Source organism: Neomonachus schauinslandi, chromosome 3 (assembly GCF_002201575.2).
Source record: "Neomonachus schauinslandi chromosome 3, ASM220157v2, whole genome shotgun sequence".
NCBI classification, from domain to species: Eukaryota; Metazoa; Chordata; class Mammalia; order Carnivora; family Phocidae; genus Neomonachus; species Neomonachus schauinslandi.
Window position 1 is genome coordinate 24,675,663 of NC_058405.1, and position 72,089 is coordinate 24,747,751.

At 34.5% G+C, this 72,089-nt stretch overlaps 1 pseudogene; it reads left to right on the forward strand.

The window, feature by feature from the left end:
* Positions 1–24,677: 24,677 nt before the first annotated feature.
* LOC110585928 lies at positions 24,678–52,804 on the forward strand (annotated as a pseudogene).
* The last annotated feature ends 19,285 nt before the right edge of the window (positions 52,805–72,089 follow it).

Genomic DNA, 72,089 nt, shown 5'->3' on the forward strand with positions numbered 1-72,089 from the left:
AGAGGCTTTTACACCACCCTGGAAGGAGCCTTCCTTTCCCACTTGATAGATGACAACCTGATTGGATAAGAGGCTCATGGAGGGTTAATAGAGAAAAACAGCCCGCCAACACGCCCATAAAGACCCCTAGACTTAGAAACTCCAGTGCCCTCCCTCTTCGGGAGCTTTGTACTATCCCTCAGTAAACTTTACTATCACTCTATAAACTTTGCCTTGCTGCCCTCCACTCTTCCTCTAATCTACCACTTCATTCTTCAAGGTGGCATGACCAAGAACCATGGGCACTAAAGGAGAAGAAATCCTGCAACAACTAGTAATTGAACATTTCATATGACCTCTGGGTTCTTCTCTCTAACCTTCTAGTCAACCCAGGATCAAACAAAGACTACAGTGTAAGGGCCTACACAGTTTCTTAAACTTTAGCTTATAGAAACAAACATTTCTGCTCACACTCCAGTGGCTGGAAGTAGTTGTCATCCCACCTAAATGCAAAGGGATTTGGATTTATAGTCTATCTTGGGTGCCCAGGGTGAAAATGAAAGAGATTTGGGGAGCTTATATATTGTCTCTGATAAAGTGGGCCCTGTTGAGGACCTGTGTGGATGAAAGAGTGCCACAAGTTCGTTGCCACTCCTCTAATGAAGAAATGGAGTATATTTTCCCGTTTTTGCATCTAGACTGGCCTTACTGTTTGCTTTGTCTAATAGAGAATGGGAGAAGTGATTCTTTGCTGTAAAGTCTTTAAGAGACTGTCAGGGTGTCTTGCTTATTCTTCTGGAGGGAGAGGCCACATAGAGAACCCAGGGAAAATGAAATACCACAAGGAAGCAGAGAACATGTGAAGCCCCAGACTACAGTCCCCAAGACCCCAGACATATGAGAAGCCACCTGAATACAACTGAGTTGATGACTCTAATTGACACCCTCTAGAACAGAGGAACTACCTGTTCAACCCACAGAATGATAATAAATAATAAATTGTTATTAAGCCACAAGATTTAGAGATAGTTTTGTGTGAAACACCAGGAAACTGAAACATCATCAAAAATGGATTTCACTTTTTCTCGCACACATAGAAAACACAGCCTCCCCAAGGGTTAAAAAAAAAAAAAAAATCCATCAAACTGCCTTGTGCTAAAGGTCTATGACTCCCAGATAAGACAGAATACTTTCCATCTTGTCTATATGTGGCTATTTGTAGTTCACCATTGTTCTCCAAGGCCCTGGATCTGCCATGAGTTTAGTGATTGTATGTGCTATATTATTTTCTATTCTTTTCTATCATAGTCTATTAAATTTTATTTTATTAAAACTATGGGTCACATCACCCACTAAACTGATTTCTTGACCTGCTAATATTAGATCATAAAGCACAGCTTGAAAAACACTGCATAACACTACACTGCCTCTCATAAAACTGATAAGTTTTGTATGTGTCTGGGAAGGACGAGTAAAGAGCAAACTTACAGAATGATTTTAAGTAGGGGAATGACGTGAACAGATTTTCATTTCAGAATAATCACTTCAGCAGCAATATGGAACATTGATTGGAAAGAAGCAGGACTGGTAGAAGTTTTCTCAGGAAAGGAGCAACAAAGGTACTTAGGTGATAATTTCATGAGACTGAGGGAAAAGGCATATATGTGGATGATTTCATAATTTTGATGTCTGGGGCGCCTGGGTGGCTCAGTCATTAAGCGTCTGCCTTCGGCTCAGGTCATGATCCCAGGGTCCTGGGATTGAGCCCTGCATCGGGCTCCCTGCTCAGTGAGGACCCTCTCCCTCTCCTGCTCCCCCTGCTTGAGCTCCCTCTCTCACTGTGTCTCTCTCTGTCAAATAAATAAATAAATAAATATGGGCACCTGGGTGGCTCAGATGGTTAAGTGTCTGCCTTCGGCTCAGGTCATGATCTCAGGGTCCTGGGGTCGAGTCCCGCATCGGGTTCCCTGCTCAGTGCAGAGCCTGCTTCTCCCTCTCCCTCTGCCACTCCCTCTGCTTGTGCTCTTCTGTCTATCTCTCTGTCAAATAAATAAATAAAATCTTTATAAATAAATAAATAAATAAATAAAATCTTTAAAAAAATTTTTTTATGTCCTTTTTTGGATGTATGCTATTAACCAGGTAGAGGAAGACAAGTGTATGTCTACTCTTATCAAAGGAAATGAAGTGATTCCTAAGAAATACAGCACATTCTATTTAGATGTGTTTTTATGAGAGGATATGGGCTATTATAAATTTCAGAAGCACCTCTATAGGCAATGGAGACCTATAAAGATAACTGATAAAGAAATGATGGTGACAAATATGAAATAAAAATAAGCAAAACTGGTAAATCAAGTATATTTTGAGGTTGTAAGTGAAGCATCAAACAAATGTGGTGTGTGTATAAAATCTGTGTATGCCGATATAGTAGCCTTTCAAAAAAAAAAAAAAACTAAACTAAACTAAACATCAAAACCTTCAGGGAATTTTTTTTTTTTTCTGAGCAATCCTTTTAGGAGAAGGAAAAAAAAATGAAACAAATATCTTGGGTTCTGGGGGATTTGAATAGACTTGGTACAGTCTCCTTTATTTCCACCAAATACTCTTCTATTCAGTGAGAATTAGTTTTCCTAATGGTGACTTGGGGAAAAAAACACATGGTCACTAAAGGACTATGAGATATTCCATTCACATTATAACTTTTTAAAGGAAGTATGACACACACATATTTTCTTAAATATTTTTAACAAGGATTCATTTCCTTAAATCTCCTTTAATCAAATAATCATGCCATTGGAATTTCATTTAATCAAGATTCTATAGCAGCATTGTGAGAAGAGAAGGATTTTATGAAGGGAAATGGCCTGGACAATAATAATATTTTTTTAAAAGAATGCATCATTTAAGGTAATATAAAAATGGTATGATTAATCCATTCAAATGCTCTGGACACTACAGTGAGCTATATACCAGGATTTTCTGCATAAGATAGTCAACATTATTACACCCCCCTTGTTATTGCTATCATGATGATTTATGTACTGGAAACTGCAAGGCTTAGCTTGCTATTTTTGCTTTTCAAAAAAGCGGTCTGCTGTGAATCATTTAAAATACTTGGAAATGTATTTTATAATAAATGGTTGCCCTTTTTTTTTCTTGTATATTGAAGAGGAAAGATGATAGAAATTTAAACTTTATACTAAGTTTTCAAAAATGTTGAGTCGAATGACATTTCAGGTGAGTTGATGGGAATCGGGAGTAGACTACATTTCTTTTAGCTATCTACTTGATGTATGTGGAGATTTTTTTTTTTTTGTTACGATTCCTCAAACTGACTTCTCTTTTCAGTTTGATCCCTTTTTCTTATTAAGCTCTTCATATTTTTTTAAGATTTTATTTATTTATTTGAGAGAGAGAATGAGAGGGAGAGAGCATGAGAGGGGGACGGTCAGAGGGAGAAGCAGACTCCCCGCTGAGCAGGGATCCCAATGCGGGACTCAATCCTGGGACTCCAGGATCATGACCTGAGCCGAAGGCAGTCGCTTAACCAACTGTAAGCTCCTCATATTTACATGAGTTCTACATAACACTTATTTTTTAAATATTATTGTTACTAAGTGATTTAATTTATATTCATATAAAACATCAAAAGCAATGCATACTTAATTTACTTAATTTTGAATAGTTTGATTTTATTCTTTTGCAAATTTCTTGACAGATGTGATCTGGGATACTTGCTGGTCCTGAACTCAGTCTGATACTATGAGTGAAGGTTTAATAACAATTTCTTCTACATAGACCAAAAAACTCCCCAAAAAACCAAACACCCAAAAAAACCTTTCTAAATTATCTCAAAATAGACATCTGTTGTGACTTATAAGGAAATTCAGCTAAAGACCTATTTTTTTTTTAAGATTTATTTATCTGAGAGAAAGTGGGGTGGGGTGGGGGGGGGCAGAGGGAGAGGGAGAATCTTAAGCAGGCTCCACGGCCCAGAGCAGAGCCCAGTATCATGACCCTGAGATCCTGACCTGAGCTGAAACCAAGGCTCAACTGACTGAGCTACCCAGGTGCCCCAAGGCCTATTTCTTAGTTTGGATACTATATGGAGAACAGAGATTATAGAAGTCCTACTCATCATTATTATGCATCAGAAAATTTTGTGGAGGTGTTTGATTTGAAAATGAAGTGTACAATCCAAAATGCTGTCTTTTACTAAACAAATTGGATATGAAAGAATAGAACCACAAAGACTTACAGAATCTAGAGATGTTAGTATTAATTTGGGTTGGAACTAAAAAGGACTCAAAATGATGAAAGAAAAACTTATACCAAGTCTGATTAAAACTTCTGATGCCATTAGATTTATAACTAATATTCTGAGGATGATATATATAGTATATATTAAGAAGGATCATACCAGTTAACATTTACTGAGCACTGACTGTATTCCTACTAGTGTTGTAAGTGCTTTTGATGTATTCAACTATTTAATCTTCACAAATACTACCTGAGATAAAGGCTATTATATTACCTATTTCACAAATGAAGGACCTGAGAAGTTATGCAGCAATCCCAGATATGACAAGGAAAGAAGCAGGACTAGGATACAAATCCAGGTATTTTGGCCCATCCAAAATGCCTCTTATTAGTCAATATGCAGTTGGTGTACAGTAGAAGTATAATAAGTCCCATGGCTCTACTACTGAAATAGAAGCATAGCCTGATATTTTCTTTAATGATTTATAATCTAAGAAAGAATTAACAAATATAGAAACAAAATCATTGTCTGTGTGAAGTGTGTGTATTTCAAAAGAAAAATAGCACTAGATTCCTCAGTGCAAAAGCTGTAAGAAATTCCAAGGAAGGAATAAAGCAGTGGTCATCAAGCTGGATTGTGTAAATACAAAAATGCATGACATTTTTCCTATGTGCAGAGAGAATCAATGTCCAGAACTCACTTCCAAATCTATTCCTTCCTAAAGGCATCTGTCTGAAATTAAGCCTGATGTTGAAGAGGCATGTTGATCTTTTTTTCAGGCTCCTCCGTACAATGCAGTCTCCCAATTAGCATGCTATAAAACTTCCCCAACACCAAAGAAAAGGGCAATTTGGACTATTGGAATCTGCATTAAGAAAGTGAATGACGCTAATAACTGGGTCATAAATCCTTTCAAAAATCAGATTGTTTCAAATTTTTTGATTCATAAACATTGAAGGGGGACCTAATGGTAATAACAGATTAAGAAAAATTTTTGAAAATACTATTCACTTCATGATCTTTGGCATTAAAATTGGAAGAAGTTCCAAGAACTTAATGATTCCAATAAAAATAAAACATTTTCCTTTCTTATATATTTCTTTATAGAATAAAAAGCATTTTTAGGTTTTACTTCACTAAAAATAAAAAATAAATTACATTTTGATAATTTTATAAAATTAAACTTTATAGGTTCTATCATGTACTAGTCATATGGATACCTAAAATAATTGGGGAAAAGTCTCCTCTAGCTTACTTAATTAGGCAATTTTTTTTAAAGAATTTATTTATTTATTTGAGAGAGACAGAGATAGCAACAGAGATAGCGAGAGACAGCAGGAGCAGGAAGGAGAGGGAGAAGCAGGCTCCGGCTGAGCAGGGAGCCCAATGTGGGGCTCGGTGCCAGGACCCTGGAATCATGACCTGAGCCAAAAGCAGGTGCCCCTAATTAGGCACTTCTAATAAAGTCTTATTATTGTATTTGATAATTATTCATCAAAATCTTGTAATGTTTTATAAATGGTTTTGATCAGTGCTGCACTGATAACAATTAACACTTGGGGTCATGAAGTCTAAATAAGTAAAAAATAACCTCAATATATACACATATTTTACTGCAGATACAAATATTTTTACCTCAGTGAGGCAGGTGTCTCACTAGAAAACATTCCAATGCCCACTCTCCCCATTGTCTCCAGGCTGATAACCAGAGTCTGGTCTCAGAAGAGTCTTAGGGAAATACAGTTCCTGCTCTGTGAGGAAATAATATACACTAAAGACATTACAGGAATTGGCGAATGATGACCTTAAAAAACAAGAGAATATCTTTGTGAAGGTCACTGGGGCCCATACTCTCTTGTTTGGAGTTAAGAGTGAGAGATGATGCCATGCAACTGGGCTTCCTACTATCTGTAGGAATCATAGTATGTGTAGGGAACAAAGGGTAACATTTAACTCACAGAGGTAAACTGGATGTGATTAAGGACATGGAAAGCAATGTGAAACTGGCAATTGGGGTTCTTTGGTAAAGTAGACTATAGAGGTCAGACTCTTTGGGGGTTGTGGGGTTTTTTGTTTTGTTTTGTTTTCTTGAAGCCAGAATTTGTTAGAAAGAGTAGGTCAGAAAAATAGAGAGACTGGAACGTGAAGTGTAGGTGGGGAGTAATTAAAGAATAACCAGCAGAGTATGCCACTCAGCTTTTTAGTATCTAATCATGTCTTTTGGCTAGATGAAGAAACTCACACCTCAAACACAGGAGAAACAAATTCCTACCAGTCATTATTTTGCTGTGGCATGATCTCAATTACCTTACATAACACCTGGAAACTAACCTGTTATACCATCATGACTCTTCATAGAAGGTAGCACCACAAAGAGGGGAAGAATAAAGTGTTAGTTAACCTAAAATAGCAGCTATACTCCCCACTGTGGTAACAAATTATATCTATCTTGGATAATATTTGCTTTCCCCCCCCCCCATAACACATTCCCATGTTCCCTCATCTTATTCTAGCACCCAAGTTGGTCTTTTCCTATTTTTTGTATCATCTTGAGGTTATTTAAATTATGACTGTCAAAGTTCTTAGTGCTGAATATGGTTTACTGAGCGCCACTCCATGAATCCCTAAAGTTCCAGACTCGGTCCTTCTAATCTCCACTCTGCAGCAGCAATCCCCAGGGATTTCCTAACAGCTACAGGATCCATGTCATATTAATAAGTTTATGGGAGGAATCAAAGGAAGGCGGCAGGGCTTCTCATTGAGAACTAGAAATAAATTCAACTGTAGGTGTTCTTATAGCTTGGCAATCCAGCATAAAAATAGCAGTCATAATTTGGAAGGGAAAAGGTAAAGGGAAAAAAAAATCATACTGGAGTCATTGGGCAATATGTATTCTTTGCTTTGTTATCAAATCTTCTTTTCAAATCAAAACCTTTTCTTAGAACAGTTTGCTAAGGGTTGAATAAAAAATTAGCAGGATAGAATCTGTAGGGGCAAAAGAAAGGGAAGTGAGGAAGTGCTCAGAGGATGAAGATTTTTGAGGTAAAACACCATATATTCAACTGTTTATGAAGAGGACAGAAAAATAAGTCTAGGGCTGTAAACCTAGAAAAACTTTTTCTTTTTTTTTTTTTTTTAAAGATTTTATTTATTTGTTTGACAGAGAGAGAGAGAGAGAGCAGAAACACAAGCAGGGGGAGTGGGAGAGGGAGAAGCAGGCTTCCCGCCGAGCGGGGAGCCCAATGCAGGGCTCGATCCCAGCACCCTGGGATCATGACCTGAGCCAAAGGCAGACGCTTAACGACTGAGCCACCCAGGCGCCCCAACCTAGAAAAACTTTCTAAGTCACTTGTTCCTTGCAAAAGTATAGAGACATCCATATCACATAAACATAAGCAGTCAAAAAGGGTTGCTGTCAAATTCTATACGAAGTCTAATAAGAGGAAAGAGAATAAGAAATGGAATATCATCCCTACAGGCAATAAAATCACACCAAAAGTGTACGGAGGAGAAGAAAACTGTCACCTAATATTTCAAAATGAGCTAAAATAACTTTTAAAATAAAAAGAGATATGAAAGAACAGTGTAAGTATGTTTTGGAACACCTGAGAAGAAATAAATTAGAAGAAAATTAAATTTTGAATAAAAGAGATGAAGAATTCAATAAAAAATGATTTTTAAAAATCCCAACTGAAGAAAAAACTGGAAGGAACACAAATGTGTAATACAATGGGTATCACCTCAAGAAAAAACGGAGCTGGGCAGGTGGAAAATTTTTTTTTAATCAAAAGGAAATAAAGAGATATATATAAAATTTCAGAGAAAGAATAGATGTGAAGACAGACAAAAATCCGACATAATCATTGGACTTCACAAAAAAGAAGAGTCAAAGTAATTGAGCAACACACATTCTAAAAACTGTCCAATAACACTTTTGGAAAAGAAAAAACATATTGTAAAGGTACATTGATTCCTGGGAAAATAAACCAGATAAACTAATATATTTATGTATAAATACTAAACAAATATATATTAAATATAAATATTAAACTAGTAATAAGTAAACTAGAATGACCAACATAAGAATATATTTTAGTAAAGTTATTAGATTTCAAAAATATAAAATATCTTTTGGTCATTCAGGTGATACAACAAAGCCATTTAGAAAGAAAATCAAATTGCTTTAGCTATTTTGACAATAGCACTTTATGACAGAAGATGAAGTATCATTTTTTTAAATGCTCAAGGAAAAAAAATATGTAAACCAAAATGATCTTGACATATAAATGCAGCTTACTATTACAAATAGTCAGGAATTCAGGGAATGTTATTCATGAACCATTCTTGAGGAATTGACTCAAGAATGAGGTATGGGAACAAAAGTAATTAGAGAGACAGTAAATAAGAACTGGAGTGATAATTAGATACATATTTATCAGGAGAACTAAAAATAAATGATGGCTATAAAACAGAAAGTATTGTATACAATGGACAAAAGACTTCCCAATGTAGATGCAGTATAAAAATAAAAAATGTGCAAGAAGTTAGGGGCAATATGTGAAATACATTTTAATAGAGAGGATATTGTTCCCAAGGGACAAAAATTTGTTCTTGGTGAACAAAAATATTTTAGATATTACAATATTGTTTGGCCCTGTAAAGGGCCATAGTACATGAACAGTTACATATAGCATGTTGGTGGCAATAAAAGTTCATGGAGAGGGGTGGCAACTGGGAAAAGAGATGTCTAAAAATGCTCCTTCAGGAAGAGAAAATGCAAAATGTTTGAGATACACCACCTCACAGATACCAACTGAGAAGAAAGAACTATTCGTTCAAGTTAAGTGCTGGGAGAAAGCAAAGAAAGGGGAAAGGAGAACCTCACAATTGGACTGGATATTTGATGATATTAAGAAACTATCGTTAATTATTTTAGTGTGAAATAGTATTTTGGTTACATTTATTTAAAAAGAAAGTATCCTTATGCATATATCCCAGAAGGTTTTATGGATGAAATTAAATGATGTTTGGGATGGTTTTAATTTAAACATAATCCAGCACAGGGGAAGGGTTGTTACAGACATCAAATACTGTTGGCCATGATTTGGTAATTGCTGAAGTTGTTTGATGGGGCCATGGGGGATTATTATGCTATCCTCTCTTACTTTGTATATGTTTGAAATGTTCTGTGAAAAATATTTAAAAGAAATATACTAAAATTTAAACACACATAAATACTTCAAAATACCAGAATAGGACCCACCAGGTAAGCATGTTTCTGAACACTGAAACAGCAATGCAAAGCCTGTTTATTATTTTGTACTTCTACATATATAAATATGTGATACAAAAATAATTTTAATATTCGTATCAAGCCTTATTTTTAAAAATCTATTGCTTCAAAATGATTAATCAATAATGAAAATATAAGGAGGATCCATGATTCTTAAGTCATTGGCAAAACCCTTAGATATCACATCTGTTGTTCTTTTGTCCTGAGATAAACGATTTGTCATTAATAGTTAATATGTTGAAAAAACATTGTTTTCCAAAATCTATTAATAGTGGAATTTTTTATTCAAGCAAAATCTTATATGAAAGTTCAAAATGAAAAGGATAAATAAGTGGCATTAATATGGATGGAATCATCATGGAGGACCAAGACCTGTTAGCACAACCAATCTTTTGACACCCATTATTAGAATCTCTAATAATGAGATTCAGTAAAGTCCATTTATACTCCTTAATCCCTATTATGATTTCTAGGCCCTGAGTAAAAAGAGATTTTTATCTGTACATTTTGGGGTAATATATTGAAGGTTATGATAGACAATTGATTTTAAAAAACATTTTAGGTCACACACAGAAGTAAATATAGCAGGTTGTTAAGAAGATGGGCTGAGAAGACAGTTTGATTCTTCCCTATAATTATGATCAGTGTGCCTCTTCAATTAATCAAGCCTTGATTTATGTTACGAAGTATAGCCTTTATATAGCCTGGAATTTTTCTTGCATTTATTCCTAGATACTTTAATTTTTTTACAGTAACCATTATTACCGTATTACTTATTTTTAGGATATTGCCAAGTATCTTTCATGAATTTTATCATTTAATTGCTAAAATATCTCCCTGTACTCCTATTATTTCCAGTTTACTGATAATGTACCCAAGGCAGATTAAGGCAAAGTAACTTTCCCAAAGATAACCTGTTATTAAGTGATGGAATCTGATTTTGAGCCTATATTAACCTGACTTCAAACACATGTTCTTCTTTTTTTTTTTTTTTTTAAAGATTTTATTTATTTATTTGAGACAGGGAGAATGAGAGGGAGGAGAGTTAGAGGGAGAAGCAGACTCCCCGCCAAGCAGGGAGCCCGATGCGGGACTCGATCCCGGGACTCCAGGATCATGACCTGAGCCGAAGGCAGTCGCTTAACCAACTGAGCCACCCAGGCGCCCCCACATGTTCTTCTTAATGGCTGTATTTAACTTTTTAAATCTGTTCCCTCAACTGAAAAAGCATAGCATTAGTGTTACTGAAAGGTATAAATGAGCTTATGTACTTACAGTGAGTTGTTGACCCAAATTAAGAACAATATAGAAATTGTCTCCATCCGTTTCTCTTGGCTATGGCATGTTCAGTTTTAGTAGATACTGTCAAACAGTTCTTTAAAGTGTTGTATACTTTACATCCCCACCCACATTGTAATAGGTTTCTCTATATTTTCACCAACTCTTAATATATTGTGTTTTCTTTTTCAGCCTCCCCATGGTTGTATAGTGGTGTCCCTGCATGGGTTTAGTCTGCATTTGCCTGGTAAGTAATGACATTACTTTTGCTTTTTATTGTCCACTTGAATATCTCTTTTTGTGAAAGTTCATGTGTTTGCCCATTTTTACAAAATTGGGCTGTTTCTTTGTTCTTACTGATTTGTAGGAATTCTTTATATTCTGGATGCAAGATTCTTGTCAGATATGTATGAACAGAATATATATGTGAAGGCAGAATCTACACGAATTCCCCTCACTCCTACCAAATTTTAATGTGAAATGAACAAGAAAAAAACATTTATTGTGTTACTTTTTATTGTGTTTATTTTGTTTTAACAGCATAAAGCCTGAAACTGATTAATATACTTTGGAGAGAGAATATTTTTGGGCAGATATTCCAAGTTGATTTTCCACACCATTGCTCCCATAGTTCTGTTTCCCAGATCACTGTACTTACATTCTCTGTGCTTATTTTGTTCATCTGCATTCTATATTGATACCCTTGGTGGGGGTTTACTGCATCCAAAAACTGTTTAATTTTAGGATCCAGGATATAACAGCTACTGTATAAATACTGGTCTGCTTAGTTAATTAAGTTCCCTGAAATCTGTGGTATATAAGGAACACACATACTTAGCTTCCTGTTATTAGAGCTTTTTCCCCCTTTTTATGTATTTCATACTTCATTTTAATGGACATTAAGGAAGGAATAAGATAGATATTATTAGGGTATCCTTTTACCTGTAAAGCCTCTGATCATGACTTTCCTCTGTCTTTCATGTTATTTTTCTGTACATACTCTATATTCAAAAATGTTGAATTGTTTCTAGCTTCTTTTGCCAATCAGAAATCTCAACTTATTAGCACTGCATAACATATTCTCATAATCTCATCCCTGCCTATTTCTCCTTAGAGTAATAAGTACTTAGAGTTTCCCTCCATCCTGTGCTCTTTTCTACCTTCTTTCCTTACATATCCTATTTCCTCAAGGTGGAATGCCTTCCCCTTACCTTACTCAGGTTGCCAAAGCACTAATCATAATTCCACCACCTACCTGTTTCTTCTGGTTGATAATATTTTGTGATCTTTCTATTAAAAAAAAACACGAAAAACTTTAACAGTTTGTTAAGCACAATATGTTCCATAATAAAGGCATATATAAAATCCTCTGAAGGTATAGTGGAAGGTTTGGTTTTTTTTTAATAGTGTGGAATATCATTAAAAATGCCAAAACTAACATGTTTAATTCTTATCAGACTTTCTCTTATGTTAAATGTCATTAGCAACACTAAGCACTACTGGCCCTTTCAACATAAATTTTAGAAAGACTGATGCATGCATTTTCTCTGTTCTCTAGTTACAAATTTATTTTCCCAAGGCATAGTAACAATTCCATCCCAATAGTTCTTCCGTGTTGTTTCTTACACACTGCAGAATAATCTTCTGGCTACATATTATTTCAGCCATAAACAATGGACAGAGTTTCTAATTCTCAGCCTGGTTCTGTTTCTAAGATGATTAATTTCATTCAGTTATACAGCTACCTTTTAGTTAAAATAAAATCATTTGTTCTGCTACTCAAACTTTTGAATCTTGTGACCATTTAAAGAAAACTATTCTTGACTGATGATTTGATAAACTCTATATGTAGAGGGTGCTTTTAGACAAAGAGGCTTGAGCAATGGAATGCAGAAAGGGCCACAGCAACCACCTGGCTGAATACAGACAGGCCCATCAGGTGACCCACCCCGAAATATCCATAGGCCCTAACTGACCAATGGCTACTTACAACTAGGCACAGTTTCCAAAAAAGGGAAGATTCCATATATGCCATACCTCCTCATCTTTTCCGCCTTTAAAAACAACTCCCACCCACTGCCTCATTGCAGACAACTTCTCCTTTGCTACCCTGCTCAAGCTCCCTTGGGGCGTGTTCAACAAACTTCTATCTCCTTTGTACTGCCTCAGGTGAATGCTTTCACCACTAGCGCCAGCTTCCACCATACCTGGAGTTGCCCCCTACCCCTTGATGTCCAGCTCTCACAATACAGTCATCACCCTTTTTTGAGCTAAGCTTTGTCTTTCTCATTATAACCTTCTTTTGGTTTCCTTCTTCTGGGACTGTGTAACACAAGGATGGTTTTCCAGGAATGAAACCTGTTCATGGTTCTTCTGGCTTCTTCTCTTCTTAGGACCCCTGGCCTCAATACTCCTACTCCTAATTATTGGTCCCCCTCTCTTTAATCTCTTTGTTAAATTTGTCTCTTCTAGAATCCAACAATTCCATATAGGAATGATCTTTCAACAGAGATTCCAGCCCATACCATTGGAGGGTTCCCTTCCCCAAATCCCATGGACCTGACCACCAAGGAATTTCACTCAAATCGCCTATCAGCACGTTAATATAATACCATACTCTGATCTGTAACTGCGCAGAATCCCTGATGAACTGACAGATTTAGGTAGGGACATCTCTATGTCCCTCATTCAGCAGGAAGAAGCTACTAAAGATGAGACCTCCACCCAAATGCCAAAGATCTGTCATTGTCAATCTGTCGAGGGAATTTTAGAGGCTGCTTTTAGGCAAACAGGCTTGAGCCATGGAGTGCAGAAAGGGCCATAGGGACCACCTGGCTGAATATAGACAGGCCATCAGGCAACCCACCCCAAAATATCCATAGACCCTAACTGACCAATGGGCTACTTACAACTAGGTACAGTTTCCAAAAAAGGGAAGATTCCATATATGCCATACCTCCTCATCTTTTCCACCTTTAAAAACAACTCCCACCCGCTGCCTCATTGCAGACAGCCTCTCCTTTGCTCCCCTGCTCAAGCTCCCTTGGGGTGTGTTCAGTAAACTTCTATCTCCTTTCCTCTGTCTCAGGAGAGTTCTCTCACTGCCCATGCCACCAGCTTCCACTCTATAGTTGCCCCACATTTGGGGGCCCCCATCCGATCAAGAGACATCCCATTTACGCACCCCAGTGTAGTTATAGCATAAATCATAGCAATTTGGCTATTTCAATACCGTGATGTTCTCTGCATCCTGTATCACAATAGGCCTAATACAACTTAATAAGTTATCAGTCATTTAATTAATGGCTTATAGTTAGACCTAATTTTTCTTCTACCTACTTCTCAAATGAGGCTTTTAATCATTTAAATTCAAAAAAGGTTATTTTTCATATAGAGAAATTCACTATTATGACTATAATTCTTTACTAATGTTTTTGTAGGAATAGTGTCATGGAATGTGTGGAACCAGGGGCACCTACATAAGTTATTTTGATAGAACCTCTGTTCTTAAAAATACATATTTATTTTTTATGTTTTTAAAAATTTTTACAAAAAGATGGCTAATGACTCTCTGCACTTACCAGGGTGATATCTTTAACATTGGAATTTTCTGTTACTCTTGTATTCAAATATTGGCAGAGGTATCTTCGTATAACTTGCATAAAAGGCTTTTGTTTGGGGTTGACATAGTTTCATTCTCTTTCTAATTTCGGGGGAAAAAATGTGTGTATCTTCTAAGATTATCCAGATTAAGTGAAAAGATTAAAAGAAATCAGTTAATGAAAGGAGTGGTTTTCTCTGACTCACATTTTTGTAAAAAATGTAAAAAAAAAATCATTATTTGACTTTAATCCGGCAAATCCTAGTTTTACTTACCCCAAATAACCTCAGAGCTTTTATCTCCTCCACTTATTTATTGAACATGTTTCCACGTTAATCCTTAAAAGGTAAGAAACCATAGTTGGGGGGGCGCCTAGGTGGCTCAGTCGTTAAGCGTCTGCCTTGGGCTCAGGTCATGACCTCAGGGTCCTGGGATCGAGCCCCACGTCGGGCTCCCTGCTCCGTGGAGAGCCTGCTTCTCCCTCTCCCACTCCCTCTGCTTGTGTTCCCTCTCTCACTGTGTCTCTCTCTGTCAAATAAATAAATAAAATCTTTAAAAAAAAAAAAGAAACCATAGTTGGTTATAAATTAGGAACAACACCTTTATTCAATTCTATTAGTTACATAGTGTATGCATCGGCAACTTTTTTTCCTGAAACCAGAAAAAAAAAAAAAACTGTTTCATGAACAAAATAACGATTATAAATTAGCGTTCTAGAAACTGCACTATTTTCTTCAGATTCAATGGTCTTTTAAGGCAATGATGGCTCCCTAAGGAACGCCTGTGTGTATGAGCCCCTGACGTTGTTTTGAAGAGAAAATACCTCTTGTAGTGTGGTAAAAGTACTATCAGCATGTACCTAAGGCAGCTTTCAACCACCTTTAAATAGATTCTTCACTGACTCTCATTCCTTCTGAGTGCAGGACAGTTGGTTCTGTGCAATATGTGTTGTGTTGTCAGTGACTCTGAAATGTTCCAAAACCTTATCCATATTTTCCTCTTCATGGATGCAAATGGCAAATCATTGAAACATATATATTTATTTTGAACAAGTAAAAGTTTTCTGTAAGTATTAACAATTTGTTTAGGTAACAAAAACACTTGGGTACTTACTCATTTCATCTTTGCATAAGATGAAATTTAACTTTCATTTTAGAACTTCTAATGTACATTATATAATTACATTTGAATCTGTTATTTTACTTTTTTAAATATTTGTTTTAAAAATGGTCACGGATATCATTTTATTTCTATGTATATGTTTTACAATATGAGACAATATGGATAATATTAACTTTCTTTGAATTTTTAATCCAACATGCCCTTATTTAACCTGACTGGTAATCAGAACAAGCCAAAATACACAAAATAGCACAACGTAATCAATGAATTAACATTTATTACTATATAATAATGAATTACTATAGCTCTAGTGATAGAATGATGAAAACTGTCATAACAACAATAATAATAAATTTAAGTAAAAATTTGAACTTTAAGTTTTTTAAAATAAGACTTGCCACAATCCTCATCCTTCCCGACTGTATTTCAAGGGTCCCATTTTACTCATTTCATTACTTGCCTTCCCTATACTGGCTTATGCTCTTCGGCATAACCCTACTAAGCAACAACCCTGTAATGAAAATAATATAAGTAAGCCCAGTTTTATAAATAAATACAGGATATTTCCAGAAGCTAAGAAAATTGTTCAGTTCAAGATCATATACTTTGTGAGTGAAGACTTGAGATTAGAATTTAGAAGCAGCATTTCTAAGCAATTTCATTATTGCCCCAATTTTGATGAATTTTGATGCCTGTTTGAATAATTTTTTGTTGGCTTTAAAATGTAAACAGGAAAATGTCTTTTTGTAGCTGTAGATTTTAGTTTCCACTAAAAGTATAAGAAAAATGGTTTTGAATGAAAACAAAATAAGAAAAATATGGTCTTTTAAAATTTCAGAATATTTTATTCATGCAAAGTATGTTTTTGTGCTACAAGATAAGTCAACTGAAAGCATTTTTAAATTTAGATTTCCTTGTGCAGCATACCCTTTTGATATGCAATAATTCCCTTTATAGTGCAATGAATGTTAATAATTACATACATAACAATCTGACCAGATGTTTACAGTAGAGGCAAGGTAATAAAAATAACAAAATGTGATAATAACACATTCATACAAAAATAAAATAAACCATGCTAGTTATTTTATGAATGAAAAGATTTCTTTATAGAGTTAAGAAAGGGAGGATTATCTATCTCTCCCAGTTTTTTTAAGGATGTAAGTTTTGCAGTCTAAATGATTAAGTTTTAGACATAGAGAAGTTCTGAAAGTACAAAATGATTACTAATGTGTATGTGTATCTCTGCATGTCCTTGTATGTAAGTTTATATACCACATTCTTTTCCTTCAAAATAATTGCTGGGCATATGATAAAAAATAATAATGACTGACAATGAATAACAAAAGGAAAAAGCTATGTTGGAAAAGTCAGAAGTGCATAAAACAAGGAATGCACAAGTATAACAACACTGCTTTTATAAAGGAATATTTGGCTAAGCAGAGCGCTTATATTAAAACTTCATCATTTTACAAGAAACAGCACAATTTCCATCATTTTATAAGAAGCAGTACAATTTCCTTTTGTACAATCAACCAGTATTTATTGACATGAACCATGTGCCAGGTTCTGTGCTTACTGTTGAAGAGACAAAGCTGAATAAAATATGGCACTCTCTCAGAGAGCCCACAATAAAATGAGAGGCAGGTGTGAACAAATTACTGTAAATAAAATATGGAGAGCAGAGGTATAAACCAAGTACTATGAACACACTGAGCAAAGATATTCACAGACAGATTCAGCAAGGAATAAGCATTTGAGCTGACTTTTGAATTTGAGGAATTTATCATGTGGGTCTGGAAAGAGAGCAATTTCCAGGGAGAGAAAGCAGCATACACTGAGGGAAATATGAAGGAAAGGGTGAGAAATAATGAGATGGCATTAAGCTTATTAGCACAGTGTGCTTGGAGGAGGGTGGGAGGATGGACACAAGGACAAAACTAGACCTTGGGATGGGCTGGGAAGTATTGTGAGCCTGAGCTTTATCTTTAGGCAACAAAAGGCCAGTAGAGTGTTAAAAATGGAAGCAGTGTTACCAGATTTGCTTAATTAGGAAGATACTTCTGGATACTTCTGTCGTAAAATTCCTGCTTTTCTGCTTTCATGCAAAAATTGTTTCTTAGATCACACTTTATACCCTTTGACAGATGTAGCTGGCTCAATTGTACCATTTCCAGAAGCAGCAGTAGAAAGAAGAGAGTTTGTGAAGTGCAGTGGGCATGGGCGGGGACAGTAATATGAATTGAGAACCCATTGGCCCCACCCTTTCAGCCTCTGCTAACTTCCACATCATATTTTCACAATCACTAAGGCAGGCTACAGGCACTCAATTTCTGTCTTCCTCTCACCCTTAAATAATCCCAGCATCTGGGGTGACTTCAATATCCTCATGAATGACTCAGAAACATAGTCTGACAACACTTGGCCTAAAGCCTTTGGAGACCTGTATTCACACCCTTCTTCAGGAACTATTTTTATGACCATAACAGACACTGACAGCCCAGGGATCAAAATCCCAGCAGCCTTTTCACCAGCCAACCCTTGATATGACATTTACTTCTCCTCCTTAAGGAATAATTTTACCAACCCCACTGATTATTGTCACTTTGATATTTTTCAAGTACATTGCCTTCTAGTCTCAATGTAGAAGAGTTACATAAATGACAATTAAAATGTCATAAAAAAAGCTCGAAATGGTAGAAAACTTAATGGAGGCATTGATGAAAGAAGAACTGAATCTTTCTTTAAAGTTAGGGAGGTCTAAAAAGACTTTCAATTGAAATTTTAGGGATAAACAGGTATTTGTCAGGTTCACAACTAGAGGAAGATGATTCCATGCAGAAGAAATAGTATGTGCAAATCAGGGCAGTGTAAGAATGTATGACCTGATCAAGAGAGCACAGGTATCCCACATTACTAGTCTGTATAGTTTGAAAATGTCTGCAGCTGGATATATGCCTAATATTCCAAATGCCAGATTATGAACTGTACTCAATGCCATGTATGCTATGCAAAGAAGCTAAATTATTACTCCTGTAGACTTTTTGGATCCATACAACTGGAGTATGAAATGGCTCTATTGTTTTTGCAGATGGCAAAATAGTCTTCTGGTTCCTAATGTACTTCTTAGACATTTCCATCTTACGTGTTATTTAAATGTTAAAGCTCTTAGACATTTGTCCCATACACTGATGTCTGAAATCTGGATGTCCGGTTTTAAACTTTATCCAGGATTCCAAACTTATTTATCTTGTTACCTTCAGAGTGTTTCCATTAGGATGCTGCATAGAGACCTCTCCCTGTGTGTCTCTGGAACTTCCAACACTTTCTTCACTTTTGTGATCTTCCACCTTTATTGGTGACAAACCATCTCCGAGATGACACTCAAGTCATACGGCTAGGGATCATACTTAACTCTTTTAATTACCACCTGTACTTAATTATTTAATGAAATTCTACCATTTTACCTTTTAAATATCTCTTGGTACCAATCTTTCTTCTACAGCTTCAACACAGCTACTTTAGTTTAGGCTATCATTCTATCTTTCTTGACCAATATCCACTTTAAATACATCTCATTGTTACTAATAGACCCTTCATCAGTATTATGAGATGAATAACAAGTTAAAGATATGAGTAGAAATTTAATTAGTATTATCAGCCATTGTAGATTCAAACCCTTTTTTCTTGGTGTGGACTATTTATAAATAAATGCCTAAAGTAAATAAGTAAGTTGACTGAATTTAGGATGGATGCTAGTAGTTAAGTAGAAAGAGAAACACCATTTATGGTATTCATGGTTTTAGTAGTATATGATGCTTTTAAATTGTAATTCATGTTGTAGTATCCATCGACTAATTATGTACTATCTTAAGTGCAATGATTATGTATAGTTATGTATAGCTATATATAAACTGTACTTAATGTATTTCTATGAAATAATATGAATGGATAAAAAATTCATACAACTGAAATGTGATTAAGTTATTGTGAAAAACTAAGATAAAAACTGCACAATTTCATATTACAAACACATAGAATATTCAATGTAAATCTCACCAGCATGATATAATGCTAATGACAAGTAATACTGCAAAAACAGATCCTTAGCTTGATTTCCTGAAGTCAATTCTGCCAAATATAATCCAGAGAAATCTTGTATGTGCTTCCAAAATAATCTAGGAATAGAATACCTTTCCTAGCAACTATATTGGATATGTATTATAGAACTATCTTCTTAAGAAAATTATGTACAATATTCTGATTTTAATCCATGCTAAGGAAAAAAATCTATCTAAATTACACAAAGCCTCTCCATATTAAAAGTAGCAGATTAAATAAAACCAAAGATAATGTTTTAAATTTCAGATTAAAATGCATTTTTATTCTTTTATGGCCAAATAATAAAAATATTAACAGTGACATTATACATAAATATTATTGTTATATTATACATGTTATATATATGTATAATGCATGTACATACACATATATCGTATTATTCCTTACAACAACTTTGTGAGGAATTACAATATTTTAGTAGAGGAAAAGGAATTCACACAAGTTAACTGGCTTGTATAAAATTAAGAAGATAGTAAATGAGGGATCCAGGTTTAAACTGAAGTCTAACTTATTTCAAAGATTAAGTTCTTTCCAAGAGACTACACAGAAAGTGAATAACACTGTTTCTTAAAGTTTGCTGTTATCTATGGTTGTCATTGCAGATAACTTTTTATATCATCTATCATATTTTAAAAATTAGTACAGTGAGTCTTACAGGAACAAAATAAAGCAAGAATTGCCAAAATCGTTCTGCAAAAGGCCAGATAGTAAGTTCTTTTGGCATTGCAGGCCATATGATCTCTGTAGCAACTACTCAATTCTGTTGTGGCATGAATGCCACCACAAAAATTCAAAAACAAAGGAGTGTGGTTGCTTCCAATAAAACTTCATTTATTGGATACTGACATTTGATTTTCAGATGAGTTTCATGTGTCATATTTTTCTCTTTTTGTTTTTTTCCAATCATTTTAAAATGTAAAAGTCATTCTCAGCTTGCAGGCCATACAAAAACAGGCGGCAGAGGGATTAAGGGCTTGGTCTGCCAATGCCTGAAAAAGAAGACAGTTTAGCTGTACAAGCTGATATACAAAAATATAGAACTAAAATAATTGTCAAAACCTATTTTGACTTTTCATCTGTTAAAATTAAGAAGAATAAAATTTTCTTTATAGTTTAGCTCTCATCCCATGTAGGAAAACAACAGAAATTATTAGAAAACAATTGACTCCTGAAATCTGAATGTGCTATGCTCAGCGCATTGCTTTGCTAATGTAACTTCCCTTTCTATGCCCACAACCAGCAGGCACCCATCCATTCCACCAGTCATAACTCACATGAAACTTTCACATCTGTGTCTTGTCTTATTGTTATACTCACAAGGAACATTATAATCTTTAAAATCATGTTGAAGTTGGGCGCCTGGGTGGCTCAGTTCGTTAAGCGACTGCCTTCGGCTCAGGTCATGATCCTGGAGTCCCAGGATTGAGTCCCGCATTGGGCTCCTTGCTCAGCAGGGAGTCTGCTTCTCCCTCTGAACCTCCCCCATCTCATGCTCTCTCTATCTCATTCTCTCTCTCAAATAAATAAATAAAATCTTAAAAAATAAAATAAATAAAATCACGTTGAAGTTAATGTTCTATGGTAACATTAAACATTTTAATGTTTTCTACTTTTCCATTTTATATTAATTTATTTCATGGTTCAGTACTCTAATAGAAAAGACGTGCAGTTCTAACTCTCACAATGTGTCTAGCTTATAGTGTACTTTAAAACGATCTTTTTTAAAAACTGTCAATATAAACAACAAAATTTAGAATCTCAGATCTTAGAACTAGTAGAACAGGCTTCTGAGGAGCTAAACTGATCCAGTCTCCTTTGGCCATATAAAGCTTTGTTATCCCAATTTCTCTAAATAATGAAACTAAAACCCAAAATTATGTGACTTGCACATGACTGCATGGCCAGTGGCAGAATAAAGACTATGTCATTCTGACAGTACCACATCAATTAGATAATTGATCAGAAAATGTATTACAATGGTTTTATCAGTTTAATTAGAGGTAGCTAATGACACAATCCCAAACCCTCATTGGCATAATATAACAAAAGTTAATTTTTCATTCAGGCAACTGTCCACTGCAGCCAGATGTCTCTCTGGAGAGTTCTCCTCTAAGCAATGACTCAAAAGACCTTGGCCTTTTCCATGTTACAGCTCCAACATCCACTAGGATCCTCTTCAGAATCTTCCACTGGATCTGACAGGTTAAGTGAAGGAAGAAAATGTGGATTCTCATGCAGAGTATTTAATGGCCAACCATGGAGATGGCATTTATCACTTTTATTTACTTTGCTTTAGCCTGAATCTAAATAACTACAGGCTAATGAGAAAGTGATCAAAGAAGAAAATGGAGGAGGAGGAGGAGGAGAAAAAGGAAGAGGGGAGGAGGGAAGAGGAGGAGGAGAAGGAAGAGAAAGGAAACAGGATTGAGAGAATCTTGACAGTATTTGCTGCTAAGGTTAAGAAGCTTCACAAATTGAAGCCATAATTGATATCAGTTGTAAGTCTTCTGTAAAAATTTTATAATTAAATCTTTTACTGTATTGAAATATCTTAAAGCCAACAAAAAAGGCATGCATCGTATTTTAAGGCTAAAAAAATGTCACTTGTTTTTAGTTTGAAAAGAAAAAAAGAATTTATTAGCTATCTATAATAAAGACATTTTTACAATTGTCTATAACATGTTATTATTTTTAAATCTAGAATGTTTTAAGGCCAAATCAGTAAATGATAGATCTTTGCTTCACTAGCTTTCAGCTTTGACAAAGTGTGAGATTCTAAGTTATATCATTGTTAATGACTATAATTAACGTATTAAGACTCCTTGAAAGTAAGATCTGAAGCTTTTCTGTTTTTTTTTTTTTCTCTTTTGTAGGAAAGCTTCAGACAGTAAGCCTTTAAAAAAGAACTTAGGTCTTTGACTTTTCTCAGCAAATAATTCCTACCTTTCTGATTGTTTCTTTTAATTAACACAAAACAAAACAAAATAGTTACTAGGATTCCTGAGAAGTACAAGGTCTTTGATTGATCAAAGTATAAAGCTTTTTAATTTTAAAATAATACATTTAAAATTTTATGTCTGGTATTCTTAATAACATTTCACTAAATTTAAACATAGTGTACTTTTACATTTGCTTAAATATATAACTACTGGTTTCATGCATTTATATACCCACAGTATAGAATTGGTGATGAATGTTCCAGTATAATGGAAAGCTTGTCTAGGGCTTTTGTGGGTACTGACCATTGATTTCACTTTCGAGATATTCTTTTCTCATGTGACAAGCTTTTAATCCTTGTCTGCACTGCTCTTGGAAAGGACAAATATGAATTTCTTTGAGAATGGCTTGTAAGAGCTGAGTGGACCCTATTTTCTATGACCACAATAATTCAGTGGCTTTCCCCTGCAGCTAAGGGCTGATCACCTTTCTATTATGATTTACTTAGAGGCAAGAACTCAATGAAACCTTTCACAATGGTAGAATTTGGACATCTAACTGTGGGTTAAAACTTTGATGATCTTTCTCATATCATAGCAGTCACTCAAATAAGCCCCTTGCAATTGTAGTACTCCAGAAGTACGGTTAGCATTCTTACTAAAATGTGTATCCATGTATCTCAAACTAGATTGTAAAAGATCATAATTTGGATATAAAAATGCTAAAATTTATAATAGATATTTAATATTTTAGGTGGAATTTTTCTATAATTTCCCTCTAGTTTAATCTTTACTTGTCAAAAAAAGTTTTTTTAGAGGGGGGAAGGGAAGGGCAGAGGGAAATGGAGAGAGAGAATCTTAATCAGGCTCCATGCCCATTGGGGAGTCTGATGGGGGACTTGATCTCACAACCCTGAGATCATTACCTGAGCCTAAATCAAGAGTTGGATGCTTAACTGACTGAGCCACCCAAGCGCCAATACCTGTCAAAATTTATCTCATATGCCTCAATAAGTAACACGCTCTTAATTTGTCTGATTTCTTTCGCGATTCTGTTTGTGTTTTGCAGTCTAAATAGGCTAGGCCTTGGTGTAATGAAATACTTAGCATTCTGTAAATTTTCTGGATCTGTGTTTTGGTGTGTGTTATTAATTTTCAAAAATTCTCAGACATGGTTATTTCAAATGTTTCTGTTGTTCAGTTCTCTTTTTCTTCTCTTCCTGTTTTCCAATTGTGGATATGCTATGATTTTTTAATTGTCTCATGGATCTTGGATGTTCTTTTTTTTTCTTTCGTTATTTTTCTTTTTATATTTCAGTTTTATAAGTTTCTATTGACATATCTTCAAGCTCACTGATTCTGTCATTGGTTATATCAGTCTGCTGATAAGCCCATTAAAGGCATTATTTACTTTTTTTAAAGATTTTATTTATTTGACAGAGAGAGACACAGCAAGAGAGGTAACACAAGCAGAGGGAGTGGGAGAGAGAGAAGCAGGCTTCCCGCTGAGCAGGGAGCCTGATGCTGGGCTCCATCCTAGGATCCTGGGATCATGACCTGAGCTGAAGGCAGACGCTTAACAGATTTAGCCACCCAGTCACCCCAATTATTTACTTTTCTTATAGTTTTTTATTTCTACCATTTCCTTTTGAGTTTTGTTTCCATTTCTCTGCTTATATTTCCCATCTATTCTTGCATATTGTCTATTTTTCCATTAAAGACTTGATGCAGTTATTTTAAATTCCTTATTTGCTAATTTCAAAATCTATGTCATATCTGAGTCTAGTTCTGATGCTTACTTTGTCTCTTCAGTTTGTGTTTCTCTTGCCTTTTTTTTTTTTTTTTTAAAGATTTTATTTATTTATTTGAGAGAGAGAGAACGAGAGACAGAGAGCAGGAGAGGGAGGAGGGTCAGAGGGAGGAGAAGCAGACTCCCCGCCAAGCAGGGAGCCCGATGCGGGACTCGATCCCGGGACTCCAGGATCATGACCTGAGCCGAAGGCAGACGCCCAACCATCTGAGCCACCCAGGTGCCCTCTCTTGCCTTTTAATATGACTTATAATTTTTGATGAAATTCGAACATGATGTATCAGGTAGTAGGAACTGAGGTAAAAGAATTTTAGTGTGAGGTTTTATTTTAACCTGGCTAAAAGTTGAGCTGTTCGTAAAGTTTGCTATGACTGCAGATGCCAGATGTTTCAAATTACTCTAGTGTTCTATTGGAGACAATAGATTCTATGCCTTACAGATTACTTAGGTATAATGTACTATTAGTTAGACTGGAGTCCTGTTGATAATGGTGATAGATGTGTGTGTGGGAGGGGGAAAGATGCATTCTATAATGTTATGATTAATTCTCAGTATTTTAGTGGACCTATGACCCTTGGCTATAAACTTTACAATGTTTCTTAGTGTTCTTTTTCTCATCATTAAGTATGACAGGAAAGCTAGAGGGCCCGGGAGTTGACTACATGTCTCTCTCCCTAGGTAGGATGAGACTCTATTTGTTTGTTTTTGTTTTTGTTTTTCCCTCAGGAGAAGGATTTGAACATATTTCAGAATGGCTACTTTCTCTTTCTCCTTCCAGATCCAGGAATGGGTTTTTTCTTGGTTCTTCACCATGAGAACATGGTGGCTTTTTTTCCCAGAGGTAATATGTACAAAAATTTGGGGCCCCACTAAGATTAAGGCCTCCAGGACTTTCTGAATCTCACATTTGTCCACAATCAACCTCTAACAATTTGCCACAATTAGCATATAAGAGTTTCTAACAGTATCGAATCCAGCAGGTTTGCTTTAAGTAAGCAGATCTTGATTGTGATTTTCTTTATTCTCATGCCTTTCCAGATTTGAGGGTGGTGGTTAGCCCTGAAATCTCAATTCCCTGATGGGTCTAAGAAAAGTCATTAATTTTCAGTTTGTTCAGATGTCTCCTTATAAGGATGGAAATGATCATTTCCAAGCTCTTGTTGGAAATGAAAAAGGAAGTTTCGTATTTTTAATTTGAGCAAATTAGCACAAACAACTCTTCTTTTTATGTACTAATTTTGTATTTGCATAGCTTTACTTCCACACTTTATGTAGATAAAATTCATTGAAAATGAATCACCAAATGTTCTAAGATTATAGGAGTAAATTTTATCAGTAAGAAATAAAGAAATTGTTAAAACTAATTACCCTTGTGATAGCTGCTTTAAATTAGATTCAAAGAGATACTGAAAACTTATTTTAAATTTGGCTGCCCATAAAAAGAGCATCTAGGGTGTGAGTGAAGGATGTGAGTAGGATTGCGGTTTGTCTCTGAATACTGAGCTAATTAGAAGAATTTGATATGAAATGAAGTAGATGCATGTTGTTTTATATCCAAAGGCAAATTCTTTCAATAGAATACTTTTAAAATATCTTAAATTGTCACTGTTTGGTGACAAATAGTTTGATGGTAGACAGTAGGTATCATAGACAAGTGACTGCAATCTATAAAATAGATTTATAACATGGATGATGTTCCTTGGCAAAAATCTAAAGAGGCAAAAAAATCCTATTTCTCATTTTTATTTTTTAATTTTGTAAAGTTTTTATTTAAATTCCAGTTAACATACAGTGTAATATTACTTTCAGGTATATAGTATAATGATTCAACATTTCCATACAACACCCAGTACTCATCACAACAAGTGCATTCTTTAATCCCCATCACCTATTTAACCCATCACGTACCTACCGTCTGGTAGCCATCAGTTTGTTCTCTGTAGTTAAGAGTTTTGTTTCTTGGTTTGCCTCTCTCCTTTTTTCCCTATGCTTGTTTATTTTGTTTCTTAAATTCTACATACTAGTGAAATCATATGGTATCTGTCTTGACTGACTTATTTCACTTAGCACAGTACTCTCTAGTTCTGTTGATGCTGTTGCAAATGACAAGATTTCATTCTTTTTTTATGGCTGAGTAATATTCCATTGTGTATATATACCACATCTTCTTTATTCATTCATTCATCAATGGGCACTTGGGCTGTTTCCATAATTTTGCTATTATAGATAACGCTTCCATAAACATCAGGGTCCATGTATTCCTTTGAATTAATATTTTTGTATCCTTTGGGTAAATATCTAGTAGTACAGTTGCTGGACCATTTGTAAAAATAAATCCAAAATGGACTAAAGACCAAAATGTGAGACATGAAACCCTAAAAATCCTACAGGAGAAGGCAGGCAGTAACCTTTTTGACATCAGCCATAGCAACTTATTTCTAGATAGGTCTCCTGAGGCAAGGGGAACAAAAGCACAAATAAAATATTGGGACTTACCAAAATAAAAAGTTTCCAGGGGTGCCTGGGTGGCTCAGTCAGTTAAGTGTCTGCCTCTTGCTTTCAGCTCAGGTCATGATCTCAGGGTCATGAGATCAAGCCCCGAATCTGGCTCCATGCTCAGCTGAGAGTCTGCTTCTCTCCCTCCCTCATTACTCCTCCCCCACTGCTTATGCAGTCTTGTGCATGCTCTTATTTTCATTTATTTTATTTATTTATTTATTTTTAATTTTTTTTAAAGATTTTATTTATTTATTTGACACAGAGAAAGAGATAGCGAGAGCAGGGACACAAGCAGGGGGAGTGGGAGAGGGAGAAGCAGGCTTCCCGCCGAGCAGGGAGCCGGATGCGGGGCTCGATCCCAGGACCCTGGGATCATGACCTGAGCCAAAGGCAGACGCTTAATGACTGAGCCACCTAGGCGCCCCCATGCTCTCATTTTTAAATGTTAAACTGAATAATCCATAAAGAAAATTTCTTTTTATACCTTACAGACTTTTCTTTGGCTCATTTGGAAGTCCAGAGTCCTCCTTGGGAATTCAGTTTGGGGAATTTTTGCTATTAGAATGTTTTGGTTCAGTTATATCTTCTATATTTAATTGATCTAATTTAGTCTCTGAAAGTGTAGTGTCATTAACTGCAAGTTAAGATGAAAAATGGAGGAAGAAAAATCAAGGACAGTTTTCAATATAATGTAGAAAATGATGGCCAAAAAGTCTAAATGTATGTGACTATTTATTATATACTGGTGTTTGTTTTAAGATCCTCAGTGAAATTAAGTTAATGACGTGCTTTTTACAAGTCCACTGTATTATAACATTGTAAATCTTTTCTTTAATTAAAAAAAAGCAACCAAAGTAAATAGAGAATTTTTTAAAGATGTCTTTCTTTTTAAAAGCTCAAGATACAATGTCTCACTGCTAGTAAATAAAAGAGGTGGTTTTCACTCACAAAAATTAACTCAAACTGGATTTAAGACTTAAATGTAAGAAATAAAACTATAAAACTCCTAAAAGAAAGCATAAGGAAAATTCTCCTTGACATTGATCTTAGCAATGATTATACAGATATGACACCAAAAGCACAAGCAACAAAAGCAAAAATAAACAAGAGGGACTACATCAAATTAGAAATTTTCTAAAAGCAGAAGAGACAATAAAAAAATGAAAAGGTAACCTACAGAATAGGAGAAAATATTTGCAAACCACGTATCTGATGAGGATTAATACCTAAAATATATAAGGAACTCATATGACTCAATAGCAAAAAAAAAAAAAGTAATTAAAAATAATCTAAGTAAAAATGGGCAAAGGACCTGAATATGCATTTTTCCAAAGAAGATTATCAAATGGCCAGCAGAGACATGAAGAGATGTACAACATCACTAATAATCGTGGAAATGCAAATCCTTATGATGATTAAGATGGCTATTATCAAAAAGATGAAAGATAACAAATGATGAGGAAAATGTGGGGGGAAGGGAACCTTTGTACACTCTTGGTGGGAAGGTAAATTGGTATAGACACTACACAAAACAGTAAGAAATGTCTTGAAAAATTTAAAATAGACTACAATATGATCCAGCAATCTCACTTCTGGGTGTATATCCAGAGGAAATGAAATCATTACCTAGAAGAGAAATATGCATTGTAATCATTGTAGCATTATTTACAATAGCCAAGACATGGAAACAAGCTAAGGGTCCATCAGTGGATGAACAGATGAAGAAAGTGTGGTGTGTGTATCCACACACACACACACACACACACACACACGGAAATCTTAGCCATAGAAAAGAAGGAAATCCTGCCGTTGGCAGTAGTATAGATGAAACCTGAGGGCATTATGCTATGTGAAATGTCAGAAAAAGACAAATACTATATGATTTCACTTTTTATGTGTAATAAAAAAAATCACACAGGAACGGAGAGCAGACTGGTGGTTGCCATGAGAAGGAGGTGGGGAGTAGGGAAAATAGATGAAGATAGTCAAAGGATATAAACTTCCAGTGATAAAATTAATAAGTTCTGGGGATGTAATATATAGCATAATGACTGTTTAATGATACCATATTATATATTTGGAAGTACCATATTATATATTTGGAAGTTCCTGAAAAATAGATTTTAAAAATTCTACATATACAAAATGTAAATATATGAGGTGATGGATGTGTCTGTCAACTAACCTTATTTTGATAATTATTTTGCAACATATACACATACAAAATCACTACATTATACTTTAAACTTACACGATGTTATATGTCAATTAAATCACAATAAAACTAGAAAAAATTAAAGATAGTTTACATAGGTAAGATTTATACAGCAAAAAGGAATAGAACAGGAATTGTATATTAGAGAAACATTCTAAATGAAAACTAGAGAGGAGATTGAGCATATGCATTTTGTGCCCCATATAATAGAATGATATATAAACAATTCATCATTTAACAATTAAGAAGCTTACAGATGTGATTATCTGCAAAACTCTTCCTAAGAGAAAAAAAACTTTAAATCAGGTTTGAAGATAATAATGAACTTGAGCTGGTAGAGCTAGGTATATAGAAAGAGTGAGATCAGAATTTGATTTGGGGAATTACTTGAGAATAGACACAGACAATTAGGACTGAGCAGTAGCATGTTGGAAAAGACTATTGAGCAAACTAGAATAAGATATATTAGTGAGTAAAGAGAGATAATTTAGTTAGGTTGGATTTATATGACAGAAGGAGCAAGATGAATGTTTAGATATTAACGAAGCATACTCGATGAATAACTAGAAAAAAATCTATCTGTTAGATAAAATAAATGGTTCACCAAAGAAATAGTCACCAGTTAATTCTAATTATTTGCCTAGTACTTTTTAATACATGTATCATGATTCCCAAAATCTAATTGGCTTTTGATTCTTCAACATCATTGGAACAGAATACAGAGCTCAAAAACATTCAACAGAATAGAGAACCCAGAAATAAACCCGTGATTATATGGTCAATTAATCTATGCCAAAGGAGTCAAGAATATACCATGCGGGAAAGACAGTCTCTTCAATAAAGGTGCTGGAAAAATTGGACAGTTTTATGTAAAATAATGAAACTAGACCACTTTCTTACACCATACACAAAAACAAACTCAAAATGGATTAAAGACCTAATGTGAGACCTGAAACCACAAAAATCCTAGAAGAGAACACAGGTAGTAATTTCTCTAACATTGTTCATAACAACATTTTTCTAGATATGTCTTCTAAGGCAAGGGAAACAAAAAAATAATAAGCTTTTGCACAGCAAAGGAAATCAACAAAACGAAAAGACAACCTACTGAATGGGAAATATACTTGCAAATGATATATTAGATAATAACCAAAATATATAAAGAACTTATACAACTCAACACCCAAAAAACAAATAATACAATTTAAAAAATGGGCAGAGGACCTGAATAGAATTTTTCCAAAGAAGACATGAAGATAATCAACAGACACAGAAAAAGGTGCTCAATACCACTAATCATCAGGGAAATGGAAATCAAAACCACAATGCAGTATCACCTTACACCTGTTGGATAATAGCTAAAATCAAAAAGACAAGAAACAACAAGTGTTGGTGAGAATGTGGAGAAAAAGGAACCCCTGTGCACTGTTGGTGGAAATGTAAATTGGCACAGTCACTGTGGAAAACAGTATGGAGGTTCCTCAAAAAAGTAAAATAGAAATGCATGATCCAATCGTTCTACCATTGGGTATTAAAGAAAACAAAACATTAATGTGAAAAGATATGTGCACCCTAATGTTTATTGCAACATTATTTACAATAGCCAAGATATGGAAAAAACCTAAGTGTCCATCAATAGACAAATGGATAAGAAAAATGTGCTATATATACAATGGTATCTTATGCAGCCATAAAAAGGATGAGATTGTGCTATTGAGACAACATGGATGGACCGAGAGAGTATTATGCTAAGTGAAATAAGTGAGACTAAAAAAGACAAATACCATACAATTTCACTTATAAGTGGCATCTAAGACAAACAAACAACAACAAAAGATTAAATAAACAAAAAGCAGAATCAGATATAAATACAGAAAACAAACTGATGGTTGCCAGAGGGGAGAAGGGTTAAGGGTTGGGCAAAATGGGTGAAGGGGAGTAGGAGATACAGGCTTCCAGTTATGGAATGGATAAGTAATGGGAATAAAAGACACAGCATAAAGAATATGGTCAGTGATACTATAATATAATGATATTGTTTGGAGACAGACGGGTACACTTGTAGTGAACAGAGCATAATGTATAAACCAGTGGAATCACTATGTTGTACATGTGAAACTAAGGTAACATGGTGTGTTACCGCGCTAAAAAAAATCACAAATTTGCAACAAAGTAATTTATGAAAAAGTTGATACTGCAGTACAGTGGAAAAATGATGTATTTTCAATGAGGCTGTCAATTAGCTATCCATTTTTTAAGTGTGAGTTTTGATCTCTTACTCTGCAGACAAAAAACTATTTCAGATGGATTATAGATCTACATATGAAAAGTAACATAATGAAGTTTCCAGAAAGTAGCAGATAAGAATATCTTTATAATTTTTGGAGCAGGCAGATATTTTTTAAAGTGATACAAAGTCAGTAATCAAAGTAAAAATTATAAATATCACTACATTAGTGGTAAGAACACCTTGTCCTCAAAAGTTACCAGTAAGAAAGTGAAAGGGCAATCCATATCGTAGGAGAAGAAATTTGCAGCACATAAATCTGACAAAGATTTCACAAATATAAAGACCTCTTCTGAATAAATAAGGAAGAATTCACCCAAGATAAGAGAAAAATGGGGAAAAAATTTAAGCACTTCAAACAATAGAAGATAATCTAAATGGCCAATAAGTATTAGAAAGTGTGCTCAACTTTCTTAGTCATCAGGGGAAATAAAAACCTAAAATTAAAACCCTAAAATTGATACTGCTGTATACACAATGGAATGCATAAGAAAGACAAAAATGTTAAATACTGGTAGGTATATGGAGCAACTCAAACTCTCATAGGCTGTTTGTAGGGGAATAAATTGGTACAGGAGCCCCTCTTCCCCCAACCCGCACCCTCATCTGTAGTTTTACTTTCCACAATTTCAGTTGCCTGTGGCCAGGCAAGATTAGGAAGGAGATAATCCTCCTAACATATCACCAGAAAGTCAATACTAGTCAAAATGCCTACATCATTCATCTCATTTTATCTCACCAGGTAAGCATTTTATTATCTCATCATCACAAGAAGGGTGAGAACAGTACAATAAGATATTTTCAGACAGAGAGAAACCACATTCACATAAATTAATATATTGTTATAATTTATTTTATTTTATTATAGTTCCTGTTGTTAATTTCTTACTGTGCCTAATTTATAAATTAAACTTTATCATAGGTATGTATAGGAAAGAAAACATAGTATATACAGGGTTTGGTACTATCCATGGTTTCAGGCATCCACTGGGGGTGTTGGAGTGTCCCCTACGAATAAGGCGGGACTATTGTATAAGCACTTTGGCAAACTGTGTAGCGGACTCTACCAAAACTGTATATACTAACACCTTTACCCAGCAATTTGGTACCTAATATTACCAAATAGAAATGTGTTCCAAAGTCGACTAAATATAGGTATGAGACTTTTACAGAGCTATTAAAAATAGCCAAATATTGAAAAAAAAAACCCAGAAATATTCCTCAATATTGTAATGCATAATTATGCTATGGCATATTCAGTCAATGAATATTTAATGAATGAATACATAGTAGTAAGGGTGAACTTTAATTACATGTAACAACATAGGTGAGTTTCGTAAGTAAAATATTGAGCAAATAAAACAGTCACAAAGGAGCAACGCTATACAATTCTATTTTTACCTAAGAAAAAATAGAGAAAGCAAAACATATGTGAACATATGTATGTGGCAGAAGTTAGGTTAGAGGTTCTCTGGTGCACTGTGGTCTTGGAGGGGGAAAGGGGCTTCTGGTTGCTGTCAGTGTTCTGTTTCTTTATCTGATTCTTGTTTACATGGTTGTGTTTACAAAGGCAAATTCATCAAACTCCATAGTTACGATTTGTGCACTTTTCTATATGGGGTGCTTTATTTGAATAAAAATTTAATTAAAAAAATTCTTATTGGGCAGGGCCACAGACACGAATCTCCAGGATTGCTGATGTAAACTCTTGTTTTAAAAGTTCTGAAATCATGGGTCACTTGGGTGGCTCAGTCAGTTGAGCATCTCACTCTTGATTTCAGCTCAGGTCATGAGGTCAGGGTTGTGAGATATGCCTTCGGTTCAGGTCATGATCCCAGGGTCCTGAGATCAAGCCCCACATGACTCCCTGCTGACCAGAGAGCCTGCTTCTCCCTCTCCCTCTGCCTGCCACTCCCTTTGCTGGTGCTCTCCCTCTTTCTCTCTCTCTGTCAAATAAATAAATAAAATATTAAAAATAAATAAATAAAACTTCTGAAATCCACCTGCCTCTTAGGGCAGTAGGTACATCAGCCTCATAAAATTCTGACACCCATGATTTCATTCTTTTTTTTTTTTTAAACAGACCATGTCTTTTTTTTTTTTTTTTTAAGATTTTATTGATTTTTTTAACAGAGAGAGACAGCGAGAGAGGGAACACAAGCAGGGAAAGTGGGAGAGGGAGAAGCAGGCTTCCCACCAAGCAGGGAGCCCAACGAGGGACTCGATCCCAGGACCCTGGGATCATGACCTGAGCCGAAGGCAGACGCTTAACGACTGAGGCACCCAGGCGCCCAATTTCATTCTTTTTTAATTTAAGTCAATCAAAGACAAATTTCGCTTGGTATTTTTTTATTAAAATAAATAAGTTTGAGGTCATATCTGTCCAAGATGAAAAAGAGGCAGAATGGGTGGGTAATTTGTGTATGTGTGTATTTGAAGGGCATAATTGAAGAGTAGTGAGTAGACTGGTATGATTAACTCATGAGTTTCTGAAAGAAATGATGCGAGTGATGAGGTCGTAAAAAGGGAAAGATAGTTTGGTTTTAAATGATGAAAATGGAAAGGCAATTTAGAGTCAAGTAATTGAGATCTTTGAATGCTATGTTAAAGAATTTGAACTGTTTTGTAGAAAATGAGGCATCACAAAGTTTTTGAGAAGGAAAGTGACAGAATTTTACCTGTTTTTACGAAGATAATTCAGGTGGCAATGTGAAGAACAGATTAAAAAGATTAGAATCCAGAAACCTGGAGATCAGTTGGATAGATTTTACAACAGATAAAGCAGATGATGAAAACCTGAACCAAGATATTAACAAGAGGAAACGTTAGAAGAGAAAGGCAGAGAATTTTGCAAAATGTAGTAGTAAGAGAACAGACAGAATTTAGCAGGTTGGTGGATATGGGAAATGGGAAAAAATGAATGAAGTAAGAGTAACTTTAATATTTCTAAATATTGTGAGAAAAGTGATGAGAGCAAGCATAGAATTTCACAGAATTCTATTATTATTTCATAGAAATAATAAACAAAAAAGCACCTTCAGGGAGAAACTAATGAACTCATCCTAGAGTATTAGAATTTGATATAATGGAGTTTGGTATAACCCTAGTATGAACTGGCAATGGAAAGCAAGGTGTAGAAGCAGGATTGGATGCAGGTGTATATTTGGTAGTTTTGGCACAAATGTCATCTTTGAAACCATAGAAATGATTTCCCAGAATCTTCCTGTCAGACTGAATCTTTATCATCATAGTTTTTCATTGTGTTTATATGTAACTTCATTTTAGCCCACTTTACATATATATTTCTGGATTCTCTATGCTGAACGCAACATTTCACATTTATATGTTCTCCCACAGGACCCAACATGGTGTTAGGACCCAAAATGATCATTTACTACTAAATTTTTGGTGCTTTGACCTTTCAGATATCTGATAGCCTCATGCTTTTATATTCATTATGAATTTTACAACTTTCAAATATTAATACTATAAAATATATCACTCAGCTTCTCAAAATATATGTAGCAGAATAATCTACATTATATATTTTTATAATAGCAAATAGTCTCAACAATAGCGTTGAAAAACCCTGATTAGATCCTATAGCCAAAATTTGGTTACCACCAGTACTAGGGATACTGAGTTAATTTATGCCTTCATTATTCCCCACGTGGATTATTGCATTAACCTCCAACTATGTCTCTCTTCAGTCTGGTGTTACATTTCCCTTTTCACTATGTAGCCAATAATCTCCCTGTCTATAATTTATACTCCTGCTTCCAGGTAGCTTTTAAGAATTTTCCAGACATTCCTCTTGTGGTTATTCCACATCAGTGCAGTTTTTATGAAATTCTACTATTAAGATTTAATGAACTGTATTAGTTAGAGCTCTCTAGAAAAATAGAATCAATTGGAGATATATAAACATACATATATGTCTATATATCTCCATCAATAGGATGTGAAAAGATTTATTATAAGGAATTGGCTCACACAATTATGGAGGCTGAAAAGTCCCCTGATAGCCATCTGTAAACCAAATACCCAAGAAAGCTGGTGGTGTAATTCAGTCTGAGTCCAAAGGCCTGAGAACTGGAAGCAATGAAGGCAGGAGATTGATGTCCCAACTCAAGCAATCAGGCAGAAAAGGCCAAATTCTTCCTGCCTCTGCCTTTTTGTTCTATTCAGGTCCTCAGCAGATTGCATGATGTCCACCCATATTGGGGAGCATAAGCTGTTTTACTGAATCTACTAATTCAAATGCTAATTTCACCCAGAAACACCCTCAGAAATAATGTTTAGCCAAATATCTGGGTACCCTGTGATCCAGTGAGGTTGATACATAAAATTTAACCACCACAGTAGCTGTGTTCCAGAAGCTCATTAGTAGGAATATTGTTTTATTATTTAAAAATCCTTTTTCCCCAGATTGTCAGATTATATGCTAACCTATGTAAGTGATTTTTCCCAGAATAGAAACCTACCCTTTAAAAATTAAACATTTAATGTAACCTTGGTTTAACCATTTTAATGGAAATTTTTCCAAAATTGATTATACATGTTCTTGCCTTTTAAATAACATGTACTAAATATAATTTAACTTTTATGTAATGATTTAGGACCTTTATTACCTACATCAGCTGGCTCTAACTTCAAGATTATCTGTTTCTACCTCTTTATATCACCCTCCCCAATACCACTTTGGTCCAGAAAAATATCATGTATCATCTGGCTTGCTTTAATGTCTGCTTTCTGATTTCTTAACTTTTCCCCATACCCACTGCAGCCTGTTGTCACAGAAACTGGAATGATCTTTTTAGCATTTAAGTCAGATCATGTCACTCCTCAGCCTCAACACACTCCAGTTAAGTCCTATTGATTCTTTTTTTTTTTAAAGATTTTATTTATTTATTTGAGAGAGAATGAGAGAGAGCGAGCACGTGAGAGGGGGGAGGGTCAGAGGGAGAAGCAGACTCCCCGCCGAGTGGGGAGCCCGATGTGGGACTTGATCCCGGGACTCCAGGATCATGACCTGAGCCGAAGGCAGTCGCTTAACCAACTGAGCCACCCAGGCGCCCAAGTCCTATTGATTCTTACAATGGCCTGCAAACCCTTACATGACTTGGTCCCTCATTACTGCTCTTATCTTACTTTCTACTACTCTCTCAAGATATGTGTCATGTTTAGGGTTTTTGTGCTAGCTGTATTTACTTGTAATTTCTTCTACCCTTACCAATATTTTAATATATCTCCTAACCTTTGACACACTCACAACTACCCCCCCCACACAAACACTGAGACAGAGAAAGACTTTTACTTTACTATGTAGCATTCACTAATGCTACAGAATCAAATAGCAACTAAATAATCTCATCAAAATGATGTCTAAAATTAACATGCACAGGCTCTAAGTGGCAGCCTGAAGAACTTCTTTAAGGAAATTGTATAATTTTTTGCACATGATTGAGTGGAATGAGTTTATTGCTGTCATGTTTTTAACTGTTCTAAATACTTGACATTACTGAAAAAGTAATCTCAACGTAAGTGGGGTGTTATTTTCTACAGCATATAAGTGGCACTGATGAAAACCATCAATAGAAGGTAGGAAGGAAAACAGCTTCATGTGTGATTGATTTAAAGTTCTAATTACATTGTTTCCATTTTTATTTTAAAAGGGATTGTTTGTTGAACCAGTGAAGAATGCATTTGAGATGCAATCCAAGGCATTTAGCAGACTCCCAATTATTTAAAAAGTGAAATTGAGAAAACAACAAAGGAAACACAAGGGGAAATGTTTAGCTTTGTCTAAAGTATCAGAATCAATCCTGTTGAGAAAGATGAAAACTGAATTTTAAGGCATATAGAGATATTTAAGACATAAAATCAAGGAAAAGATGGCTGTTTTCATAATGAACATTATGACCTCATTCCCATATTACAGTGTTAAATATCAAAATTAAATTAGTTATCTTCTTTTCATTGGAACTCTAATGAAGTGTTAACAGTGCCAAATAAGTACCATGATAATTTGTTGCATAGTTTAGCATAAGCAACATTTTATTATTCTAACTTATAATAATGTGATTCATTATATTTATATACCTCTAACATCCAGAAGAAAATCCATAAGCATAAGTGATTTATGTATTCAGAAACTCATTCAATAGCTACAGAAATAAAGATATATGAAAACTGAACATGCTATTGATTGAACAGAGATTGACAATATTTTGTGTTCATTGTTTGAACGGCTGACTTAATTATCCTCATTTCCTACATAGGGAAACCCAGATAATAGATAATGATTTGAGCCCCCCCCCAAAACAAACAAACAAAAAATCCAAAAGTGGAAAAAGGAAAACAACAAACATTGTGTTATATTGGATTCTATGATAGAAATATAGTCTTAGATCAAAAGACTAGCTAGTGGGAAATTTTCATTTTGGTACTGAATGACCAAGTGTCAAATATACTCTGTATGTAAAAATCAGGTCTCTGCAATAGCCATATGTTATCAGTCCATTGAGCTATTATATAGGAACCTCATTTATGTATGTATCATTCACTCTTGAGAGTAATTTATGGTAAGATGAAATGAAACTCATCTTCAGCTCATCCGAAGAGACTGAGTAACTGGAAAACTGAGAGAATCTCATTTTGTCAGAGCATACATATATGGGAAGAGAATTAATCCCTGGAGATAGGCTCCCATATTTAGAGATTATGGCATGAGTGAAGTCCAAAATATAAAAACTGAATGTTATTCCTTGCAGTTATTTTCTTACTGAAGCATAAATATTAAGAAACAAGAAGAGTCATTTTTTTCTATAGAGAAGATGATGTGATTTCTAAAATAGAAACAAGTACACAACCTCTAGTTGTTTCTCTCCTCATTTCTTGTCAATTAGTATAGCATTGAAATAATGGAAACTTCATGGAATCCTCATCAAAATGGTTCTGAGTGAAGAATGTGTGCAGAAGCCCCTTTCCCTCCTGGGTAGACCTTTAAGAATATGACTTTGCAGGATGAAGGAAAATGCCATGAGGTTCTGATAAGGCCAGGTGACTGTAGATACTTCATTAACTATCTGTGCTCAATGCTGGTTAAGTAAGGATTTATTCTATTGTGAATATTAAAATAAAATCAAAACTCAAACCATGACTGATTCTTATATCACCCCATCATCATCATCTTCATCATCATAGTTAACATTTAATTTGTGTATATATCAGTCTCTGTTTTACATACTTAATAGCTTAATATTATTAATTCCATGACTCTTCAAAATAACCCTATAAAATAAATACTATGTTATCCTCACTTATGGTAAAGATTTTGAAGGATACAAAGATTAAGTAATATGTCTAATATTACACAGCTAATAAATGGCAGAGGTGAATTTTCAACACAGGCAAACTAATTCCTGGTATAAGATATAGAAAACAATTCAGTATATTGTGTAAATGAGCAAGAGTCATTAGGAAACTTCTAATTTATAAATTTTAAACAATTTATTAACAGGGTTAGTGTTCAATAGTTATTTTAAAAACTACACATTATCAAAAAACTATGATATAAATATAACAAAATAAATTGTTCATAAAATAACACCATCATGTGTATTATATCCTGTGTCTTTTCTTTTTAGTAATAATTTCAAATAAACTTCATTGGTATATTTTTCTTGTGTTGTCACATTTTTTTTTTCCTCACTAAACTCCATCCATGACCCTGATAGCATATTACTGTCATTTCTACTTGTCTACCCAAAGTGTTTTACCAGGACAGAAAAAAAAAAAAAAGAAGAAGGAGGAGGTTAGGGCTTTTATTTTATTATTTCACTCCATATTTTTTTAAATTTGGTTTAGATTTATTAGGTATGTGTGGCGTTCAGTCTAGGTTTACAATGTTATTTCTTCCCACAGATATTTCCTACAACACATTTTTTCTCATTTTTTTTAGAAGGGCTTAATTTTTACAGCAATTTTAGATTCAGAACAAAATTGAGAGGAAAATACAGAGATTTTTCATAAACCCCCTACCTCCACAAATGCATGGCCTCACTCATTATCAACATCTCTCACCAGAGGGTACATTTGTTATAATTCATTAATCAACATTGACATATCAAAGTCCATAGTATACCTTCAGATTCGCTCTTGATGTTATGCATTCTATAGGTTTGGACAAATGCATAATGATATATATCCATTATTATGGTATCAAACAAAATATTTTCACCACCCTAAAAATCATCTGTGCTCCACCTATTCATCCATCCTCTCTCCCCATTTCTATCAACTACTGATCTTTTCACTGTCTCTATAGTTTTACCTTCTCCAGACTGTCATATATTTGAAATGATATAGTATGTACTTGTTCAGATTGGCTTCTTTTACTTATAATAGGTAGTTAAGGTTCCTTCATGCCCTTTCATTTCTATGTCTGGATATACCAAAGTTTATCCATTTACCTACTGTTGGACATCCTGGTTGCTTCCAAGTTTTGGCAATTATGAATAAAGTTGTTTTACACCTCTGTGTGAAGGTTTTTCTGTGGACATAAATTTTCAACTTCTTCAGGCTAAAACCAAGGAGAATGATTGCTGGGTCATATGGTAAGAGTAGTTTTATCTTCTGAAAGAAACTGTAAAGAATTGGTATAATTTTTTCTTCTGTGTTTGGTGGAATTCATCAGTGAACACACCTAAACGTGATGCTTTCTGTTTGTGTAGGTTCTTAATTATTGAATCAATTTCTTTAGTAAATATAGTAAATATAAATCTGTTTCTTCTTGTGTAACTCTTAGTAGTTTGTATCTTTCAAGGAACTGGTCCATTTACCTAGGTTATCAAATGTGTCCAGCATAGGGTTTTTTATAGAATTATTTTTTTTATCCTTTTAATGGTCGTGGATCTGCAGTGATGTACCATCTTTCACTTCTAATATTAGTAATTTGTATCTTTCCTATTTTTTTTCTTAGACTGGCTAGATAGAAGCTTTTTGATTTTATTGATCTTGTGAAAAAAAATCAGTTTTTGGTTTTGTTGATTTTCTCTATTGATTTCCTGTGTGTGATTTAATTGATTTCTGCTCTAAGTCTTATTATTTCTTTTATTGTGCTTTGGGTTTAATTTTCTCTTTTCTCTCAAATTTTCTAATATGGAAACTTAAATCATGATTTTAAATCTTTTTTCTTTATAATTTAAATACCCAATGCTATAAATACCCTCTGAACACTGCTTTTGCCGCATTTTACATATTTTAATAAGTGTGTTTTCATTTTCATTTAGTTCCAAATGTTTTTCATTTCTCTTGAGGTGTTTTCTTTCACCCATGTGTTAGATGTATATTGTTTAATCTCCGTGTCTATTGGGACTTTTGAGTTATCTTTCTGATATTGATTTCTAGTTTAATTCCATTGTGGTATGAAAGATATTATGATTTCTTTTTTTTTAAGATTTTTTATTTGACAGAAAGAGACAGTGAGAGAGGGAGCACAAGCAGGGGGAGTGGGAGAGAGAGAAGCAGGCTTCCCGCCGAGTAGGGAGCCTGATGTGGGGCTCAATCCCAGGACCCTGGGATCATCACCTGAGCCGAAGGCAGATGCTTAACGACTGAGCCACCCAGGCACCCCTAAGATATTATGATTTCTATTATTTTAAAAATTTTAAAGTGTGTTTTATGGCCCAGAATGTGGTCTGTCTTGGTGAATGTTCCATGTGAGTTTGAGAAGAATGTGCATTCTGCTGTTGTTGGAGGAAGTACTTACAATACATTTTTTAAAATTTTTAATGAAAAAAATTCAAGCATATACAAAGACAGGAATTAGAATATAATAAACCCTAATTTGCCCACTACTCAGCTTCAATGAGTATCATCCATGGCCAATCTTGTTTTTTCTATATGCCACCCTCTTCCCTCCACCATAAGATATTTTGAATCCTTCCCTAGACATCATTCCATCCCATCCATAACATGCAAAATAATTTTAGCAAGAAACACAGGTAACATTTTTCAGGGACTTGGTTCAGATATTAGGCAATAATTTATTTCAGATACCATTATCATTAGCTCTTACAGAAGTATAAATAAAAGTAAACATGTCTGGGAATTATCAACTATGTGAATTTTACAAAGTTACTTATATTCTCTATTCCCCAATTTACTTATCTGTAAGGTGAGAAAAGATTTGTAAACCACACAATTTCTTGTGAAGATAAAATGGTAAAAGATCTGTGAATGTCATATAAATAGTTGACTCAATGTAAGCTGAATTTGAAGTAAAAGGATGATTAAGAAACAGAGAACAATATGTTATACTTATGCCTCTTTTGTGTATATTATAGAAATATAATCAGAGTATGTAGAAATTGAAGTGCTGGTTTATGGATGTCTTAATGCCGGAAGTTAAAAAGCTACTAAAGAATTACCCAAATCAAATTTTCCAAGAAGGTAATATAGATTATTATACTGCTAGGTTTATATCTGAAGTTTTTATAACAATCATTTTGTCACCATATGGATTTTGAAGTGATTGTTTGGCTTTTCATTTTTCCTTCTGTATATTATAATAACTTTTAGAGACAGTAAAAACAATATGGTTTGTATGCTGCAATTTTCAATATCTTAGTAAAATTTTAGTGTCTATAAATAGCATAAACTAATCATGAAAATAGAATTCATCTATTAAGTATAGTAGATAATAGCTTTGCCATTGAAAAATTAATTTATTACAAAGAAATTAATTAAAGCTAGAGTGTTCAATATATTAAAAAAAATCACATGAAAAGAGCCATAAAGGTAAATTAGAAATAAATTTTATTCCTGAGAAAATGATTACAACTATTTAGATTTTTTTATTTTGGAGTCGTTAATCTTTGAGCATTAAAAACACATTTAAATTTTTTGGCATAGCAGAAAAATCCATCTGTAATCCTCAACATATTTATTTTTTCAAGTTAAGGATATATATATCCTTATAATTTCTCTATATATCTTTAAAACATAAAAATCATGTATAGGTACCCCAGTAATAGAGAATAACTTTTTAAGATCAAAATGCTTTTTAATATAAATATTACATTGGTATTAGCCAAATAGGCATGGGATAATGATGTAAGGAGTAAGAGTTTGCTGGTAGTATTTTGTAGTTAAAGAATTACAGAAAAGGGCGCCTGGGTGGCTCAGTCGTTAAGTGTCTGCTTCGGCTCAGGTCATTGTCTCAGGGTCCTGGGATCGGGTCCCATATAGGGCTCCCTGCTCCGCGGGAAGCCTGCTTCTCCCTCTCCTACTCCCCCTGCTTGTGTTCCTGCTCTCACTATGTCTCTCTCTGTCAAATAAATAAATAAAATCTTTAAAAAAAAAAAAGAATCACAGAAAAAAGTAGACTAAATAATATATGGAGGGCAAATATGTTTAGTAGGACTACATCTATAATGAAAGAAACAAACTGTGTAGAAGTAAAAATTTTTATTTTACTATCTAAAAATAAAAACATGGGTCTTTAATTTGGGAGTTTTTGTTGCACAAAAAGCTTTCCATCTTTAAATTGTTACAACTTTTTATCCAAATTCTTCCTTATGCTGAGTAATGCCGTCATCATTTGAGAGAATAAATATTTAGGTAATCTCTACCACACTTCTTTTTTTGCTGACTTGCTTTCCATAAATAATACCATGAAAGTACTTTTGTGGGTATATTCATTATATTTGTGTTTTGAAGGGAGAAAAAGAGACAGGAAGCTCCTAACCAAATATTGTTAATATTCAAATTACGTGATCATGAATATATGCACATATTTCACACATGAAATATTTTACAATTTGACATTAAAATAGTATTTTGCACTGGGTATTATAGTATTTCACAGGTTATGCAATAGCATTTTGCTTTAGATTAAGACCTGAATTTAAAGCAACGTGTGAACAAAGTACATACATACACATATACACAATAAAACATTATATATAAACATAAAAAATAACATTTACTAATAAAGTGTTTTACTAAACCTTTTTTATGGTTTATATCCTTAGTTACTATAATTCTCTGTAGATATTGATTTGAATTTGTTGTATATAAAATTAAAAATGAATATTTATATTTGAAAATACCTTTTTATATTTGTACCAATTGGATTTGTACCAATTTAATTTGCTCAAACTAAGTAAATGCATAAACCTAAAAAAAGAATATAAAAAAATAATTTGTAATAATTTGAGAATCATTTTTGATATTTTGATTCTGTGTTTAAACATTAATCTTTTATAATTGACTATAAACTGTATGCTATTTCAAGACAGTTTCTTAGACATCAAATGTGTTAGCACTGTGAAAGTTTCACATTCTAAATATATTAGTAATATAAGATGATATTAACTGTTTTCAGTAAATGAAATAACCCTTTTTTGATTCTTTGAGGTCACTCAGTAAATAAATATTGATTTTACAGAGTGTAAATTTTTACCTGAAATAGCCAGTTTCAAATATAAACATATTCACTTCCTGTGATATTAGGTAGTTACCTACACCACAGATGTTAATGAGGGAGATATATAGATGTCTTGTTAGAAAATTCAACATTCCTTTCAGATTTTATCAAATATTCATTAACTCACAATAGCTACTAAACCGAAGTTAAATTCTATAGAAGATGGCATCAAGATCTATAAGGATCTATGTTGTATTTATGATCGTTGTGACTTAAATAAAACCTAAATGGAAAACAAAATCATAAACAAAGAGGTGGCCAGAGCTTCTTGAATAGGAGTAGAATGATGATGCCTCACATAATAGAGTTTCGCTATGCAAGAGGAATGCATAGCATTAATAACTTCAAAATATATCCAATAAATTTAAATGACATAAAAACTATAAGTAAATTTCATTGAAGAGTAAGGCTTTAAAAAGTTTGCTATCTTAGGGGCGCCTGGATGGCTCTGTTGGTTGGGCGACTGCCTTCGGCTCAGGTCATGATCCTGGAGTCCCGGGACCGAGTCCCACATCAGGCTCCCTGCTCGGCGGGGAGTCTGCTTCTCCCTCTGACCCTCTTCCCTCTCGTGCTCTCTGTCTCTCATTCTCTCTCTCTCAAATAAATAAATAAAATCTTTAAAAAAAAAAAAGTTTGCTATCTTAAAAAAACTGGAAGGAAATACAGAAACAACCATCTCTACCAGATCTGATAATATGATTCAATATTTGTGTTCAAAGTTTTCTTGCAAATGATTTTGGAAACATACAGAAATTTAGAGTGGTTTTACTTATCACTGCCACCTAAAGGTTTTTTTTTTTTTCCACTTTTTTTTATTCTTATGTTAATCCCCATATATTACATCATTAGTTTTAGATGAAGTGTTCCATGATTCATTGTTTGTGCATAACACCCAGTGCTCCATGCAGAATGTGCCCTCCTCAATACCCACCACCAGGCTAACCCATCCTCCCATCCCCCTCCCCTCTAGAACCCTCAGTTTGTTTTTCAGAGTCCATTGTCTCTCATGGTTCGTCTACTCCTCCGATTTCCCCCGCCCCTCCCGCTACCTTCTTCTTCTTCTTTTTTTTTTCTTAACATATATTGCATTATTTGTTTCAGAGGTACAGATCTGAGATTCAACCGTCTTGCACAGTTCACAGCGCTTACCAGAGCACATACCCTCCCCAGTGTCTATCACCCAGTCACCCCATCCCTCCCACCCCACCCCCCACTCCAGCAACCCTCAGTTTGTTTCCTGAGATTAAGAATTCCTCATATCTTGGTGGGGATGCGGAGAAAGGGGAACCCTCCTACACTGTTGGTGGGAATGCAAGCTGGTGCAGCCACTCTGGAAAACTGTTTGGAGGTTCCTCAAAAAGTTGAAAATAGAGCTACCATATGACCCAGCAATTGCACTACTGGGTATTTACCCCAAAGATACAAAAGTAGGGATCCGAAAGGGTATGTGCACCCCGATGTTTATAGCAGCAATGTCCACAATAGCCAAACTGTGGAAAGAGCCAAGATGTCCATCGACAGATGAATGGATAAAGAAGATGTGGTATATATATACAATGGAATATTATTGCAGCCATCAAAAGGAATGAGATCTTGCCATTTGCAATGACGTGGATGGAACTGGAGGGTATTATGTTGAGTGAAATAAGTCAAACAGAGAAAGACATGTATCATATGATCTCACTGATAGGAGGAATTCTTAATTGCAGGAAATAAACTGAGGGTTGCTGGAGTGGGGGGTGGGGTGGGAGGGATGGGTGACTGGGTGATAGACACTGGGGAGGGTATGTGCTCTGGTAAGTGCTGTGAATTGTGCAAGACTGTTGAATCTCAGATCGGTACCTCTGAAACAAATAATGCAATATATGTTAAGAAAAAAAAAGAAGAAGAAGGTAGCGGGAGGGGAAGAATGAAGCGGGGGAAATCGGAGGGGTAGACGAACCATGAGAGACGATGGACTCTGAAAAACAAACTGAGGGTTCTAGAGGGGAGGGGTGTGGGAGGATGGGTTAGCCTGGTGGTGGGTATTGAGGAGGGCACATTCTGCGTGGAGCACTGGGTGTTATGCACAAACAATGAATCATAGAACACTTCATCTAAAACTAATGATGTAATATATGGGGATTAACATAAGAATAAAAAAATTAAAAAAATAAAAAAATAAAAAAATAAAATTTAAAAATTTAAAAATTAAAAAAAAAATTCCTCATATCAGTGAGGTCATATGATACATGTCTTTCTCTGTTTGACTTATTTCGCTCAACATAATACCCTCCAGTTCCATCCACGTCGTTGCAAATGGCAAGATCTCAAACAATGGAGAACAACTAATCTGCTCTTTCCTGGATCATGTAGAAGGTATTCAGTGCCATATTCAAGAAGCCCTTTTGTTCTAACTCAATATTATACCATGGACTTTGTATATATAAAGAGGTAGAAAATTCACTATTTGCTCTTAGAGAGCTTATTTGTAGGTGATCTTGATGTGATAAATCATTTTAAGGGTTAAAAAGAAATTCTCGAGAAATTTTATTTCTTTGACTTGCATCCAATAAATCTAATAATGACTATGTTTTTTAATTTGTTGCCACCCAAAGCAAAGCATTATCATGTTGGGAAATTGCCTGATTTTGACTTAAAAGGGAGAGTTCTTTTTTTTAATTGATTTGAATCATTATAAATGATGCCTGCATAATTATTCAATCAATCAAAAATAATGTAGCTAAATTAGTTTATGCCACAATAAATATATTGAGCCAATTTTTTTTTTACTTTTTTTTAAGTAATCTCTACACCCAACATGGGGCTCAAACTCACGACCCCAAGATCAAGAGTCCCATGCTCTACTGACTGAGACAGCTAGGCATCCCTTAAGCCCCCCCCAAAAAAATTTTTTTAAAGATTTTATTTATTTGACAGAGAGAGGCAGGGAGAGAGGGAACACAAGGAAGGGCAGTGGGAGAGGGAGAAGCAGGCTTCCCGCTGAGCAGGGAGCCCGATGCGGGGCTCAATCCCAGGACCCTGGGATCATGACCTGAGCCGAAGGCAGACGCTTAACGACTGAGCCACCCAGGCACCCCTTGAGCCAAAAATTTTTAACAGATGTTTTTTATCCAGTAGTTTATTACAGTACATATATGGACTTGAGCAAAAAAAGAAATTTAAGAAAAAAAAAAGAAATTTAAGATTTTGACTGTCATTTTAGAAGTAGGTAAATGGTTATATATATTTTTAAATATACCTATTTAGCATAAATATAGTCATAGAAATGATATTATTATAGTCATTCATTGAATTAACAGATACTTATTAAGTAAAATTTTATTCCACTCCTGTGCTTGACACTGAGCTGGTGTTGGGCGAAAGCCATTATTAAGAACAAGATCCCTTTTCTCATAAAGCTTACCTTCCAACTGTGTTCTTGGTAACTCATCTTGCCTCTGGGCCAATTCCAAATGACAATGATCTCATATATTTTCTCTCTTGAGTGTAAGAGTGAGAGCAAAAAAAAACTCCATTATTGCCCTGAGATGAGGTCATTATGATTACGGCACACAAATCAGATTTTTTATTCAAAATTTGACATAAAAGACAAAGTTTTACATTTTGTGTATATAAAGAGAGACAGAGACAGAGACAGGCCACCAGAAGCAGAAGATATGGACTATAATGAAAACCTGTTTTTGTGTAATATTTCAATTTGATTTGTCTTGCCATATTAGCATGTGAACTGTATGGTATTACTACCTACAAGTCTGAATTGCAGATTTTTAGTTATCTCCATATCCCATATTTTGGTTTCAGCAATATTTTATTTATTTACTATAATATGACATTTAATGTAATATGTATTTGAAGCAAATACTTTTTCTTGCACTTACGTTAAGATGTTAAGACTCCAAGGTGATCAGCATCAGTAAAATATATCATAAATTAAGAGTATAGCCTTCAGTGCAAGAGTGTGGATTTTACAATTAGATAAATTGTTTAGACCAGGTGTCCACCAATGACAACTGTGTGGATTAGACCAGTGTATTAGATAGTAATTACCTCACAGATGTAAACAGGTGCTAATAAGAATGCCATGTATCCACAAAGCTCCAAAAATTTTACTTACAAATACACATAAGCCAACACAAAATTCAGCACTTGGAATTGATTAAAGCTTGGACAGTAGTGAAATGCTTAAACAAAAAGAATTCTGAATAAAATTACTTGTCTTTGAGGCAAGGCAGGCCTAATTTTTCAACATGATACTCTTCTCTCAATACAGACATGTATTGAAAAGTCAAAAGGCATATGCAATTGCAGAGGGATATAACATTGATGTAATCGTAAAGTTACATTTTTACGATTATAATGAAGTAATTTAGTGGAGAGGACATTTGGAGAAACTATTCTGATGTGAACATTACTACAGCTCTTTACAGAATTCTATTTCTCCATTATCTAGATATAAAGCATCTATTTACTGATTCAGATTAATGAGGACTTCGGTAAAGTGCTTATTTGTGGCTTTAAAACCTAATGGAAATTTACTATATCAAGTAATAGCCTACAGTTCTTTTCAAAAATATGAAATTTGGGGTTTATATGAGAAACACAAATCTGCCCATGAGCTTTGTTATTCAGGGATAAAAATTCTATATCAAATGTAAAATATAGAAATATTTTGTCTTAATATTTCTGTAAAAAACAATAGTATGTAGGTTTAATTACTGAACTCATGGAATTTATGATATAATAGTGTTTCAAGACCATAATTTTCAGGCATTTTTGTTCATAATAGTATATACCAGGGATATTAATGCCATGTCACCAGCAAAATTAACACTGTGAGAAAGTCGGCATGATCACATAACTCTTTGTATATGTCAGAAGGGGAAAGAGAGAGAGAGATCGAAAAACCAAGAAAAGTTATAATCTAGTATTGACCTCTAAGATATTGGGTAGCATTAAAAATATGAGGACTTTTGGTCACTTCAAGATTAAAATAAAATACACACAGACACACACACACATATGCATACACAAGTTACAAGATATTCCCCATTCGTCATGATACATAGTAATCTTCCATTTATTCAGTGATTAAACTTTAGTAACTAAAGCTTATCTATTAAAAAGAGAGTCATCACAGGGCATCTGGGTGGGTAAGTCAACTAGTTAAGCATCTGCTTTCGGCTTAGGTCATGATCTCAGGGTCCTAGGATGGAGCCCTGTATACGGCTCCCTGCTCAGTGAGGAGTCTGCTTCTCCCTCTCCCTCTGCCCCACCCCCACCTTGTGCATGCACGCGCTCTCTCTCTTTCTCAAATTAAAAAATCTTTAAAAAAATAAAAAGAGAGTCATCACAATTCTTGACAACATCAAAAATACAAATAGCACTGGGCGCCTGGGTGGCTCAGTTGGTTAAGCGACTGCCTTCGGCTCAGGTCATGATCCTGGAGTCCCTGGATCGAGTCCCACATCGGGCTCCCTGCTCGGCGGGGAGTCTGCTTCTCCCTCTGACCCTCCCCCCTCTCATGTGCTTGCTCTCTCTCATTCTCTCTCTCTCAAATAAATAAAATCTTTAAAAAAAAATACAAATAGCATTTTTTTAGTGTTGTTAACTCATTTATAATTATGTAATTACTGCCTAATCTGTCCTAGGCACTGTCATATGTACTGAGAATACTGTGTTCACTGAAAAGATGTCATCCATGCCCTCATAAAACTTTTAACTTTGTAGAAGGGAAAGGTATTTACAATAGTCACATAGAGTGACTATGTAATAGTTACAAAATGTAAAAGTGCTTTGAAAGAAAAATATGGAGCAAAATAGGAAATTATTACAAGTAGACATTAAGATAGGGAGTAGGTGGTGGTCTGAGAAGGTCTCTTGGTGGAAGCAATACTTCAGTTAGGAAAATTTTCCCAGACAAAAGGAACAGCATATATAATATCTCTAAGCTTGGAGAGAGCTTAATTCTTTGGAGGAATAAATAAATGTGGTTGCTCTGAAGTGATCACAGGAGTGATATTACAGAGATAGACAGGGGCCATCATCAAACACTTTGAGTAGGAAATCATGATAAGGACTTTATGTTTTAGCTAAAATGCAATTGGGAGCTGTTAAAAGGTTCTGAGTATCAGGACAATTATCTTTTTTGATAAGCATATTAAAAAAATCACCTCAACTATGGTGAAAAAGAGATTACTGCTTTTAATATTTTCCAATGATTCATCCAAAAGTGAAAAAAGCAAATATTCTTCAATGACCACTGCCAAGCGATCAATACCTTCTGCATGTCTATCTTCTTTACATCCAAAACCTCAGTATGGTGAAATGTTACAATCCTAAAATTAAAAGCTCATAATATTCAAGAGGATGAGTAAAGAACGTTCTTCAGAGATTCAATAAAATTCTAAATGCTGAGAGCAAATAAAGAAGTTGCAAGTGGTGAAATGGGACAGCAATAGCTGTAGCTTCTAGTACAAATGGAAGGACTGAAATAGCAAAGACTTGTCATAGGAGAACCCTAGGAAAAGTAGAAACTTGAGAATCCTGCATACAATAAAGTGTGAGATTGATGTATGGTTCTAAACAAGAGGATTCAACATATGGCTTCTGTATATGAGCGTAATATTCTATCACCTCTTGTACTATCTCATAAAGGCCTGGAAGCTAGGTACTTGGGCAAAGATTTAAAGGATTTTTTTCTAAAACAATTGAATGCCAAGTATAAATTCTTGTTTTTGTTGTACTCATCCTGTGACAAAGCTTACCACTGACAAAATCACACAAGTACCAAACCAACTTTTTATTGTCTCATTTTTAAATATGAAAGGACAGGGACACCTGGATGGCTCAGTCAGTTAAGCGTCCAGCTTTTGGTTTCAGCTCAAGTCATGAGATTTAGCCCTGCATTGGGCTCCGCACTCAGTGTGAAGTCTGTGTGAGATTCTCTCTCTCCCTCTGCCCCTCTTCCTTCTCGCAGGCTCTCTCTCAAGTAAATAGATCTTTAAATATGAAAGGACATCCTAAGAGCAGTAGAACAATGAAAGATTGAGATTTTAAAAGTGAATCTAAAGCAGAGTTTCTCAGTCACGGCACTATTAACATCTTGGAAATGATATACAGTAGAAACCAATAGCATGTCTGTCCTATTTGTGATAATCAAAATTGTCTCCACACATTGCCAATGTCCCAAGAGGACTAAATCATCTCCAGTTGAGAACCACTGCTCTACAGGAAACAGCCTGAGGAAAAGAAGATGATTTTAAAATAACTGTATTTCACTTAAACACTGCATTCACAATATAAGAAAAATATAACATAAGAAGCAAATAGGAAGTAGGAAGCTCTTGAAAATCAATAGTATTTATAAAATTAAATTAAAAAAATAATAGACAACTTAGAAAAGTCAAGTAATATACCAAGGATATAGAACTAAAGCATAAAATGAGGGAAGGTATGCTCATGAAAGACCCAAAATACAACTAAATATGAACTCTAGATAAAGAGAGCAAAGAAAATAAAAGCCAATAGAAAGAAATTTATCAGAAAGACAGGTATCTAGGCTGCATAGACTTGACGAGTGCTCAAAGAGTAAATGACTAATGACTTTGAAAGATAAAGAATAGATTCTAAACCTTCCCTGGAGAAAGAGTTTCCATACAAATTAATGAGACTTACATTTGAGTCACATTATCTTAAACAGTGAAGCAGCTTGAGATCAAAGAAGTTATAACTTTATAGATCTAACAGAAAATGATCTCAAAAGAAAGGACTGAGGTAAAAAAAAGAATATAAGCAAGATATTGTACATATATGAGTAAATCAAAGAAACAAAGTCAAACAAAAATTATCTTATTAAACTGAACTATAGTAGCATGTGATCTGTGAAGAGCCAAAGTCAAACAAAAATTATCTTATTAAACTGAACTATAGTAGCATGTGATCTGTGAAGAGCGATTGGAGTTAATGTCTTCCAAAGCTTTTGCATTGTTAAGGATGAAGATAATTAAATAACTTAAGTTTAGATTTTTAGCCTTATTGACTTAAGTAGCATGGTAAAGTTTCTAGCATAACCACTAACATTATAAAAATAGAATGCATAGTGCTACTGGGTGGCTCAGTCGGTTAAGCGTCTGCCTTTGGCTCAGGTTGTGAACCCAAGGTCAGGGAATTGAGTCCCACGTTGGGCTCCCTGCTCTGCAGGAAGTCTGTTTCTCCCTCTGCCCTTCCTCCCGCTCATTCTGTCAATCTCTCTCTCTCTCTCAAATAAATAAATAAATAAATAATCTTTTAAAAAATACAGAATGCCTAAATTCTAAAATAGTAGATGGAAAAGTTGGAATAAGAGGAAAAAGTTCTCTCAGAATAAGACAAGATAAAAAGCACATAAAAAGGGGGGGGGCGCAAATGGAAGAGACAAAATATGTAGGTAGAAATAAATCCATATATATCAGGAAAGCTTTTCCTCACCTGCCGCTAAGGCGTCGGTCTTTCTGAGGAAACAAAAGCCGCGTTGGGGTGAGGCTCTCTCTTCATCCCGTGACTAGCGCCATCCCCGGGCAGCCCTCGCCTGCACCTTGAGCTCGCCCGCATCTACTCGGCCGTCATCCTGAATGGCGTTGAGGTGACCGTAATGGAGGATAAGATCAGTGCCCTTATTAAAGCATCGGGTGAAAATGTTGAACTTTCTGGCCAGGGCTCTTTGCAAAGGCCCTGGCCAACGTCTATATGGGCAGCCTCATGTGCAATGTAGGAACGGGTGGACCCGTCCCAGCAGCTGGTGCTACACCAGCAGAAGGTCCTGCTCCTTTCACCACCGCTGCCCCAGCTGAGGAGAAGAAAGTGGAAGCAAAGAAAGAGGAATCAGTTGTCTGATGATGACATGGGCTTTGCTCTTTTTGACTAAACCTCTTTTGTAACCTGTTCAATAAAAAGCTGAACTCTTAAAAAAAATTAAAAACAAATGTATCAGGGATGATGATGAATAAAAATAAGTTTGCCAGTTAAGATCTAAAATTGGCTGCTATGCCCTGTTTCTAACAGCCATAGCTAATATATAGGAAAACAGAGAAGATGAGAGTAAGGATGACAACAAATATATACTAAATACCTAGAAAAAGGTTTATTCATAGTAATATCAAAGAAAATGGATTAATGTCTCATAAAATAACATAAATATATGAGCAAAAAGTAATCTAATTTTGATGAAATTTTGGGAAAAAAATCCATTGCATTATAGGAAATAAACATGCCTGAATCAAATATTTGATATTCAAGTAAACAAAATTATAGAATATAAAATATCTGAACATGAGTATGCAACATCCAATGTTTAAAGAAAATGCATTCTTAAAGTACAGTTAATATGTATTGCAACTGATTGGGTTTGACATTTGTAAAGTATGGTAGTGAGACTGATCATATGCTTGGACCACAATGCAATTTAACTTAGAAATCAGTATCAAAAATACAAAGTATAGAAATCTTAAAATGCACTTTTAAATATCACCAAATAAACTTATATATCACAGAAAAATGGAAGTCAATGGAAATATATATTAAAACAATGGATAAGGATATATTGAAAAAAATGATAGATTTATAATTTCTATTAGAAGAGAATAAAAAGATGAAATAGTGAGCAAAATAGCTAACTTAATTCTGAAAAAGAACATTTAATAAATCCAAAGAAGTCAGGAACCACTTAATATGAGAGAAGAAATTAACGGATTAGAGAACAAAGATTCAAAGGAGAAGGTAAACAAACAAACAAAAAAATTGACAATAAAAAAAAGCACCACTTGAAAAGAGTAATAAAAGAGATACATTTTTCTTGAGGATTCATCAAGAAAAAATGAAGATAGATACATATTAAAATGAAGAATGAAATAAAAACTCATATACCCATTATACACAGTTTATCAAATATAATCATTAATCTGTTTCAACAATGTATTTTTCAAAAGCTGTTTTCATTTCTTACATTTTTTAAAATTTTGGACATAAAACTATTTGTTTTAGCTTTTTCCCCTAGCTTTATTGAGCTAAAATTGACAAATAAAAATTATATATATTTAGAATGTAAAATGTGATGTTTTCATATACATATACATTGTGAAATGACTACTGTAATCAAGCTAATGCATATCTATCACCTCACATAGTTACCTTTGTGTGTGTGTGTGTGGTGAAAACACTTAAGATCTACTCTCAGCAAATCTCAAGAATATAATATATGTATATTAACCATAGTTACCAAATATATATGTATGCATGTATGTACATGTATTTTTTTTTAAGAACAAACTCTCAGGTAAAGGACAAATGTTTTCATTATTTATCTCTATAATCTGGACTATGGGATATTGTATAGCATCCAAAGCTCTGCCAGAGAAATCACAGAATATATCTAATTTCACCAGTCTGTACTCATCAAAGTTTAAAAGCATGGATGATAGCTATTGTCCTTTGTTACCATAAAAATCGAAAGTAAAGTTTTTCTTTCCTTTTTTGTACCTTATACTTACCACATTTTTTAAAGATTTATTTATTGGAGAGAGAGAGCAGGGACAGGGGGTGGGCAGAGGGAGAGGGAGAGAAAGTCTCAAGCAGACTCTGCACTGAGCTCAGAGTCCAATGCAGAGCTCCATCTCTCCACCTGAGTCTAAAGCAAGAGTCAGACGCTTAACCAACTGTGCTGCCCAGGCACCCTGCCACATTTCTTATTGAGATAGACTTGTGTAAGTATAAGGTGTCCTGCCTGTTGATTTAATACACTTATATATTGAACTATGATTACCATCATTGAATTATTTAACACTTCTAATAGATCACATAATTATTTCTTTTTTGTGGTGAGAACATTTAAGATCTCATGGTAACTTTGAAGTATAGTATTATTGACTATAATCACTAAGCTGTGCATTAGATCTGTAGAATTAATTCACCTTCTAAAGTGAAAGTGTGTGTACCCTTTTACAACATCCCCAATTCCCCCACCCTGCAGGCCCTGGTAACCACTATTCTACTGTTTCTACGAGATCTGCTTACTTAGATTCCACGTATAAGTGATATTGTACACTATTTGTCTCTCTCTGTCTGACATACGTTATTTAGCATATTGCCCTCAAGGTCTACAAGTGTTTTTCTTCAAGAATTATAGCTGATGAGAACTCATAAATATAGATCTTTCCATGATAATAAAGCTAACCTTCTAAATATTAAGGAGCTCCGAAAACAGTATAATTTTCTCATAAAAGAGAAATACAGTGTAAAAAGGTAAGGAATTATCAGTGGCCATTACTTTGAAAGAAAAAAAAAAAGAGACCTTTGAGGAAAAGTATATAGATAATAATATATCCCATTATATTTTGAAGGCCTACAGAAGAGTGAAGTGCTCTGTAGATTTCTCTGATTGCTTCAACCATTCTCCCTGGCTTTCATCAGAGATACGCTTTTGCCATCGAATGAGTACTTTTTTTCACCAGACAAGGGGATGTTTTTCCTTATACTTAAATAATTATCATTTTATATAAACTATGGATCTATTGTTATTATGGAGCTGCTAAAATAAATGCATGCCTTATATTCTATAATTTAATTGTACATGATAAATAATTGTATTAGTCTACACAAAATAAGCTTATTATTTTAGCCTTCATAATTATAAATTACTATAAAACAAAAATTTCCCTTACCAGCATGCTTTTATTGCTAATAACTACTGCTAGTTTTCAGTTGGCTTTCTTTGATATTGCTAGCGCCTTAATTTTAAAGTTGAATGAATGAGTGAATGAACAAATGAATGAACAAAAAAATTAGATGTATAATAAGGCTTCCAGTAAGATTTTATGTGTATATGCAAATATTCAAAATTCTTCTCAATGAAATTAGGAGTTGCATATGCTATGGTATCCTGGTGAGGGCAGCAAAACATTCAGCCTAATTTTAAAAGGAAATACTGTTCTATGTAAACTATAAGTTATTACAAAATCCAAAGTGTAGCTCTTCAATCCCAGAGGAGGTATTCAAGGACAAAACAACTATACTTTTCATCAAAACAATCACTATATCATCACCGTTTTCTAAATCACAGTAGCTCTTGTATTTATTCATCCATTCATACCATATACCTATCTAACTATATATATATATATATATATATATATATATCTCAAAGTCGTGGACTATTATGATCTTAGGAACCACCTAGTATAACCTCAAAAGATAATAACATGTCTGTAATTGAGAACTAAGAGGACGCTCATTCCTATTAGTTATGACTAAGTTGCAATTGTACATGCAGCATGTATTTTTTTCTAATTTCTTTTCTTTTTTTTTTTAAGATTTTATTTATTTATTTGACAGAGAGAGAGAGACAGCGAGAGAGGGAACACAAGCAGGGGGAGTGGGAGAGGGAGAAGCAGGCTTCCCACGGAGCAGGGAGCCCGATGCGAGGCTCGATCCCAGGACCATGGGATCATGACCTGAGCCAAAGGCAGACGCTTAACGACAGAGCCACCCAGGCGCCCCTAATTTATTTTCTATTTTAATGATTTATTTAAAATATCAAACATCTTAAAATATGTTTTGTGGTATATTCAAGTGAGTAAATGTAATAGCATGTTCTGATATCTAATTTGAAGGTATGGTCGGATGAGAGTCTATAAAATGATTTAGCTCTGTTTTTATTTCAATGTACTAAAGCTAAATAGAAATATTATATTTTGATGGACTATAAACATGTTAGTGGCTGAATCAATAACTTTTATTGAGCAGATACTGCATTGTTTTAACAAATATTTACTTGATGCTGTCTCATGGTAAAAAAAAATGTATAAACATAAGAAATCTTGAAAATACATTATTTTATTGACTTGACAGTTGTTTAGGAATTCATTGCACAAGTGAGTAGATTTTTCTTTTCTTTTCTTTTCTTTTTTTTTTAGGTATACAGTTTAACTGAAAACCAAGTTATTAGCTACAAACAGTAGTGATGAAGACAGGGCAGGTGGAATGAGGAGGAAGGCATAGAGAAACCTGGATGAGTTCAAATGTGCTTTTGGAGTTTTTACTCTGAAAAAATAGGAATGGCTCTAGAAACCTGAAATGGAACCTTAAAATTTTCAGCCTTTTCAGTGAGATACATTATGTTTCTAGTTACTTCAATGGTAATAATCATTTTGTGGAAAACACTTTTTTTTTTTTTTTAAGTAGACTCTATGACCCAGTGTGGAGCCCAACTCTGGGCTTAAACTCAGGACCCTGAGATCAAGACCTGAGCTGAGATCAAGAGTCAATGCTTAAACACCTGAGCCACCCAGGAACCTTTGGAAAACACTCTTCTAACTGAAAATATTCCATTGTACACACATGTGTCTTTCATGGTATCCTCTTAGTTTTTGTTTTAAAAAGTGATTTGCATATGTGTTTAATTGATACTATAATTTGAAATTTAAACACATACTTCCAGATGCTGAGGCTCAGAAATTACAAATTTCTTCTATATTCTGAGCCACTAAAGGAAAAATAAATTGGCAATGTTACTATCTCTTATTTGACACATGGAATTACAAATTGGATGTTGTTTTTATTTTTATCATGAGAAACTGAAGAATAAATATGTACTATGAACTTACTCTGAATGAGTGTAAAGCACAGTTCTATTTCCAAGTATCTTTAGCCTTGACAAGAAAATCAGGCATAGATACCATATAAATTTAAAAAAAAATGAAATGTGAAGTAATTTGAAAGTTTGTAATTTGTAGACAGATAAGCAAAGATATAAAGTAAAAAAGTTCAGAGTTAATCCTGAATTGTAATAGTCATCCATTTTTTTTGTTTAAAAATTTATCTTGAGTATCTACTCTTTTCCTGTTTCCCATGGGAATGTCTGGGGAGGACATACAGAAGTCAGAAAGTGATTTGATGAGCATGAGATCAGAATTAAAGCACGTAAGTGGATACACTTCCCAGGACTCACTTTTCCCCTTAACATTCTTGGATGTGAAGAATTTTGCCAATACATTTTTCTTTGTGATTCTCCTTTTATTTTGCTCCATTTCTAATGCTTTTCTTTTTTTTTTTTAGGTTTCCTGCCATGATACTACAGTATCTGTACATGTCTTTACCTAATGAGCTGGTCTTTAGGGTGACATTACATGTTTATCATCAGATAGTATGTACCTATAAAAGTATAAATATCATGGAATAATTAGTGAACAAACCCTGCTATTGCTATTCATACCACTGTATCGACCATATCATTATTTTGAGCACTGGAATATGTATATATACATATACATACACACATATGTACATATGTACATACACACATAAATTCAGTTTACAATTATAATGGGAGATAGGGCATAACTATGATGATAACTACCATGAGACAGAAACGGAAATATGCTCTATGGATTCTAGTAAGTTCACACTTACATTTATTGGGGAGTAAGCATTAAAAAAAAGGAACTGTTGTTTTGCAAGCTTTGCTCTGGGTCTCATGTTTGACTTTTGATACTTTTTAACATATCCCGCCCTCCCCAGATTTATTGAAATTCAATCAGTATACAAAAAATGACACATAATTAATGTATACAATTTGATGAGTTTGGACATACTTATACACTCATGTTACTGTCACCACAATCAGATAAACAGGGTAATAAATATATCCATTACCTCCAAAGGCTTCTTTGTGTCCCTTTGTTTCTGTTTAATGTTGGGGGGATAGGCTAAGAACACTTAACATGAGATCTACCCTCAACAAATTTTTTTAAAAGATTTTATTTATTTATTTGTCAGAGAGAGAGCACAAGCAGGGGGAGTGGGAGAGGGAGAAGCAGGCTCCCCGCTGAGCAAGGAGCCCAATATGGGACTCATCCCAGGACCCTGAGCCGAAGGCAGACACTTAACAGACTCAGCCACCTAGGCATCCCTACCCTCAACAAGTGCACAATACCTATTGTTAACTACAGTCACTGTATTTTCATCATACTCTCAGGAATCATCAATCCTCCATGATATAAGAAATAGTTTGGGAGAATCTAATAAAGCTTAGGTATGCATCTAAGTTTTTGCTCAGCAAATTTACATAGTCATACATTTTAAAATATTTCACAAACAGTGAAAAGCAAGTAAAATAATGTCCACTTAGATAATGAAGACAGTGATTTACAGTTTACAACATGCCTTTGTGTCCATCACTTTCCTTAATCTTCAGAGTATAGACATGAAATGGACAGGGCAGATATTGCACAACCGATAAATTGTGCCTCTTCTGTTGAGCTGCAAAATGTAGTGATTAAATTTATCTTTGAGCATTAATTAGTATTCTTTGTGATCTCAATTCTCTTCCACCTCTTTTGATTGGTTTTGTCATATTTTTTATATTTTTTAGCATTTTTAATTTAATTTGATAGTGTTTTATACTTTACAGTTCAATAGTTGGCTAAGATTGAAAACTACTCCTCTCTTCTGTTCATATCATCTTTTCAATTTTTAACACATGCAAATATTTTGAAATCTATAAGAAGAAAAGAAATAATTGTGGTGAGTACTTGGCTAATATTACAAGACTTCCCTTTCTGGGGCGCCTGGGTGACTCAGTCAGTTAAGCATCTGACTCTTGATTTCAGCTCAGGGTGGTGAGATCCAGCCCTGCTTCGGGCTCCGAGCTGTGTGTGGACCCTGCTGTGTGTGGACCACAGCATACCTAAGCTGTGTGTGGACCCTACTCTCTCCCTCTGCCCCTCCCATCCCTCTCTCCCTCTCTTTCTCTCTCTCTTCCTCTCAAAAAAAAAAAATCCCCTTTCTCCTTTTCTTTTTGATCTCACTCATTTATTAATGCATGTGCATACTTCAACATATACAATGATAAAAAAATAAAACGGTCTACATCAAAACATTGTTTCACATAAGAAGATGAATATTGCCTCTAAAGTATTATTTCTGAAGGCATTGGCATTTGTGTTTTTCACCCAGCTCTTGAAATAATTCAAATTTATCATCATTCATGGCACAAACAGTTATGAGCATTTTTTAAGCTTCTTAACCTTTTACAAAAAGCAGACTGACAGATACTATAATGTTACTTGGAAGGAGGCTATGAAGCATACAGAGTCCATTTATCTTTGCAGACAATTAAGGATTTAAACATGGATTAGGCCATGCAATCAAGTAGTTTGTACATAGATTACTTGGTCTTGGAACCCTACCAAATTATTTGAGTACAGCAGTGTTATTTCACCAAAAGCTATTACAGGAACAGCCTTAAAAACTCATTCCTGTATTTGCTCTAAGGAGTTATTACGTCATCCATAATATCACCATTTCTCAGTGTCTTCTATACAAAAACCTATGCCGAAAATATCCACTTAAATTCAGTACTTCTCAAAAAATGTGGTTTTCTTAAGGGAACCACAGTATTGTCCCCAGTTTTGTCCCCATATTACAAAATAACTCTCCATATACTATTTACTTTCAGAATTTGGCCATCCACTAAAGGATATTGAAAAATACCTTGCACCAAGTGCACATATTTATAAATGGAAGTAGACTATTGGAAAGTAAGAAATGCTTGTTTAAAAGAACAGACCATGAGCTGTGGTGATTAATAACATACAAGTATAACATTTTTTTATTATGCTATCCATACTGGTTAAGTGTGGAAAGAGAAAACAATCACAGCAATTCTATGAGTTTGACATCCCGTAAGTAATTTTGCAGATGTGAATGCACTTTACGTGGAAGCATGCCCTTATAAACTAGCAAAAGTGTTATTATCCATTTTCATTTGGACACCATAATACTCAAGAGCAAATGCATAACCAAATTAAAATGCTTCTAAGGACCTATGGTCTGCAGGTTGGGTCCTGATGGCCTTTTCCAACTTGTTTTCTCCCTACAAGTATGCCTATATTTTGCTATTTTGTTGTATGTATTTCCTATAAACTACCACAAATCCTTTGTGGAACCAGACATGCCATTAATTAATTGCTTAACTCTGTGCAGCCTCGCTGTGCCAGGCCCTCTGCCAGATGCTGGAAATACAAAGATAAACATGACACAATCCCTTTTTTCAAGGAGTTGAAAACCTAGCCAAAGTGGATCCCATTTTTATGGTACTTTGGAATATAGCAAGCTCTCCCACATTATCATATTTGATATACACACATGGGAAATTTAAAAAGTGCATTAGAAGTATGTTTACTCTTCCTGGGCACCGAACTGCAACAATTATTTTGTTCAATAATAGATCCACTGGGATGATGTTGCTAATGTGTGAAAACTCAAATCTGAATAGATGTGTTATCCTGGGAGCATAACTAGAATTTTGGTGAAACACCCTTTGAATCTGCACTGTGTTACTGGATTCTGCTTTTGCTTCCATCATTACCAAATCTGTAGATCTAATATTTATCTTATAGATAATACCAATTGTGTACCAATTCTTCATTGCTTCAGAAAAGGTAATTGCATTACCTCCAATCCAATGAAACAGAACGAGAAGAATCCAGAGCCAAAGATCAGAGAAAAACCTCTAACTTATTTATATTTTTATGCCTTTAAATGTTTTAAATATGTAAAACAAAATGATTTGATGACCATTTACCAAATAATAGTGACATATATATTGATAATGTAATTATTTGATTCTTATCATGCAAAATAGAAACTGCAGCTATTTGCATGACCTACTGCTCTCCGTGGTTTTGTGTTTTAATTGACTGCATTTTAAGAATAGATTTTAAAACAAGGCCATTTATTCTGTCATTGGTTTGCCCCCCTCCTCTTCATCCCATTGGTGAGGGAGGGAGTCGGGTTCCGGGGTAGTGGCTTTTCCATCCTCTAGCATGGCCAAAACACAAGACCTGACGCGGTCAATAATTGAGATGGATAGCAGGGGAGCTAGTGCAGCAAACCATTTGCCAGAGACATGTGTGCTGATACTGGTTGTAATAAGACTAAAGTGAAAAAAGAAAATAAATGTCTTTTTTTGCATAGATTGGGAGAGCAATTTCAACATGTCTTTTGATTGACATGCTTGCAGATGTTTAAGAACTGGGAAGCAAACTATAATTTATGGAAAGCGGATTTTGCATCCGGTTGATTTCCCTCAGAAACATTTCACTGAAATATGACATTTGATTTTGATTTTTCAAGACTACCTCAGAGACAAAGTGTTACGTGCTATCTCTCAATGCTATTAACATATTTTGTGTGCTGGTAGTGACTATCAGCAAGTCTTCCTTCAGCAACACCAGGAATTATAAATATGTTACTAAACAAGTGGTAAAATCTGGGAATAGACCATACAGTTTCAGTAGGGGTGAGATCACCCCAAGGGGGAAAAATTGACTCCAAAAAATTGGAGTGGCAGAATATTAGATATTATAATAGTCTTTGGACCTCTACAGGTCACAGGACATACAGGATATACAGAATAATCTCTATTATGAAAATTTCATGGGTGCAGGATTAGGAGAAAAAGGTCTAAAAAGGCTTTGGGGTGGGAAATAATAATGGAAAAAAATAAAAGTTAAGAAACAACACTATAGGGGCACCTGGGTGGCTCAGTTGGTTAAGCGTCTGCCTTCAGCTCAGGTCATGATCCTGGAGTCTCAGGATTGAGTCCCGCATTGGGCTCCCTGCTCAGCGGGGGTCTGCTTCTCCCTCTGCCCTTCACCAGGCTTGTGCTCTCACTCACTCACGCTCTCACTCTATCAAATAAATAAATAAAATATTTTTAAAAAAAGAAACAATAGCATAAACCCAGTCAGTTAGGGTTTGAAGCTATATACTTCGTTTACCTAGAACTAATTTATCAAGCAAAAGACAAAATTTTGCTGAACTGGTAAAACTATAAATAAAATAGAAATAAAACTGTGCTAAATAATCACCTTCTAGAGAGTTTCATAAAGGTGTTCTTTTAATATAAGAGAACTGAAAACAAGTACAGCTATGAAAATTTCAAGTAAGTTATTAACACTACTTATTTTTAGATTAAAATAAGTAAAGGATTAAAAGTATGAGCAAAATAACATGTTTTTAATGTCTTATGTTTTAATTAATATATTTATTTCCAATTTCAAAAGGGATGGAATATTTAATTATCAATAAGATATTTTCATTTCAAATTAGTAACATTTATTACAGTCCAAAGATGAGAGGCATTAAAGTGTAAGAAAATTTTTATTGTGTATTTGTTTTAATTATTTCCACTTAGTTCTTAAATCAAAGGGACAATATTTACAATTTGTGGTAGTCATATTCTTCAAAGACCATTATTTTTATGCAGATTGTATGCTAACAAATAAACAAACAATTCAAAGTAGTGAAATTCATAAACATTACAAATAAGCTCACTAATTAAGCTAAATTCAACTAGACTTAAGCACTTTGAGGTCAATTACAGTGATATGTAAAAATAAATGGCTATGTACAAAGGCATTTTAGAAAGTTACTGTAAAATAAACTTTTGCTAAATCTGCCTCTTTAATTAAAACCTATTCTACAAAAAACGTTATTCAAGAAAACAAGTTATTGTATGAGTTTTAAAATGCAAATCTAGTATCAGTCATTTCTGACATAGCTATTAAACTAGTAAATTTTCTTTCTTTATTTAAAGGTTTTCATTATATTTGAAATAATCTATGCAGATATATTTTCCAGGCCGGTCAATGGACTTTTTTTAGCATGATGGTTTCAAGCTGTGCCGTACTGAAAAGAGGAGGAGTAAGTAAAAAAAAAAAAGTAAGACAGGAAGAGAATATTATAAAGATATAGACAAAGAATAGAAATTATCCGTTATGTCTAAAGGTTTATGCTGGTTATTCATCCCAAATTCTACCAAACCTTCTACCTTTAGACATTTATTTCTCTGGATCAAGAAATTGTGTATCAAGGGGCGCCTGGGTGGCTCAGTTGGTTAAGCGACTGCCTTCGGCTCGGGTCATGATCCCAGGGTCCTGGGATCGAGTCCCGCATCGGGCTCCCTGCTCTGCGGGGAGCCTGCTTCTCCCTCTCCCACTCCCCCTGCTTGTGTTCCCTCTCTCGCTGCGTCTCTCTCTGTCAAATAAATAAATAAAATCTTAAAAAAAAAAAAAGAAATTGTGTATCAAGAACAGAATCTTATGTTCTCAAAAATAAGTTATTCCAATTTAATTGAAAAAACAAATGATGATAAATAAGATTTAGTCACTTTTCCAAAATTCATACTAATTGGAAACAACCAACTAGAGACAGAAAACCATACTTCAGAAAACATATACACACACACAAACATATGCATGTATACCTCTGTGTGTGTATATATGTATATGTATATGTACATATATTTGTTTATTAACTTATATAAGTAGGTACTAGATATGACATCACATCCTAGGCTTCATGATCGCCTTAGAGGACAAAGGCTTTGAACAAAGCAAAATATTCCAGGAAAGGGATACCTCCCTGTGATTTAGATATGAATTTAAGATTGAAGTAGTTGGAAATTGACTATAAGCGTCATATGTTTAATAAATGGCTGAAATAGAGGTGCTTGTTCAAGAAGAAACAGAAATGTAGCTAGTTAGCCTAGCTGCAGGGACACAAGTAGAATGAGAAATAACAAAGTTCTCTCAAAGGAATTATGCAAGCCATGCAGCATCATATGCCAACATCAGCTTACCTTCTAGGGTGCTCCTGGAGAAGTAATAACTGAATATATGACTGAAGGGCAATGAAGTTAAAACCAAACATATCTACTAGGCATAAAGCCTTATTTCTCAATGCCACTTTTGAAGTGACTCTGTGGGTTTTCAAACATGATTATAAAATTTAAATTCCTGTTCTGTATGTCTGCACGATCATATTCGATCATATTCTGAAACCCTGAACCATCATTGGCTCAAAAGTAGTCCCAAATTACCTACTTTTTGTACAATTATCTTTGATAAATGAGCATTAGAAAAAGGTTTGATAGAATCTGGGCTGAATAACCAGCATAAACCAGGACTTCCTGGAAAAATAAGAAGGTATAGTTCGTCACTTTATTCCCACTTCAGATCAGTCTGATTTCCTGATTTATTCAAGCAGAAAAGCCATTTAGAGAAAGGTAACTGAGTAGCTCCCAGAATCTCTGGAAAGATCAGAGAACCAGGTTGGGTACATGGACAAGAAGGAAAGTGGCTCCATAATCAAAATTGGTTGAAATTGTGCCATAGCACTCCTCTGCTGAGGATGGTGCTACCAGTGCTCTAACCGGCAGCAAAAAGCTTGCAGCAATTGCTTCGTCAGCCCTGGACCCTGAGAAGCCCTTTGCCACAACTGTGCTGGGTATTCTCATGACCGCCATTGCTACCACAGCCAGAGCTAACTCTTCCATTTCTTCTCCCACGTGTCAACAGGTCTAATTTCAAAATCCAGACACGTGAGTTTGATTGGCCCGACCAAGTCATACGATCTGCCCTAGCCACCAGGAGATCTGGGAAAATGGGTGTCTAATGTTTTTATCACTTATGATAATATATGTGGTTTATCTCCAAATAAGACTTAAAAAGTGGGAAATTGACTAGTATTAGGAATGGAGTAAGAGATTCCCCCATAAGCGCAGTGTACACCTAAGTATGATTTCCTGAGTTTGATGCCAAAACCCATATTTTCACTTCTCTAGGCAACTGCTCATGTGAGATAATGCTTTTTCACAGCCTAATAGTTACCATAAATATAAGAACTGACAATTCCAACTGATTAGAAAATAACATGTTTTCTAGTTTAATAAATAATATTTAATCCTTTTTCCTTAGGCAATTTAAATGCCCTATAGGATTTCCATTTTTCATAATATTGAAATCAAAATTAGTTACTAATACATAGTGCTTATGCAAAAATCTAAAAGAGATGGTGTTGACCTTTTTTTTATCAGCCCCTTTAATTAAACACTGCCATCTGAATAGACACTAGCCATCTACATGATATACTTTAATGGCCATCACAAAAAGGCCTCCACCTCTGTTAAAGGCATCTCTCTACCTGGTCTGCAATAGTGCACGTGATTCTACCTTTAGACATTTATTTCTCTGGATCAAGAAATTGTGTATCAAGAATCAAGAGTGAAAATGTAAGTCATGGCATTGTCCATCTTACAGTTTTGCATTCTGGTGTTTTGCATACAGTAGGTATAAAATGATATACTATGCTTGCAGTGTATACATGTTTGTGTGTGGTTAGTGTGCATGTGTGTGTGTAAAAATAAATTAGTGATTTTAGTGCTGTTTTTGGAAAACTGATGAAACAGAATATGGGTCTAATACATTTTTTAAATTGTATATCATCTTGACATCATATAAACACTTGTAAGACAAATAGTCAAGTTTTGTCCTGAAATAAGTCCCAAGGAAGACATAGTAATGCATATGACAAAATAATAACAAAGCTAGTGGGACAAGGAGAAAGATAAAGAAAGAAAAAATTTTATAAAAGAAAACAGGAGGAAAAAAGATAATTTAGCCTCTTTAAGATTTTGCCATAACTCTGAAAAGACTAACAGAATAGCAAATAATACGTTTGTTTTTTATACATTTTTAAAATCCAATCAGTAACCTAAAAAGTTAACCTCACTGGGTCTACAGACTTTCATGATTTTTTAATCTTCTATATTCACAACAGCTAATTTCACAATCCACTTCCTCTTGCAAAAGCAGCAATGCATCCCTATCATTAGCATCATCACACATTTATTAGTTGTCAGCCAGGTGCATGGTACTATACTAGCTCTTCAGGGATACACAAAATGTAGGTTAGAAACTCATTTTCTAGAGAATAAAAGAATTTCATAAATATATGCATGATAATACAGGAAAAATATATAAAGCATAATGCATGGAAAACATGAAACCTAAAAATGTACCTAAATAATTCACAGATTGTATCACTTTCCCAGGTAACTAGTTTGTGAATTAATTCTGTCTTTGAGCTTTCTACCTCTTATGATCTGTCCCACTCAATTTATCACTAACTCGCATACTGCTTTATTTCACTGATGGAGTGTATGTACCATATGTATTATGTGCCCAGTACTCTGCTAGGTGACAGATATAAAAATATAAAAGAGTTTGATCTCTGTCTTCAAAAATATTACATTTTAGTGAGGAATCAATGCTACAAACAATTTTTAAAAGAATACACAACTGGGGCACCTGGGTGGCTCAGTTGGTTGAGCGACTGCCTTCAGCTCGGGTCATGATCCTGGAGTCCCGGGATCTAGTCCCACATCGGGCTCCCTGCTCAACAGGGAGTCTGCTTCTCCCTCTGACCACCCTCTCATGTGCTCTCTCTCTCTCATTCTCTCTCTCAAATAAATAAATAAAATCTTAAAAAAAAAGAATACACAACTTACTAGTTATTTTACTCAATCCATTAAGGTGAAAGGGACTCAGATACATAGGTGGCTTGATCTGAAAAGGACTCACAGAAGTAATTTTAAGCTAAAATATATCTCAAAACTTGAAGAGGAATAAAGAAGGCTAACAATATACTCAATAAGTAATCATAAATTGAAAATTATTTGCTCAAGTAAATGGGTCAGGATTGGCTTCACTTTAAAAGTACTGAGCTGATTGGAAAATATTTTAAATAATAATAGTGTTGGCAGGGGTTTAAGAAAATAAAAAATCTCATCTACTGCTAGTAGAATATAAATTGGCAAAATTTTTGAATAGGCAGCTTATCAGTTTGCATCAAAAGTCTTAATATATTTCCTACACTTTGACCTGGCAATTCTACTTCTAGGATTCTATAATAAAAAGGTAAATAATGTTCACAGTGATTTGTGCACAAGGTTGTTCTTTGCAGCATTACTTATGAAAGCAAAAATTTTAGTAAGAACTAAATATCCAACAATGTGAAATTAGTTCAAAGAATTATTCTATGTCATACAAAGGAATTCAGCCTCTAATGTAATACAGTAGTGGTTGTTTAATAACAATGAAAATGTTCACAAATAAATGTTAAGTGCAAAAAGTATATTGCAAAATATATGTGTGTATGTTTATACTAATTTCTGGGTGTTAGAATTCTTTAAAGATTTTATTTATTTATTTATTTGAGAGAGAGAGAATGAGAGAGAGCAAGCACATGAGAGGGGGGGAGGGTCAGAGGGAGAAGCAGGCTCCCCGCCAAGCAGGGAGCCCGATGCGGGACTCGATCCAGGGACTCCAGGATCATGACCTGAGCCGAAGGCAGTCGCTTAACCAACTGAGCCACCCAGGCGCCCGAGTGTTAGAATTCTTTAGATTTTACTTTACTTTTTGCTGTTGTTTTCAGTGTTTTCTAAAATCTATACAAGTAACATGTATGCTTCACCTTAAAAATGTAATGCATTCTTTGTAGGAAACAAAAACAGAATTATTTTTCTGTGAGTAATTATCTGCAGGGTCTTGTAAGACAAATTTTAAAAAGTAGAATAAGTTCTGTTAAAAACAAAATAACAGACCCAAAATGGAGTTGGTTATGCTAAGCCCCACATTACGAAACTAAGACTGAATTAGTTTTGGCTTTCCTAGAAGTGGAGCCTTAAATCACCACTAGTGAGGTAATCTGCCCTAGAGACCCCTGCCATGCCCTGAAGAAAAGTGACCTTGCCACAACCAATCTGATTTTTGCTAGTATAATTTCCTTGTTCCTGCTCCCTTCTGCCTATAAAAGTCTTTCATTTTGTACAGCTTCTCAGAGCACTTCACTATCTGCTAGGTAGAATGCTGCCCAATTCATGAATTGTTGAGTAAAGCCAGTAAGATCTTTAAAATTTACTCAGTTGAATTTTGTTTTTTTAACAATTATTAAAAGATTATACTTAAGCACCAATTAATATAAACAATTGTACAAATATGTATTCTCATTTCATTGTAGTACAGTACATAGTATAGTATGGTTGACTCTTGAACAACCTGAGTTTGAACTGCATGTCCCACCATTATACAGATTTCTTACATTAGATACACTATATTACTATAAATGTATTTTCTCTTCTTTATGATTTTCTTAATAACATTTTCTTTTCTCTAGCTAACTTTATAGTAAGATACAGTATAAAATACATATAATATACAGAATATGTGTTAATCAACTATTTTTGTTATTGGTAAGGTGTCTGGTCAACAGTAGGCTATTAGTAGTTAAGTTTTGGGAGAGTCAAAAGTTATATGAGGATTTTCAACTGTGCAAGGGGTTGTTCAAGAGTCAACTGTATATACCTAAGAGTGTTACCCTTTTCAGGCAGAGCTTTGGTTGCTTGATTTATGTTAAATTTAAAAAAAGAAATAAATTAGAATTTCCCTGTATACAAATTTACATTTTTGATCAATGTTCTCCCCAAAATGTCCAAAATAGAGATTCATATGAGTTTTATTAGACAATGAGACTTTATGAGAAAATCAATTCCAATCAAAGATAACTAAACATATGACCCAAAGCAGTATAAATTGAAAGTAATATAAACATGAAGAAATGCTACGTCAGGACACAAGTAAAAAGGTGAAGGTATTTTTTTTTTTTTGAGAGAGAGAGAGAGAGGGAGCTCGTGTGCACATGTGCAGGTGATGGGGGAGGGACAAAGGAAGAGGGAAAGAGAATCTTAAGCAGGCTTCATGGTGGGTCTCCATCTCACCACCCTGAGATCTTGATCTGAGCTGAAATCAAGAGTCAGTTGCTTAACCAACTGAGCCAGTCACGCGCCCCTGTAAAAGTATTTTTACATGTTCTCCTTAGTTTTCTGTTTATTTCATTATAAATAAAAGGTACACTTTGACAAGCAACTAAAAAATTTTTTTTCAGAATATATTTTATGGTTTTGCCTTCAGAAGTCATGTAATGTGATAATTATCTTGGTACCCCACTCCTAGAAAATTTTTAACAATCATACAAAAAGAAAATAAAAAGAAATAGGTGGAAACCTTACATTCTAAGCATGTTAGTTTACAGGTGTAATTGATTTATATTCTCATCTCTTAGTTTACAATTGTTATCACAGAAGGAAGAATTCCAACAACCCCTTTATCTTGTGAAACATAGGTAAGAATAGTAGTAGATTAAACTCAGCACTAGTGAATTCTATTCTACAGTGCTTTTTACATTTATTCTTGGTTTCAAGCCCTAGTGAATATGCAAATACATTAATAAAACATCCCAAGTCCAAATGTGAAAAGTCTAAGGAAGCAAGAGACATTGGGAATTTTCTGAAATTATTTTTAAAGATTTTGGATTCAGAAAAAAGAGCCTGAAGGGACCAAAAATTCCATAAACTTCAATGAATTAATTTACTAGTAAGGAAACTGACCCATGGAGAGATTAACTAAAGTAACAGCATTTAGAGCAAATAAGGAGTTAAGAGTGAGAATAAAAGTTTAGCTTATTGGTGTGTAGCTTTGTTACTTTTGGCAAAGTCAACTAGTATTATTCAATCTTGGTAAATTACTCAATACTCCTCAGTTTCAGTTTCCACATCTATAAAATAGAATAACAATATCAAGATCACTATACACAAGTTTTCAGTAGTTCCCTCTAGAATAAAAAGCATGGCTAAGAGAAGGCTAAAGATGGGCTTCCTATATATAATTTTGTGTTTCTTAAATAAAAAAGAATTTCTTTTTAAAAATTAAAAATCAAAACTGAATACTTTTTAAGTTATTGTGCAGAATAAATAATGAAAATATCTTTAATTAATGTTGGTTATGTTTTCTACTCTTCCACCTTAAATATGTAGTGCATGTATGGAAACATCTGGAAATTTGTTGACACTTGGGGGAAATAGATAATAAACTGGTAATTCTATTTTTAATCTTAATGATTCTGTGATATGTACATCTAACTTTTGTCACTTGAGAGATGAACCTGTTTGAGGAAGAATAAGAAAATATGAACACTTAATGATACAACTGAAATCCTTCTGGCCACAGCCCAGAATAAAAATTACAGCCCTGAGCAAATATTATCAATTCTCATCATCATCTGGAGTATCCTTTATCTCAGGCTCCTGAGATCATCTGTTATGAGAGGCAAAGCAATTGAAGTAGTTCACCTGAGCTCAAATAGATATAGTAGAATCCTTTTAAAAAGAGTTCATTCCTAAGAAATGTTCCCCTAAGGCATTAGAAATGTTTAGATCGCATACACATTGCCATATTTTTTTTATTTCCTACCAAGAAATTTACTGTTATACTTGAAGAGTTAGCCTTTGGAGGGATAGATATGCTATTCCAGACTGCTTTATTTCTCTGAAATACATTTATTAAGAAAATAATTTTTTAAGAAAAAAATTTTTGGCTCATTAATGAGGGTGCATTTTCAACTGAACTACGTGTGTATCCATATTCTTTGCTTGCAATTTTGCATTGAATATCTTCATATAGGTAATATTACCTTAATAATTTCTTCTGAGATTTGGTTGCTCATCTGGCCCTACCACATGCCCTTTCTCAGAGTGCAGAGATAATAAACTATTTGAGGAGGGTAAAACTGAAAAAAAAAATGGTAACATATCAAAATAGGAAAATCCTGATTATAAATTTTCTAATGTGATGGGTGCTTTGAGAGGCAAGAAGCAATCAGGGGACAGAGATATAAAGTTTAATGGGTGGGGGAGGGATGAAATCTGAATATCAATTGCTTGTTACCTTACCTGTTCATTTAAAATCAACATATTTAAAATATGTTCTTTGGGTCTCTTCGCATAAAGTATTTATTCAGCAAGTTGAATAAACAAGTAACCAATTAAGTTTAATAGTGTGATTTTAGATGATTACCATCAATATTTTTCTTTCTAAACAGGGAACATTTTTCTGTCTCTCCTTCAGAGCCTTGCCTACCCCTATCAATCACAGACACTGCATGAGGCTGCCTTCTTTCACAGGGTGGTTTCTGGGGCCAAGAAGTTTCAGACCTGAGTCCTATTACAAAGATTCAGAAATATCCTTCCCTTCAGCTTAACTCCTCTTGCACATCTGCATTTCTCAACTGCATAGCGGCTTTTCTGTGAAATGGTTTCAGAATAAGCTCTTCCTCTTTCTACATGTGGTAATGGGTTAAATGATATAAGAACCGAATTGTTTCAGAAGTGTAAAAGATTGTCTGAAAAAGGCCTCTCTCTCTCTCTCTCACACACACACACAACCAAACTGAACCTTCACCCATGCCCTCCCACTGAA